The sequence below is a fragment of the Ictalurus furcatus genome, chromosome 17, assembly GCF_023375685.1.
Source record: "Ictalurus furcatus strain D&B chromosome 17, Billie_1.0, whole genome shotgun sequence".
NCBI classification, from domain to species: Eukaryota; Metazoa; Chordata; class Actinopteri; order Siluriformes; family Ictaluridae; genus Ictalurus; species Ictalurus furcatus.
The window spans coordinates 22,821,647-22,893,735 of record NC_071271.1 but is presented as its reverse complement, the minus strand read 5'-3'; the positions used below and the strand labels follow the sequence as shown (position 1 = coordinate 22,893,735).

The window sequence follows — 72,089 nt, the reverse complement described above, 5'->3', positions numbered from 1 at the left end:
CACCAACAACCATGCCATGGTTAAAGTCACAGAAATCACACTTTTTCCTCATTAACCGAACCTCTTTATCTGAATCTACATGATTTTATGCATTGTGCTGCTGAACATGATTGGCTGATTAGATAACTGCATAAATAATTAGATATACAGGTGTTCCTATTAAAGTGGATCGTGAATTTATATGTTATTATATGTTATGATATGACAGCTTGCTGTCAGTAGTCCTATCATCCTCAGCAGGTATGAATGCATTGCCAATGCAATATCCACCACATATTGGAATGACAGGGTGGCTAGCATTCTCAATGCATCTCTTAATGCTGCAATATTGTCATCAGGATTCACTGACTTACTATAGGCACTACCAAATGAGCAAAGTTTTAGGCTGTAAATTGGCCCACAACCAGAGTAAACCCTTCGTGGCCATGCTTAATCTGGTCCTTTAGTAGTGAGGGGTGCTGCTTAGGGCCAGCCCCATGAGGTGAGTGGAGGTGCACAGGGCATGAATCTTTCCGTCTATGGCTCGTAGAAGGTTGAGGGCACCTAGGGAACCTGGGGACCTAAAGGCATAGTGTGGCAACGATTTCTTTTTTTTTTATTCTGAAATTTCCACACTCCTTTCTAGTGTCTTTTGGCAGCATCTCTGGCACACAGGGCATATTTCATACATTTGATTTACACACTTACAGCATGACAGACTGTGCTGACCACACTTTTCCTGAAGGCATAACTCTTTGTGTATAGGGCTCATGCAAAGTTGATGGAATCTTTATATGGGTTGCAATATAGTTATCTAAAGGCACAATGTGGCTGTATGTTTAGAACTGATGGTTTTGTTGATTCTGAAACCGTCACTGTCCTTTCTAGGGCCTTTTTGAAGCAGTGTCCAAAGAGCAACTTTGGCACACAGAGCATATATTTCATGTCTGGCAAGGCAGGCTTTGCTAACCACGCTTTTGATTGTGCATAAAACACACAGGAGGAGAGCCTACTCATTTCCTTGTGCAGGTTCTCTCATGAACCAGTGCCCTTGGAGCAGGCAAGTATCAATGGCCTAGCTCAGAGGCCAGTAGGAGATTGATACTAATCAGTAGCCCAGATCCCTATCCACTGAGCCACCACTGCCCAAATATAAATGCATTACTGTATACCTGTCTGCATATTCCTTGAATCTCTTTACTTCTAATTATGTGATTTATGGATAGGACATAGAAACACACAAAGAGACCTGCAGCAAAATGCAACAGTTTTCATCAGATTTTCAACATCAACAATACGAGACATCCCCTTCAATGTTATGATAGAGAAGAAGAAACCATTGCTACTGTTATTTCACTAAATAATATAATTCTGTTGTTTCTTTAATTTGCAAAAGCCATTGAGTGCCCTCTTGTGATGTGAGATAAAGTAAGGAGGAAGGTGGGTAGCTGATTTTCCCAACATAATAGGCAATCTTAATTCATTTATCCCAAAATTGTGTGTACATGCATAAGTGAGAAATGTATGGTACCTTTTCTCATATGTAATACTATAAGTTGTTTGGGTAGTAATTTTGTTTTAAAAAATCAAAAGTATTTTTGAGAATTTGATGTGTACACATATGTTCATACTGAGTTTGAGACATAGGTTAGGTAACAAACCCTTTAGCCTTTGTTTATTAGCACTGAGTGTTAGTAGAAATTCTTATGCAAATCCAACTTATACTGTATACTAGAGGTGTAATTGAACACCCATGCATTATTTGCATTTAACAGATAATGTGTCCCAAAAGAATACAAATACAGATACAAAAAATGAGCATGTTAGTATTTATAATAGAATATACTTTTTTTTTTTATCTTACTAAAAATCTTTAAACTTGGTGTGTGCATTTGGATCCCATTGGACAAAACAAAACAGGTTGCATGAAAGCGAGGGTTTTATTTTGCTGTACTTTAAAGGACAGCTTGTGAAAGCTCATGGGGTGGGGTTGGCAGGTTTCGCTAAAATCTCCAACTCAAGTACCACACAAAAAGACTTTAACTAGTCCAACAGTTCACAGTAATGCACATTTCTGATTTGTAGTAAATGGGCATGTGCAATACATGGACATTATATGCAAAACCTGCTCATGGAAATTTTAAAAAGGGCAAGGTCTTTAATATTATGCTAATGATATGAGTTTAGCCTGACTGCCTTATTGATCCCTAAATAAAACCACATTTCTACTGTGTGTCTGTACAAATAAAAGAAATATGCATTCACATATTGAACCCTACCATATAGTTCACACAGACCATTCACAGGGCTGCATAATTCTGCTGGCTTTCCACAAAAATAACAATTTAATTCATTTATTTAAAAAAATATTATATAAAAAAAAGAATTGTGCATTCATTGTGAATATATTTTGTCGTTCTTAAATTATAATTCTCCATCATTATTAAAAGAAAATATTCTGAGAAAATCATACGGGCATTATAATGAAATGCTGGATCCCATTTTGACTTGAAGCAGCACTGTAAGTGTCCCAGCTTATTATTAGATATTAGTGCCCCCAAACTTATTATTGTTACTATAGTATAAACACAATATTAATTATTGATTATATTTTATTTCAGAAATCATGGACATAAAGTAACATGCCGCCTGCAGTTTGAATAAAATATTGCTTCACTAAAATTGTTTTCTCTGTGTCCTGATCGGCATCCAATAGCAAACATCTCTTTATCACTTGGGATTAACAAGTAAGCCAGTGAGGCCTCCCCAACACAGACAGATTATGGTGTAATTCATGTGTTTAACACATCTCCACTCAAGGAAATATTCTAGCCTAGGGTTAATCTGCAAATACATTTATCTATATTGTTAATATCACAAAACAAACCAAATCGCGACATAGGTTCACAACACAGAATTCCCATAATGCACTGTGAGTTCCAGTAAAAAACACTGTGACTTTTAGTACAAAAGCATTAATCTGAAATCAAATTAGATGAGTTCTTGAATTAGCTTCTCCCTAGACAGATAAACAGAAGAAAAATAATACAAAAGTAATGCAAATGGTGGCTTCTTGGACACAATGAATTCTCTTCTGTGTATTGAATACAATAATATGTTGGAAACATTCCATGTTGATACCATGTTATATAACATTATACTGAATATCTAACATTCTTTTATTTATACACACACCTTTATATACAGCTGATCTGAGAGTGAATCCTCAACCTGTTCATCACATTTTTGGAATATATATATATATATATATATATATATATATATATATATATATATATATATATATATATAATTAAATAATGGTCCTTAAGCTATTCACCCTACCAGATATATTCTTGCATTTAATGATTTCGTTTAATGTGTATGTATGTGTGTATCACTGAAAGGGCACATTACCTCATTTGTTGTGCAATATGCAGAATGTTACAGTTGAATTAGACTTTGACTATAAAACTTATATAAATAACATCAGAGCATTATTTAGTTTAATTATGCATTATTTAGTTTTTATGACAGCAAATTAAATATAAGGTCCTCTAACAGCTCATCAGCATGCTTATCCTATTGTATGTTTCATATACATTTTTTATTATTTGATCGTAAAATAAAATGTTTTTGGATAACAGGAATAGAATTTCAAAATATTCATATATTTCAATGCTGTTTCAGTGAATAATTTCAGAAGTCATTTTAATTTAGTGCAATGGAAATTTAATGTATTTTGAACATTGTGAAAGACTTTGTATTTGCTTTTAGTTTTCTGTTAGATAAAAGAAATCTTTCTTTGTAAAAACGTAAACACTGCTTGTCGAATTTCCCTTGTTTTCAACCCGTAAATTAGAGGGTTAAGAATTGGAGGAAAGATAACAATTGAAACACCAAAGGCCCTTCTTAAGTGTGGAGATACGGCATCTAACCTGTGTGAAATCAGTAGTAAGAATGTGTTAATCTCAAAACTCAGAAAAACAATTAAATGCGTCCCACAGGTTTGCATTGCCTTACTTATAGATTTTGCCTGTTTTGTAGAAAGACAGGTAATTAGGATTTTGATATATGATAATGACACTATCAGTATGGAAGGGCCTTGTATAAGAGCTACATTAAACAAGCCATAATAGTTAATAGCTCTCATATCTTCACAGCTTAACTTCATTAAAGAAGGATTGTTGCAGTATATGTCCACTATATTTGTCCTGCAAATTTCTTTGCTCATCGTGAGTATAAATGAAGACCCAATTATAACAACATCTATGGACCAGACCATAAAAATTAGTTTCACCAAGGTACCTTGTGTCATCAGATTGTGGTATCTCAAAGGCTTACAAATAGCAATATATCTGTCATACGCCATAACAGTGAGAAATAAGAGTGATCCACCTCCATAAAGGTGAATTAGGATGCCTTGTAACGCACAGGCAGGGTAGGATATTTCTCTACTCTGAGACAATATACTGCAAACTATTTGTGGGAAAAAAGCCGTAGCTCCCATAAGGTCACATAGAGACAAATTAAATAGCAGTATGTACATTGGTTTATGCAGATCCCTTTTTACAACAATAGTCACAAGTAGCATGGACTGGAAGAACAAAATTAAACAGTATGTGATGATACCAAAAACGAATATTGAAGAAGCACTGGATGGAGGTATGTCCAATGATTCCATGGTCAGAATAGTCATAAAACGTGTTAAATTCGAATTATTAAGATATGTGTCTCCCCCCATTATAACTTCAAGACCTGGAAGAAACAACATAAAAAATACTAGTTAAGACATTTAACATGGGCAAATTATTTTCTTTTACTACAACTATGCTTTCTTACCTACAACAAACTGATAAGACTAAGTATGATGACAACTAATTCAGTAAATGTGCTACAGCATCATGATATCCACAAACTGAACACATCTGAGGTGATGGTGTTCATTTTCACCACTTGTTTATCTACCCAGAGACTTAAATATTTAGATTTCTGCATGTTAACATTATCCCACAGGTCAAATGTTTTTCAAATCACAGTTGTTGATGCTAGGTTACATTGGATTGTGGGTTTGTGAGGTATCCTTGGAGCTAACAGTGGCCTGCAGTAAAAAACACAACAACAGACCCCCCCCCATCCCCCCCCCCCCCCCCCCCGCCCCACAAAAAAAAACAAACAAAAAAAAACCCAACAACATAAAAACAAATAATATGACGAGGATATTGTGCAAGTCTGTATTTGGGAGCATAGAATAGAGACATCTTTTAATGTATTTTGTATATGGATGTATTTGTTTGAAGTAAATATAATACTATGTTCTGCTTGAATGTTCTTTGGTATAATTAAGCAGGTTTTGCTATAGGTGGGGTTATAAAACGTTGATCCACATGTCCCTTTTTAACTTTTTAACTTCCCCTCTAATGTTCTCTATATAGTCTTGTTCAGAGATACAATGACACTAGGTAGCAGCAGTGCAAGCTTCCTGCAGCAGTATACCACTAAGTAACTCCCATGAAGCGGGGATTAGACACTCCTCATAGAGTGGTATGTCACTGGTAGGGTCCAGATGTCCATCCTACCAGTAGGCCATAGTGACAATATCCACCACTCAGTGGGCAAGTTGCTGTTTGAACAAGTGTGCTCTTTTCATCTTTCATCAGTGAAAGATATGATGTGGGCCATCTGATTGTCAGATCAATTGTTTATCTAAGCATCACTGAAGGAAGTGCACTGTGCATGCAACACTGTATGGTCAATCGATAATGTGACCTTTGTCAGAAACCTAGAGTTTGACTACAAGGTCAATACAGAGTCATCTGGGCACTCACGTGTACATTTACGTTTACGGCATTTGGCAGATGCCCTTATCCACAGCAGCTTACATTTATCTCATTTATACAACTGAGCAGTTTAGGGTTTATATGAATTTATGTTATTTCCTATTATAAGATTTCAATAAACCAAGTATATGATTGTTGAACCTATTTCTAGATATATTTTTTTTTACTAATTTATTTCTAGAAAGAACCACCATTGTCTGCCAAAAAGTAAGAACTTTTAAAGCTTGAAATTAGTAAAATGTCTAGAAATATGGTAATAATCTTATCTTAGGTTTATTGGTAATCTTATAATAGGAAATGCTAGATGAATGTGACAATATTCAAGATATATTACTTGCTAAGATGTCATTTGTTTCAATGTTTTAAGCAGTGTCCCGCCAGTGGCATGGAATCTGTTATCTGTGGGGCTGTGCTCCCAACCTGACTTTTTTCTGTGAATCTTTATGTATAGGGCTCATGCAAAGTTGATGGAATCTTTATATGGGTTGCAATATAGTGATCTAAAGGCACTATGTGGCTGGTATGTTTGGAACTGATGGTTTTGTTGATTCTGAAACTGTCACTGTCCTTTCTAGGGCCTTTTTGAAACAGTGTCCAAGGAGCAACTATGGCACACAGAGCATATATTTGAAGGCTGCCAAGGCAGGCTTTGCTAACCATGCTTTGGATTGTGCATAAAACAGAAAGGAGGAGAGCCTACCCATTTCCTTGTGCAGGGTCTCTCATGAACCAGTGCCCTTGGAGCAGACAAGTATCAATGGCCTAGCTCAGAGGCCAGTGGGAGATTGATACTAATCAGTAGCCAGGATCCCTATCCACTGAGCCACCACTGCCCAAATATAAATGCATTACTGTATACCTGTCTGCATATTCCTTGAATCTCTTTACTTCTAATTATGTGATTTATGGATAGGACATAGAAACACACAAAGAGACCTGCAGCAAAATGCAACAGTTTTCATCAGATTTTCAACATAAACAATACGAGACATCCCCTTCAATGTTATGATAGAGAAGCTGGAAACCATTTCTATTGTTATTTCACTAAATAATATAATTCTGTTGTTTCTTTATTTTGCAAAAGCCATTGAGTTCCCTCTTGTGATGTGAGATACAGTAAGGAGGAAGGTGGGTAGCTGATTTTCCCAACATAATAGGCAATGTTAATTCATTTATCCAAAAATTGTGTGTACATGCATATGTGAGAAATGTCTGGTACCTTTTATATATTTAATATTATAAGTTGAGTGCATAGTAATTTTGTTCTAAAATATCAAAAGTATTTTTGAGAATTTGATATGTACATATTTGTTCATACTGAGTTTGAGACGCAGGCTAGGTAACAAACCCTTTAGCCTTTGTTTATTAGCACTGAGTGTTAGTAGAAATTCTTATGCAAATCCAACTTATACTGTATTACTTATACTGAGCTGTAATTGAACACCCATGCATTATTTGGATTTAACAGATAATGTGTCCCAAAAGAATACAAATACAGATACGAAAAATGAGCATTTTAGTATTTATAATAGAATATCCTTTTTTTTTTTTCTTCTAAAAATCTTCCTAAAAATCTTTAAACTAGGTGTGTGCATTTGGATCCCATTGGACAAAACAAAACTGGTTGCATGAAAGCGAGGGTTTTATTTTGCTGTACTTTAAAGGACAGCTTGTAGAAGCTCATGGGGAGGGTTCTCAGGTTTCGTTAAAATCTCCAACTCAAGTACCACACAAAAAGACTTTAACTAGTCCAACAGTTCACAGTAATGCACATTTCTGATTTGTAGTAAATGGGCATGTGCAATACATGGACATTATATGCAAAACCTGCTCATGGAAATTTTAAAAAGGGCAAGGTCTTTAATATTATGCTAATGATTTGAGTTTAGCCTTACTGCCTTATTGATCCCTAAATAAAACCACATTTCTACTATGTGTCTGTACAAATAAAAGAAATATGCATTCACATATTGAACCCTACCATATAGTTCACACAGACCATTCACAGGGCTGCATAATTCTGCTGGCTTTCCACAAAAATAACAATTTAATTAATTTATTTTTAAAAAATATTGTAAAAAAAAAGAATTGTGTATTCATTGTGAATATATTTCGTCGTTCTTAAATTATCATTCTCCATCATTATTAAAAGAAAATATTCTGAGAAAATCATACGGGCATTATAATGAAATGCTGGATCCCATTTTTACTTGAAGCAGCACTGTAAGTGTCCCAGCTTATTATTAGATATTAGTGCCCCAAAACTTATTATTATTACTATAGTATAAATAGTATAGTATAAACTATAGTATAAACACAATATTAATTATTGATTATATTTTATTTCAGAAATCATGGACATAAAGTAACATGCCGCCTGCAGTTTGAATAAAATATTGCTTCACTAAAATTGTTTTCTCTTTGTCCTGATCGGCATCCAATAGCAAACATCTCTTTATCACTTGGGATTAACAAGTAAGCCAGTGAGGCCTCCCCAACACAGACAGATTATGGTGTAATTCATGTGTTTAACACATCTCCACTCAAGGAAATATTCTAGCCTAGGGTTAATCTGCAAATACATTTATCTATATTGTTAATATCACAAAACAAACCAAATCGCGACATAGGTTCACAACACAGAATTCCCATAATGCACTGTGAGTTCCAGTAAAAAACACTGTGACTTTTAGTACAAAAGCATTAATCTGAAATCAAATTAGATGAGTTCTTGAATTAGCTTCTCCCTAGACAGATAAACAGAAGAAAAATAATACAAAAGTAATGCAAATGGTGGCTTCTTGGACACAATGAATTCTCTTCTGTGTATTGAATACAGTAATATGTTGGAAACATTCCATGTTGATACCATGTTATATAACAATACACTGAATATCTAACATTCTTTTATTTATACATACACTCTTTATATACAGCTGCTCTGAGAGAGAATCCTCAACCTGTTCAACACATTTTTGGAATATATATATATATATATATATATATATATATATATATATATATATATATATATATATATATAAATTTTTATTTTTTTGAAGTGACCACATGGTTACTGGACAAACAGTTGTGCTAATCTTTGGGAAATTAAATAATGGTCCTTAAACTATTTACACTACCAGATATATTCTTTTTCTTGGTTGCATTTAATGATTTCGTTTAATGTGTATGTATAATGTATCACTGAAAGGGCACATTACCTCATTTGTTGTGCAATATGCAGAATGTTAAAGTTGAATTTGACTTTGAATATAAAACTTATATGCATAACATCAGAGTATTATTTACTTTAATTATGCATTATTTAGTTTTTATGACAGCAAAATAAATATAAGGTCCTCTAACAGCTCATTAGCATGATTATCATATTGTATGTTTCATATACTTTTTTTTATTATTTGATTGTGAAATAAAATGTTTTTGGCTTACAGGAATAGAATTTCAAAATACTCATACATTTCAATGCTATTTCAGTGAATAATTTCAGAAGTCATTTTAATTTAGTGCAATGGAAAATTTTATGTATTTAGTACATTGCGAAAGCCTTTGTATTTGCTTTTAGTTTTCTGTTAGATAAAAGAAATCTTTCTTTGTAAAAATGTAAACGCTGCTTGTCGAATTTCCCTTGTTTTCAACCCGTAAATTAGAGGGTTAAGAATTGGAGGAAAGATAACAACTGAAACACCAAAGGCCCTTCTTAAGTGTGGAGATACGGCATCTAACCTGTGTGAAACCAGTGCAAAGAGTGTGTTGATCTCCAGACTCAGAAAAACAATTAAATGCGTCCCACAGGTTTGCATTGCCTTACTTATAGATTTTTCCTGTTTTGTAGAAAGACAGGTAATTAGGATTTTGATATATGATAATGACACTATCAGTATGGAAGGGCCTTGTATAAGAGCTATAGTAAACAAGCCATAATAGTTACTTGCTCTCATATCCTCACAGCTTAACTTCATTAAAGAAGGATTATTGCAGTACATGTCCACTATATTTGTCCTGCAAATTTCTTTGCTTATTGTGAGTGTAAATACAGACCCAAATATAACAACATCTATGGACCAGACCATAAAAATAAGTTTCACCAAGGTACCTTGTGTCATCAGATTGTGGTATCTCAAAGGCTTACAAATGGCAATATATCTGTCATACGCCATAACAGTGAGAAATAAGACTGATCCACCTCCATAAAGGTGAATTAGGATGCCTTGTAACACACAGACAGGGTAGGATATTTCTCTGCTCTGAGACAGTATACTGCAAACCATTTGTGGGAAAAAAGCCGTAGCTCCCATAAGGTCACATAGAGACAAATTAAACAGCAGTATGTACATTGGTTTATGCAAATCCCTTTTTACAAGAATAGTTACAAGTAGCATGGACTGGAAGAACAAAATTAAACAGTATGTGATGATGCCAAAAACGAATATTGAAGAAGCACTGGATGGAGGTATTTCCAATGATTCCATGGTCAGAATAGTCATAAAACGTGTTAAATTTGAATTATTAAGATATGTGTCTGCCCCCATTATAACTTCAAGACCTGGAAGAAACAACATAAAAAATACTAGTTAAGACATTTAACATTGGAAATTATTTTTGTTTTACTACAACTATGCTTTCTTACCTAGAACAAACCGATAAGACTAAGTATGATGACAACTAATTCAGTGAAGGTGCCACAGTATCATGATATCCACAAACTGAACACATCTGAGGTGAGGGTGTTCATTTTCACCACTCGTTTATCTACCCAGAGACTTAAATATTTAGATTTCTGCATGTTAACATTATCCCACAGGTCAAATGTTTTACAAATCACAGTTGTTGATGCTAGGTTACATTGGATTGTGGGTTTGTGAGGTATCCTTGGAGCTTTGACACTAACAGTGGCCTGCAGTAAAGAACAAAAGCGAAAAAACAAACAAACAAGTAATATTATGAGGATATTGTGCAAGTCTGTGTTTGGGAGCATAGCATGGAGAAGTTTTTTTTTTATGTATTTTGCATATGGATGTATTTGTTTGAAGTAAATATAATACTATAATATCTAATCATATAATAAAGCATGCTGTATGTTCTACTTGAATGTTGTTTGGTATAATTAAGCAGGTTTTGCTATAGGTGATGTTTTAAAACATTGATCCACATGTCCCTTTTTAACTTTGAACATCTTCCTCTAATGTTCTCTATATAGTCTTGCTCAGAGATACAATGACACTAGGTAGCAGCAGTGCAAGCTTCCTGCAGCAGTATACCACTAAGTAATTCCCATGAAGAGGGGATTAGACACTCCTCATAGAGTGGTATGTCACTTGTAGGGTCCAGATGTCCATTATACCAGTAGGCCATAGTGACAATATCCACCACTCAGTAGGCAAATTGCTGTTTGAACAAGTCTGCTCTTTTTATCTTTCATCAGTGAAAGATAGGATGTGGGCCATCTGATTCTCAGATGAATTGTTTATCTAAGTATCATTGTTGGAGGTGCACTGTCCATGTAACACTGCATGGTCAATCGATAATGTGACCTTTGTCAGAAACCTAGAGTTTGATCACAAGGTCAATACAGAGTCATCTGGGTACTCACTGCATTTGGCAATGCATTTATCTCATTTATACAACTGAGCAGTTTAGGGTTAAGGGCCTTGCTCAAGAGCCCAGCAGTGGCAGATTGACAGTGCTAGGATTTGAACTAACAACCTTCCTATCAGTAGTCCAACATCTTAATCACTGAGATACCACTACATAATGAGCTTATAACTAATGCATGCATTTCTCCCCGTCTTTTTATGGAAGTGATCACTAGTTAAAAGCAGTGTTTAGTGACAAACATTTCAGTTTAGCATCTTAAGGGAGTCAAGTAGAAATCCCACACTTGGTTTTTGGGGACCTGTTGCAGATGGAGGTGCTTTGCTCCTTTCAGAAAGGTTGTAATATGGCCCCCAGAGAGATACCACCCATGGTCACACTGGCCATCACACAAACCTTTGTACAGATGTGGACTTGCCACTATCTAGCAGGTAGTGTTTTGAGAACAAGATGCAGTTGATGAGGTACACACCATTGAGTTACATTTGCGTTATATAGGGGATGCCCTGATCTAGAGAGACAGAAGTACAGAAGTACTTTGCAGGCTCTATCAAAAACAGCTTTTGTGCTAGTTTTTGATGATGCACCTTGGTTCCAACACAGAGAAAACTCTTGATGTATGTTTTTCTTTTTCACTGAGGAATGGTGAGTCTAGTCAAGCCATGCTAGCAGCTTAAAAGGAATGTGGTGCAGAGCAGGGTGTGGTAAGTACCTACAGATAAGTGAGACTGAAAACAAGTCTAACAGCTGCCTTCTAGATCAGTTGCAGAGGTTGGATGGCACACAGGTGCACACCTGCCAAGAGCGAGTTGCTGTAGTCCAGTTGTGACAAGGGACTGAACAAGCACCTGAGTGGCCTCTATGGATTGAAATTGAAGTGTGTGTAGAGGCATCCACCCACACATTTGCTGGGTGGATTCTATATCTGAGAGGTGGGGGGAACCCTGCATTCCCAGAGGGGGTGCGAAGAACTTCGATCAGCATAGTGATGTCGGCAGTGAGATGCACAAGTTGATAGCGAGTGTTCAGATCCAAATCCAGCCCCTCCAGTAAAGGAGATAAGAAAAACTGACATTCACCTAAGACACATAGGAGAGAATGAACTGTATGTGACACTGACGATTTAGATTTAGACTTTAGATGTAACATTTAGATTTTTTTTTATTATTTACACTGACACCTAAAACTGCTATTTGACGTAATGGGGAAAATGGGGGAGTACAAGCAAAGAAACACACAGAGGCGGAAGTCCAACTAAGAGACACACACACACACACACACGGAGGCCTGGTGTATATGCAGAACACAGAAATAAACTATTATAGGGTAATGTACATGCCAGCAATATAAAAAAGAAATACAGAAGAAACATAAAACTTACTCATAATGTAGAGATGGTGTGTTTGAAGGTGTGGAGAACCCTTTCTCAACGAAAATCCAGTCAGGAGTGACACAGACTAAGGTCAGGGTTTTTTTTAAGAGTGAAACAAGACAAAATATAAGGCTATTGGAGCCGAGCTGCACCTGCGAGATAAGGGGCTCTGGGAACGGCGAGGGCCACGAGATAAGGGGCTCTGGGAACAGCGAGGGCCGCGAGATAAGGGACTCTGGGAAAAGCGAACACCGTGGGGTCAAGGTCACTCAAAAATGCTGATTAACGTATATAATGGTGTCTGGGTCAGCCTGACCCTAAGAAAACTGTATAAATAGGAGAGCTTCAGATCTGGTTTTTTAGATCACCCTTGGGACGTCTCAACTGTGTGGATCTCATGGAACAAATAAACTTGGACCCTTGCTTCTTCTCACTCACTGGCTCTCGCTATCTTACTTTCTACCTTCATCTAGTTAATATATGTGAGTATCTGTTTCTATGTTAAATCTTAAAGTTCTTTGGGTAATGGGCAAAAATTGATGCAACACAGTTCTTTACAGATCCAGTCTTTTGGGTGGCACCCTGTTCCTTTCAGGGTAGCGCCTCTGTATCTGTGAAGTACCATGAGGGTTCTTTTCAAGGGAAACTGTTTCTGTTGAAGGTGTCATACATTTGTTAGTGTCACGATCAGAATCAAGTGATAAGTCTGGTGGACACACTGTGTCTGGTTTATTGAATGCAGACTGTTCAGGTGTGTTCTTTGGCTGAGCATCCAGTATTTGATCAACGTGACATCTCCACGTATGCTCTCCAACGTCTACTACGTACATCAGTGGTCCAGCTCTCGTGGCTATCCACCCATGTGCCACTTTGAATGAGCGTCCACAGCAATCAGAAACATGGAATTCATGAATGGCCTGGCAAAGTCAATATGCACCCTTTGCCATGGTGCAGACGGCCACTCCCACGGATGTAAGGGTGCCTAAGAAGGTACATTTTGAATGCTATGACATCCTGAACAGGATTTTGTGAGATCCTTGATCTGTCTATCTATTCCCGGCCACCACACGTAGCTACGAGTGAGGCTTTTCATCTTGACTGTACCCAGGTGACCCTCATGTAGGTTCTCCAACACTCTAGTACGGAGCTTAGCGGGAACTATAACACGAGAGCCACACATCAGAGTCCCTTGGCAGACAGACAGTTGCTCATGTCTTATTGAAAACTCTGGGAACATAACATTTCCATGAGCTGGCCAACCCTGTATGCTGACGTCATACACTTTTGACAGTGTCGGGTCATTCCGTGTTTCTTTTCGTATCTCTGCGTTTGTTACCGGCAGCTGGTCCACCAGTGCTGTATGGAACACTTCCTCTGGATCCTGAGTGGAAGACTTTTCTTCCTCAGTTGTAGACAGTGGAAGGCGTGACAAAGCATCAGCCTTACTGTGCATCATGGTACCTTTAAACTCTATGTTGTAAGAATGGGCTCCCAAGAAAAGTGCCCAACGTTGTAACCGTGTGAATGACATCACTGGAGTTCCCTTCCTGGGGTTGAAGATGGACACAAGGGGCTGGTGATCTGTCACTAAGATGAACTTTTGGCTATAAAGGTAGTGATGGAACTTCTTGATGCCCCATACTAGACTAAGGGCCTCTCGATCGATCTGTGCATAATTGTTGGGTCGTGATGGGTCATAGTGGGTAAGGAGTTCATCTGAGGTTATCAGTCTTTTTGTCTCTTTGAATGCTTTCTCGCATTTTTCTGACCACTCCCATTTTGTTGCTGTCTGTAACAGTGCATTAAGTGGGTGCAGCACTGTAGCAAGATTTGGGAGAAAATTGTGATAATAGTTTACAAGGCCCAAATATGATCTAAGTTGTGACATGTTTTCTGGTCTAGGTGCCTGCAGCACAGCTTCAACTTTCTCCTGTGATTTGTGTAAGCCATGTTTGTCAATGACATGTCCACAATATGAGATTTCACTCTTGAAAAACTCACACTTCTCTTTCATTGCCTGTAGACCATACTCGTTTAGCCTGGTAAGCACTTTGCTGAGGTTTTGGAGACGTTCTTCATCATTCTTGCCTGTCGCAATTATGTCATCAAGATAACACTGTGTCCCTGGTATATCTTGAAGAACCTGATCCATTGCTCTTTGCCAAATGGCTGGAGCCGATGCCACACCGAACACAAGACGATTGTACTGGTACAGTCCCTTATGAGTGTTGACGGTTAAGTACTTCCTGCTTGACTCCTCAACTTCCATTTGGAGATATGCCTGTGACAAGTCAACCTTGGAAAACTTGTCCCCTCCTGCCAGAGATGAGAAACTATCTTCAATTTGTGGCAGGGGGTACTTCACAGTGTGCAGTACAGGGTTAATGCTCACTTTGAAGTCCCCGGCATATGCGAACACCTCCGCCTTTCCCTTTCTTGATTATCGGCACGATGGGTGTAGCCCAATCACTCCAGTCAACCTTGGAGAGAATGGTAGACGCCTCCAAGCTTTGAAGTTCAGCATCTACTTTAGGACATAGTGCATAGGGCACTGGACATGCTTTTTGAAATCTCGCCGTCGCTGTTTCATTTAATTCAATTTTCGACTTCATGCCTTTAAGTTTACAAATGCCCTTTTCAAACACTTTTGCATTAGCATTCAGGAGCTGTGACAATCTTTGTTTAGAGCTACAGTTTGTGCTGTTAAGAGCTGTTGATGATATGTTGAGGGCTTTGATGGTATGCCAGTCAAGCTGGATTTTTCTCAACCAGTCCTGTCCAAAAAGAGCTGGCCCTTCACTTTTCAACACATAAAGCTCCAGCTGCTGTGTTTTACCACCATATGTAACATCTACCTTCAGTTTGCCTTTAGGAGACACCTTTTAACCTATCTAAGTCTTTAACATGACTGCGGTCTTTTCTAACATAGCTTGTAAAACAGTCTGTTGTAGACAGCCTCAGAAATGACAGAGAAAGCTTAGCCTGTATCCAGCTCCATTTTCAGTTTTAAGGATTTCAGTTTTAAGTTTCAAGGATTTCTTTCTTTTTTTTTTATTTCTGAAATTTCCACACTCCTGTCTTTTGGCAGCATTTCTGGCACACAGGGCATATTTCATACATTTGATTTGCACACTTACATTTTCACACTTACAGCATGGCAGACTGTGCTGACCACACTTTTCCTGAAGGCATGACTCTTTATATATAGGGCTCATGCAAAGTTTTATATGGGTTGCAATATAGTGATCTAAAGGCACTATGTGGCTGGTATGTTTGGAACTGATGGTTTTGTTGATTCTGAAACCGTCACTGTCCTTTCTAGGGCCTTTTTGAAGCAGTGTCCAAGGAGCAACTATGGCACACAGAGCATATATTTCAAGCCTGGCAAGGCAGGTTTTGCTAACCATGCTTTGGATTGTGCATAAAACCGACAGGAGGAGAGCCTACCCATTTCCTTGTGCAGGTTCTCTCATGAACCAGAGCCCTTGGAGCAGACAAGTATCAATGGCCTAGCTCAGAGGCCAGTGGGAGATTGATACTAATCAGTAGCCCAGATCCCTATCCACTGAGCCACCACTGCCCAAATATAAATGCATTACTGTATACCTGTCTGCATATTCCTTGAATCTCTTTACTTATAATTATGTGATTTATGGATAGGACATAGAAACACACAAAGAGACCTGCAGCAAAATGCAACAGTTTTCATCAGATTTTCAACATAAACAATATGAGACATCCCCTTCAATGTTATGATAGAGAAGAAGAAACCATTGCTATTGTTATTTCACTAAATAATATAATCCTGTTGTTTCTTTAATTTGCCAAAGCCATTGAGTTCCCTCTTGTGATGTGAGATAAAGTAAGGAGGAAGGTGGGTAGCTGATTTTCCCAATATAATAGGCAATCTTAATTCATTTATCCAAAAATTGTGTGTACATGCATATGTGAGAAATGTAAGGTACCTTTTCGTCATATTTAATATTATAAGTTGAGTGCATAGTAATTTTGTTCTAAAATATCAAAAGTATTTTTGAGAATTTGATATGTACATATTTGTTCATACTGAGTTTGAGACGTGGGCTAGGTAACAAACCCTTTAGCCTTTGTTTAGTAGCACTGAGTGTTAGTAGAAATTCTTATGCAAATCCAACTTATACTGTATTACTTATACTGAGCTGTAATTGAACACCCATGCATTATTTGGATTTAACAGATAATGTGTCCCAAAAGAATACAAATACAGATACGAAAAATGAGCATTTTAGTATTTATAATAGAATATCCTTTTTTTTTTTTCTAAAAATCTTCCTAAAAAGCTTTAAACTAGGTGTGTGCATTTGGATCCCATTGGACAAAACAAAACAGGTTGCATGAAAGCGAGGGTTTTATTTTGCTGTACTTTAAAGGACAGCTTGTGAAAGCTCATGGGGAGGGTTCTCAGGTTTCGTTAAAATCTCCAACTCAAGTACCACACAAAAAGACTTTAACTAGTCCAACAGTTCACAGTAATGCACATTTCTGATTTGTAGTAAATGGGCATGTGCAATACATGGACATTATATGCAAAACCTGCTCATGGAAATTTTAAAAAGGGCAAGGTCTTTAACATTATGCTAATGATATGGGTTTAGCCTGACTGCCTTATTGATCCCTAAATAAAACCACATTTCTACTGTGTGTCTGTACAAATAAAAGAAATATGCATTCACATATTGAACCCTACCATATAGTTCACACAGACCATTCACAGGGCTGCATATTTCTGATGGCTTTCCACAAAAATAACAATTTAATTTATTTTTTAAAAATATTGTAAAAAAAATAATAATTGTGCATTCATTGTGCATATTTTTCGTCATTCTTAAATGATCATTTTCCATCATTATTAAAAGATAATATTCTGAGAAAATCATACGGGCATTATAATGAAATTCTGGATCCCATTTTGACTTGAAGCAGCACTGTAAGTGTCCCAGCTTATTATTAGATATTAGTGCCCAAAACTTATTATTGTTACTATAGTATAAACACAATATTAATTATTGATTATATTTTATTTCAGAAATCATGGACATAAAGTAACATGGTGCCTGCAGTTTGAATAAAATATTGCTTCACTAAAATTGTGTTCTCTGTGTCCTGATCGGCATCCAATAGCAAACATCTCTTTATCACTTGGGATTAACAAGTAAGCCAGTGAGGCCTCCCCAACACAGACAGATTATGGTGTAATTCATGTGTTTAACACATCTCCACTCAAGGAAATATTCTAGCCTAAGGTTAATCTGCAAATACATTTATCTATATTGTTAATATCACAAAGCAAACCAAATCGCGACATAGGTTCACAACACAGAATTCCTATAATGCACTGTGAGTTCCAGTAAAAAACACTGTAACTTTTAGTTCAAAAACATTCATCTGAAATCAAATTAGATGAGTTCTTGAACTAGCTTCTCCCTAGACAGATAAACAGAAGAAAAATAATACAAAAGTGATGCAAATGGTGGCTTCTTGGACACAATGAATTCTCTTCTGTGTATTGAATACAATAATATGTTGGACACATTCCATGTTGATACCATGTTATATAACATTATACTGAATATCTAACATTCTTTTATTTATACATACGCTCTTTATATACAGCTGCTCTGAGAGACAATCCTCAACCTGTTCAACACATTTTTGGAATATATATATATATATATATATATATATATATATATATATATATATATATATAAAATTTATTTTTTTAAAGTGACCACATGGTTACTGGACAAACAGTTGTGCTAATCTTACAAATAATTAAATCATGTGAATTTCAGTGGGAAATTAAATAATGGTCCTTAAACTATTTATACTACCAGATATATTCTTTTTATTAGTTGCATTTAATGATTTCGTTTAATGTGTATGTATAATGTATCACTGAAAGGGCACATTACCTCATTTGTTGTGCAATATGCAGAATGTTAAAGTTGAAGTAGACTTTGACTATAAAACTTATATACATAACATCAGAGTATTATTTAGGTTAATTATACATTATTTAGTTTTTATGACAGCAAAATAAATATAAGGTTCTCTAACAGCTCATCAGCATGCTTATCCTATTGTATGTTTAATATACGCTTTTTATCATTTGATCGTAGAATAAAATGTTTTTGAATATCAGAAATACAATTTCAAAATATTCATATATTTCAGTGCTATTTCAGAAGTCATTTTAATTTAGTGCAAAGGACAAGCCTAGTTTTTTATTTATTTATTTTAAATTTAATGTATTTGGTACATTGCGAAAGACTTTGTATTTGCTTTTAGTTTTCTGTTAGATAAAAGAAATCTTTCTTTGTAAAAACGTAAACACTGCTTGTCGAATTTCCCTTGTTTTCAACCCGTAAATTAGAGGGTTAAGAATTGGAGGAAAGATAACAATTGAAACACCAAAGGCCCTTCTTAAGTGTGGAGATACTGCATCTAACCTGTGTGAAATCAGTGCAAAGAATGAGTTAATCTCAAAACTCAGAAAAACAATTAAATGCGTCCCACATGTTTGCATTGCCTTACTTATAGATTTTTCCTGTTTTATAGAAAGACAGGTAATTAGGATTTTGATATATGATAATGACACTATCAGTATGGAAGAGCCTTGTATAAGAGCTATAGTAAACAAGCCATAATAGTTAACCACTCTTGTATCCTCACAGCTTAACTTCATTAAAGAAGGATTATTGCAGTACATGTCCACTATATTTGTCCTGCAGATTTCTTTGCTTATCGTGAGTATAAATGAAGACCCAATTATAACAACATCTATGGACCAGACCATAAAAATAAGTTTCATCAAGGTACCTTGTGTCATCAGATTGTGGTATCTCAAAGGCTTACAAATGGCAATATATCTGTCATACGCCATAACAGTGAGAAATAAGAGTGATCCACCTCCATAAAGGTGGATTAGGATGCCTTGTAATGCACAGACAGGGTAGGATATTTCTCTGCTCTGAGACAGTATACTGCAAACCATTTGTGGATAAAAAGCCGTAGCTCCCATAAGGTCACATAGAGACAAATTAAAGAGCAGAATGTACATTGGTTTATGCAGATCCCTTTTTACAAGAATAGTCACAAGTAGCATGGACTAGAAGAACAAAATTAAACAGTATGTGATGATGCCAAAAATGAATATTGAAGAAGCACTGGATGGAGGTATGTCCAATGATTCCATGGTCAGAATAGTCATAAAAAGTGTTAAATTTGAATTATTAAGATATGTGTCTCCCCCCATTATAACTTCAAGACCTGGAAGAAACAACATAACAAAATACTAGTTAAGACATTTAACATAGGCAAATTATTTTTGTTTTACTACAACTATGCTTTCTTACCTAGAACAAACTGATAAGACTAATTATGATGATTCAGTGATGATTCAACTAATTCAGTGAAGGTGCCACAGAATCATTATATCTACAAAGTGAACACATCTGAGGTGATGGTGTTCATTTTCACCACTCGTTTATCTACCCAGAGACTTAAATATATAAATTTCTGCATGTTAACATTATCCCACAGGTCAGATGTTTTTCAAATCACAGTTGTTGATGCTAGGTTACAATGGATTGTGGGTTTGTGAGGTATCCTTGGAGCTTTGACACTAACAGTGGCCTGCAGTAAAAAACAAAAGCAAAAAAACAAACAAGTAATATGATGAGGATATTGTGCAAGTCTGTATTTGGGAGTATAGAATGGAGAAGTTTTCTAATGAATTTTGCATACGGATGTATTTGTTTGAAATAAATATAATAGTATAATATCTAATCATATAATAAAGCATGCTGTATGTTCTACTTGAATGTTGTTTGGTATAATTAAGCAGGGTTTTAAAACGTTGATCCACATGTCCCTTTTTAACTTTGAACATCTTTCCCTCTAATGTTCTCTATATAGTCTTGTTCAGAGATAAAATCACACTAGGTAGCAGCAGTGAAAGCTTCCTGCAGCAGTATACCAATAAGTAACTCCCATGAAGCGGGGATTAGACACTCCTCATAGAGTGGTATGTCACTTGTAGGGTCCAGATGTCCATTATACCAGTAGGCCATAGTGACAATATCCACCACTCAGTGGGCAAGTTGCTGTTTGAACAAGTCTGCTCCTTTCATCTTTCATCAGTGAAAGATAGGATGTGGGCCATCTGATTCTCAGATCAATTGTTCATCTATCACTTTTGGAGGTGCACTGTCCATGCAACACTGCATGGTCAATCGATAATGTGACCTTTGTCAGAAACCTAGAGTTTGATTACAAGGTCAATACAGAGTCATCAGGGTACTCACTGCATTTGGCAATGTCCTTATCCAGAGCAACTTCCATTTATCTCATTTATACAACTGAGCAGTTTAGGGTTAAGGGCCTTGCTCAAGAGGATTGGAATGGATTGAAATGGCCAGATCCTCCAGATCTGGGGTTGTGTGTGGTGTCACAAGATCTTGATATAGGGATGCATCTTTGGGGATATACAGCAGCTTAGTCTGGCTGGGATTTAGTTTCAGCTGAAGAGCTGCCAACAACGACAAAATGCTGAGATCCATGTATCTGAGAGATGCATGAGTGTCGGAGAGAGGAAAGGAGAGGATAAGTTGAGTGTCATCAGCATAGCAGTGGGATGAAAATGTGGATCCGGAGCATCTTCATGTCAGCTGATATGACCTTGCTTCCAGGTAAGAAGCAAATCACCACAATGCTATCCCAGTAATTGCAAAAGGTGATGAGGATGGACAGATTCTTATGATTGACAGTGATGAAGGATACTGAAAAGTCAAGAAGAATGATTTTTGTTTTTGAAAAAAGTATTTTTCCAGTCTTCAAGTCCAGTTTTGGTGACTCTGTGCCCATGATAAGATTCTTGTTCTTGAATGACAGGTGTTGTGTCTTTGTGTTAGACTACTGTATTAACCATAGCAAGAGCAAACAACATATCAATGCACATGGCTAATTACCAATAAGAAATCAATGCTAAGGGGAGTGATTCCACTTAAAGAAATAGATCCACTTATACACTACAACAGGAGTGTACAACAGAACAGGAGTCTTCTGTTGTTGTAGCCCATTTACCTCAAGGTCTGATGTGTTGTGCATTTTGAGATGCTTTTCTCCTCACCACGGTTATAAAGAGTGCTTATTTGAGCTACTATATACTTCCTGTCAGCTTACATTTACATTTATGTCATTTGGCAGACACCCTTATCCAGAGCGACTTACATTTGTCTCATTTGTAAAACTGACTAGTTGAGGGTTAAAAGCCTTACTCAAGTGCCTACCAGTGGCAACTTGACAGTGCTGGGATTTGAACTCAAGACCTTCCGATCAGTAGTCAGCTCAGACCAGTCTGGTCATTCTGCTCTGATCTCTCTCATCAACAAGGTGTTTCAGCCTGCAGACCCTCCGCCCACAAGATGTTTTTTTTTGTTTTTCACACAATTCTGTACAAACTCTAGAGATGTGTCAAAATCCCAGGAGAACAGCAGTTTCTGAAATACTCAAACAAGCCCATCTGGCACTAACAACCATGCCAGGGTTAATTCACAGAAATCACACTTTTTCCTCATTAACTGAACCTCTTTATCTGAATCTACATGATTTTATGCATTGTGCTGCTGAACATGATTGGCTGATTAGATAACTGCATAAATAATTAGATGTACAGGTGTTCCTATTAAAGTGGATCGTGAATTTATATGTTACTATATGTTATGATATAACAGGTTGCTGTCAGTAGTCCTAGCATCCTCAGCAGGTATGAATGCATTGCCAATGCAATATGCACCACATATTGGAATGACAGGGTGGCTAGCATTCTCAATGCATCTCTTAATGCTGCAATATTGTCATCAGGATTCACTGACTTACTATAGGCACTACCAAATGAGCAAAGTTTTAGGCTGTAAATTGCCCCACAACCAGAGTAAACCCTTTGTGGCCATGCTTAATCTGGTCCTTTAGTAGTGAGGGGTGCTGCTTAGGGCCAGCCCCATGAGGTGATTGGAGGTGGACAGGCACCTTGTAGGACGAGGGCATGAATCTTTCCATCTATAGCTCGTACAAGGTTGAGCGCACCTTCGGAACCTGGGGACCTAAAGGCATAGTGTGGCAAGGATTTCTTTTTTTTTAATTCTGAAATTTCCACACTCTTCTAGTGTCTTTTGGCAGCATTTCTGGCACACAGGGCATATTTCATACATTTGATTTACACACTTACAGCATGGCAGACTGTGCTGACCACACTTTTCCTGAAGGCATGACTCTTTATGTATAGGGCTCATGCAAAGTTGATGGAATCTTTATATGGGTTGCAATATAGTGATCTAAAGGCACAATGTGGCTGGTATGTTTGGAACTGATGGTTTTGTTGATTCTGAAACCGTCACTGTCCTTTCCAGGGCCTTTTTGAAGCAGTGTCCAAGGAGCAACTATGGCACACAGAGCATATATTTCAAGCCTGGCAAGGCAGGCTTTGCTAACCATGCTTTGGATTGTGCATAAAACTGACAGGAGGAGAGCCTACCCATTTCCTTGTGCAGGGTCTCTCATGAACCAGTGCCCTTGGAGCAGACAAGTATCAATGGCTTAGCTCAGAGGCCAGTGGGAGATTGATACTAATCAGTAGTCCAGATCCCTATCCACTGAGCCACCACTGCCCAAATATAAATGCATTACTGTATACCTGTCTGCATATTCCTTGAATCTCTTTACTTATAATTATGTGAGTTATGGATAGGACATAGAAACACACAAAGAGACCTGCAGCAAAATGCAACAGTTTTCATCAGATTTTCAACATAAACAATATGAGATATCCCCTCCAATGTTATGATAGAGAAGCTGGAAACCATTGCTATTGTTATTTCACTAAATAATGTAATTCTGTTGTTTCTTTAATTTGCAAAAGCCATTGAGTGCCCTCTTGTGATGTGAGATAAAGTAAGGAGGAAGGTGGGTAGCTGATTTTCCCAACATAATAGGCAATGTTAATTCATTTATCCAAAAATTGTGTGTACATGCATATGTGAGAAGTGTATGGTACCTTTTATATATTTAATATTACAAGTTGTGTGCATAGTAATTTTGTTCTAAAATATCAAAAGTATTTTTGAGAATTTGATATGTACATATTTGTTCATACTGAATTTGAGACGCGGGCTAGGTAACAAACCCTTTAGCCTTTGTTTATTAGCACTGAGTGTTAGTAGAAATTCTTATGCAAATCCAACTTATACTGTGTTACTTATACTGAGCTGTAATTGAACACCCATGCATTATTTGGATTTAACAGATAATATGTCCCAAAAGAATACAAATACAGATACGAAAAATGAGCATGTTAGTATTTATAATAGAATATCCTTTTTTTTTTTTCTAAAAATCTTCCTAAAAAGCTTTTAACTAGGTGTGTGCATTTGGATCCCATTGGACAAAACAAAACAGGTTGCATGAAAACGAGGGTTTTATTTTGCTGTACTTTAAAGGACAGCTTGTGAAAGCTCATGGGGAGGGTTCTCAGGTTTCGTTAAAATCTCCAACTCAAGTACCACACAAAAAGACTTTAACTAGTCCAACAGTTCACAGTAATGCACATTTCTGATTTGTAGTAAATGGGCATGTGCAATACATGGACATTATATGCAAAACCTGCTCATGGAAATTTTAAAAAGGTCAAGGTCTTTAATATTATGCTAATGATTTGAGTTTAGCCTGACTGCCTTACTGATCCCTAAATAAAACCACATTTATACTGTGTGTCTGTACAAATAAAAGAAATATGCATTCACATATTGAACCCTACCATATAGTTCACACAGACCATTCACAGGGCTGCATATTTATGCTGGCTTTCCACAAAAATAATAATTTAATTAATTTATTGAAAAAATATTGTAAAAAAAAGAATTGTGTATTCACTGTGAATATATTTCGTCGTTCTTAAATTATCATTCTCCATCATTTTAAAGAAAATATTCTGAGAAAATCATACGGGCATTATAATGAAATGCTGGATCCCATTTTTACTTGAAGCAGCACTGTAAGTGTCCCAGCTTATTATTAGATATTAGTGCCCCAAAACTTATTATTGTTACTATAGTATAAACACAATATTAATTATTGATTATATTTTATTTCAGAAATCATGGACATAAAGTAACATGCTGCCTGCAGTTTGAATAAAATATTGCTTCAATAAAATTGTGTTCTCTGTGTCCTGATCGGCATCCAATAGCAAACATCTCTTTATCACTTGGGATTAACAAGTAAGCCAGTGAGGCCTCCCCAACACAGACAGATTATGGTGTAATTCATGTGTTTAATACATCTCCACTCAAGGAAATATTCTAGCCTAAGGTTAATCTGCAAATACATTTATCTATATTGTTAATATCACAAAACAAACCAAATCGTGACATAGGTTCACAACACAGAATTCCCATAATGCACTGTGAGTTCCAGTAAAAAACAATGTAACTTTTAGTTCAAAAACATTCATCTGAAATCAAATTAGATGAGTTCTTGAATTAGCTTCTCCCTAGACAGATAAACAGAAGAAAAATAATACAAAAGTGATGCAAATGGTGGCTTCTTGGACACAATGAATTCTCTTCTGTGTATTGAATACAATAATATGTTGGAAACATTCCATGTTGATACCATGTTATATAACATTATACTGAATATCTAACATTCTTTTATTTATACACACACCCTTATATACAGCTGCTCTGAGAGGGAATCCTCAACATGTTCATCACATTTTTAGTATATATATATATATATATATATATATATATATATATATATATATATATATATATATATACATATATATATACATATATATATATATATATATATATATATATATATATATATATATATATATATATATATAAATTAAATAATGGTCCTTAAGCTATTCACCCTACCAGATATATTCTTTTTATTGGTTGCATTTAATGATTTCGTTTAATGTGTATGTATAATGTATCACTGAAAGGACACATTACCTCATTTGTTGTTCAATATCCAGAATGTTAAAGTTGAATTTGACTTTGACTATAAAACTTATATACATAACATCAGAGCATTATTTAATTTAATTATGCATTATTTAGTTTTTATGAGAGCAAAATAAATATAAGGTCCTCTAACAGCTCATCAGCATGCTTATCCTATTGTATGTTTCATATACATTTTTTATTATTTATTCGTAAAATAAAATGTTTTTGGATAACAGGAATAGAATTTCAAAATATTCATATATTTCAATGCTGTTTCAGTGAATAATTTCAGAAGTCATTTTAATTTAGTGCAGTGGAAATTTAATTTATTTGGTACATTGCGAAAGACTTTGTATTTGCTATTAGTTTTCTGTTAGATAAAAGAAATCTTTCTTTGTAAAAACGTAAACACTGCTTGTCGAATTTCCCTTGTTTTCAACCCGTAAATTAGAGGGTTAAGAATTGGAGGAAAGATAACAATTGAAACACCAAAGGCCCTTCTTAAGTGTGGAGATACTGCATCTAACCTGTGTGAAATCAGTAGTAAGAATGTGTTAATCTCAAAACTCAGAAAAACAATTAAATGCGTCCCACAGGTTTGCATTGCCTTACTTACAGATTTTGCTTGTTTTGTAGAAAGACAGGTAATTAGGATTTTGATATATGATAATGACACTATCAGTATGGAAGAGCCTTGTATAAGAGCTATAGTAAACAAGCCATAATAGTTAATAGCTCTCATATCCTCACAGCTTAACTTCATTAAAGAAGGATTATTGCAGTATGTGTCCACTATATTTGTCCTGCAAATTTCTTTGCTTATCGTGAGTATAAATAAAGACCCAATTATAACAACATCTATGGACCAGACCATAAAAATAAGTTTCATCAAGGTACCTTGTGTCATCAGATTGTGGTATCTCAAAGGCTTACAAATAGCAATATATCTGTCATATGCCATAACAGTGAGAAATAAGAGAGATCCACCTCCATAAAGGTGAATTAGGATGCCTTGTAACGCACAGGTAGGGTAGGATATTTCTCTACTCTGAGACAGTATACTGCAAACCATTTGTGGGAAAAAAGCCGTAGCTCCCATAAGGTCACATAGAGACAAATTAAAGAGCAGTATGTACATTGGTTTATGCAGATCCCTTTTTACAAGAATAGTCACAAGTAGCATGGACTGGAAGAACAAAATTAAACAGTATGTGATGATACCAAAAACGAATATTGAAGAAGCACTGGATGGAGGTATGTCCAATGATTCCATGGTCAGAATAGTCATAAAACGTGTTAAATTCGAATTATTAAGATATGTGTCTCCCCCCATTATAACTTCAAGACCTGGAAAAAATAACATAACAAAATACTAGTTAAGACATTTAACATGGGCAAATTACTTTCTTTTACTACAACTATGCTTTCTTACCTACAACAAACTGATAAGACTAAGTATGATGACAACTAATTCAGTAAATGTGCTACAGCATCATGATATCCACAAACTGAACACATCTGAGGTGATGGTGTTCATTTTCACCACTTGTTTATCTACCCAGAGACTTAAATATATAGATTTCTGCATGTTTACATTATCCCACGGGTCAAATGTTTTTCAAATCACAGTTGTTGATGCTAGGTTACATTGGATTGTGGGTTTGTGAGGTATCCTTGGAGCTAACAGTGGCCTGCAGTAAAAAACACAACAACAAACCCCCCCCAAACACACACACACACATCCCCCTAAAAAAAAAAAAAACAACCAAAAAAAACAAGTAATATGATGAGGATATTGTGCAAGTCTGTATTTGGGGGCATAGAATGGAGACATCTTTTAATATATTTTGTATATGGATGTATTTGTTTGAAGTAAATATAATACTATAATATCTAATCATATAATAAAGCATGCTGTATGTTCTACTTGAATGTTGTTTGGTATAATTAAGCAGGTTTTGCTATAGGTGGGGTTTAAAACGTTGATCCACATGTCCCTTTTTAACTTTGAACATCTTCCTCTAATGTTCTCTATATAGTCTTGTTCAGAGATACAATGACACTAGGTAGCAGCAGTGCAAGCTTCCTGCAGCAGTATACGACTAAGTAACTCCCATGAAGTGGGGATTAGACACTCCTCATAGAGTGGTATGTCACTGGTAGGGTCCAGATGTCCATTATACCAGTAGGCCATAGTGACAATATCCACCACTCAGTGGGCAAATTGCTGTTTGAACAAGTCTGCTCTTTTTATCTTTCATCAGTGAAAGATAGGACGTGGGCCATCTGATTCTCAGATGAATTGTTTATCTAAGTATCGTTGTTGGAGGTGCACTGTCCATGTAACACTGCATGGTCAATCGATAATGTGACCTTTTTCAGAAACCTAGAGTTTGATCACAAGGTCAATACAGAGTCATCTGGGTACTCACTGCATTTGGCAATGTCCTTATCCAGAGCAACTTCCATTTATCTCATTTATACAACTGAGCAGTTTAGGGTTAAGGGCCTTGCTCAAGAACCCAGCAGTGGCAGATTGACATTGCTAGGATTTGAACTAACAACCTTCCTATCAATAGTCCAACATCTTAATCACTGAGATACCACTACATGATGAGCTTATAACTAATGCATGCATTTCTCCCCATCTTTTTATGGAAGTGATCACTAGTTATAAGCAGTTTTTAGTGACAAACATTTCAGTTCAGCATCTTAAGGGAGTCAAGTAGAAATCCCACACTTGGTTTTTGGGGACTTGTTGCAGATGGAGGTGCTTTGCTCCTTTCAGAAAGGTTGTAATATGGCCCCCAGAGAGATACCACCCATGGTCACACTGGCCATCACACAAACCTTTGTGCAGATGCGGACTTGCCACTATCTAGCAGGTAGTGTTTTGAGAACAAGATGCAGTTGATGAGGTACACACCATTGAGTTACATTTGCGTTATATAGGGGATGCCCTGATCTAGAGAGACAGAAGCACAGAAGTACTTTGCAGGCTCTATCAAAAACAGCTTTTGTGCTAGTTTTTGATGATGCACCTTGGTTCCAACACAGAGAAAACTCTTGATGCATGTTTTTCTTTTTCACTGAGGAATGGTGAGTCTAGTCAAGCCATGCTAGCAGCTTAAAAGGAATGTGGTGCAGAGCAGGGTGTGGTATGTACCTACAGATAAGTGAGACTGAAAACAAGTCTAACAGTTGCCTTCTAGATCAGTTGCAGAGGTTGGATGGCACACAGGTGCACACCTGCCAGGAGCGAGTTGCTGTAGTCCAGTTGTGACAAGGGACTGAACAAGCACCTGAGTGGCCTCTATGGATTGAAATTGAAGTCTGTGTAGAGGCATCCACCCACACATTTGCTGGGTGGATTCTATATCTGAGAGGTGGGGGGAACCCTGCATTCCCAGAGGGGGTGCGAAGAACTTCGATCAGCATAGTGATGTCGGCAGTGAGATGCACAAGCTGATAGCGAGTGTTCAGATCCAAATCCAGCCCCTCCAGTAAAGGAGATAAGAAAAACTGACATTCACCTAAGACACATAGGAGAGAATGAACTGTATGTGACACTGACGATTTAGATTTACACTTTAGATGTAACATTTAGATTTATTTTTATTATTTACACTGACACCTAAAACTGCTATTTGACGTAATGGGAAAAATGGGGGAGTACAAGCAAAGAAACACACAGAGGCGGAAGTCCAACTAAGAGACACACACAAACACACACACACGGAGGCCTGGTGTATATGCAGAAAACAGAAATAAACTATTATAGGGTAATGTACATGCCAGCACTATAAAAAAGAAATACAGAACAAACATAAAACTTACTCATAATGTAGAGATGGTGTGTTTGAAGGTGTGGAGAATCCTTTCTCAACGAAAATCCAGTCAGGAGTGACACAGACTAAGGTCAGGGTTTTTTTTAAGAGTGAAACAAGACAAAATATAAGGCTATTGGAGCCGAGCTGCACCTGCGAGATAAGGGGCTCTGGGAACGCGAGGGCCGCGAGATAAGGGACTCTGGGAAAAGCGAACACCGTGGGGTCAAGGTCACTCAAAAATGCTGATTAACGTACGTAATGGTGTCTGGGTCAGCCTGACCCTAAGAAAACTGTATAAATAGGAGAGCTTCAGATCTGGTTTTTTAGATCACCCTTGGGACGTCTCAACTGTGTGGATCTCATGGAACAAATAAACTTGGACCCTTGCTTCTTCTCACTCACTGGCTCTCGCTGTCTTACTTTCTACCTTCATCTGGTTAATATATGTGAGTATCTGTTTCTATGTTAAATCTTAAAGTTCTTTGGGTAATGGGCAAAAATTGATGCAACACAGTTCTTTACAGATCCAGTCATTTGGGTGGCACCCTGTTCCTTTCAGGGTAGCGCCTCTGTATCTGTGAAGTACCATGAGGGTTCTTTTCAAGGGAAACTGTTTCTGTTGGAGGTGTCATACATTTGTTAGTGTCACGATCAGAATCAAGTGATAAGTCTGGTGGACACACTGTGTCTGGTTTATTGAATGCAGACTGTTCAGGGGTGTTCTTTGGCTGAGCATCCAGTATTTGATCAACGTGACATCTCCACGTATGCTCTCCACCGTCCACTACGTACATCAGTGGTCCAGCTCTCGTGGCTATCCACCCATGTGTCCACTTGTTCTCTTGACAATCATGCGCTAAAACTTGCTGTCCAACATCAAAACTCCTTGCTGCTTTACTTGTCAACTTGCTGAACTGTTTATTCTGCACTTCCCATGCAAGTTAGGTTTTAGAAGGTCAAAGCGAGATCTCAGTTGTCTGTTCATGAACAGCAGTGCAGGCATCTGGTTTGTTGTTGCATGCACAGAGTTTCGGTATACAAAAAGGAAGTTGTCCACCTTATGTTGCAGAGGAATGTCCTCTTTCTCCATAGCTATAATGGACTTTTTGAATGTTTGGACAAACCATTCAGCTAACCCATTTGTAGCCAGGTGGTGTGGTGCTGACTTGAAGTGTTTAATGCCATTTCTCTTCATGAAAAGTCTGAATTCGTCTGAAGTATACTGTGGTCCGTTGTCACTCACAATTTGCTCAGGTAGGCCGTTTCTGGAGAAGATACTCTTCAAAACAGAAATAGTCTTTTCTGAGGTGGTAGATTTCATTGGTATGACCTCGGGCCACTTTGAATGAGCGTCCACAGCAATCAGAAACATGGAATTCATGAATGGCATGGCAAAGTCAATATGCACCCTTTGCCATGGTGCAGACGGCCACTCCCACGGATGTAAGGGTGCCTAAGAAGGTACATTTGACATCTAAGAAGGTACTATGACATCCTGAACAGGATTTTGTGAGATCCTTGATCTGTCTATCTATTCCCGGCCACCACATGTAGCTACGAGTGAGACTTTTCATCTTGACCGTACCCAGGTGACCCTCATGTAGGTTCTCCAACACTCTAGTACGGAGCTTAGCAGGAACTATAACACGAGAGCCACACATCAGAGTCCCTTGGCAGACAGACAGTTGCTCACGTCTTATTGAAAACTCTGGGAACATAACATTTCCATGAGCTGGCCAACCCTGTATGTTGACATCATACACTTTTGACAGTGTCGGGTCATTCCGTGTTTCTTTTCGTATCTCTGCGTTTGTTACCGGCAGCTGGTCCACCAGTGCTGTATGGAACACTTCCTCTGGATCCTGAGTGGAAGACTTTTCTTCCTCAGTTGTAGACAGTGGAAGGCATGACAAAGCATCAGCGTTACTGTGCATCTTGGTACCTTTAAACTCTATGTTGTAAGAATGGGCTCCCAAGAAAAGTGCCCAACGTTGTAACCGTGTGGCTGACATCACCGGAGTTCCCTTCCTGGGGTTGAAGATGGACACAAGGGGCTGGTGATCTGTCACTAAGATGAACTTTTGGCTATAAAGGTAGTGATGGAACTTCTTTATGGCCCCATACTAGACTAAGGGCCTCTCGATCGATCTGTGCATAATTGTGTTATGCACTCGTCAGTGATCTTGAAGCAAACGCACCAATGCCATATGGAGACGCATCACATGCCAGTCTGATGGGTCGTGATGGGTCATAGTGGGTAAGGAGTTCATCTGAGGTTATCAGTCTTTTTGTCTCTTTGAATGCTTTCTCGCATTTTTCTGACCACTCCCATTTTGTTGCTGTCTGTAACAGTGCATTAAGTGGGTGCAGCACTGTAGCAAGATTTGGGAGAAAATTGTGATAATAGTTTACAAGGCCCAAATATGATCTAAGTTGTGACATGTTTTCTGGTCTAGGTGCCTGCAGCACAGCTTCAACTTTCTCCCGTGATTTGTGTAAGCCATGTTTGTCAATGACATGTCCACAATATGAGATTTCACTCTTGAAAAACTCACACTTCTCTTTCATTGCCTGTAGACCATACTCGTTTAGCCTGGTAAGCACTTTGCTGAGGTTTTGGAGATGTTCTTCATCATTCTTGCCTGTCACAATTATGTCATCAACATAACACTGTGTCCCTGGTATATCTTGAGGAACCTGATCCATTGCTCTTTGCCAAATGGCTGGAGCCGATGCCACACCGAACACAAGACGATTGTACTGGTACAGTCCCTTATGAGTGTTGATGGTTAAGTACTTCCTGCTTGACTCCTCAACTTCCATTTGGAGATATGCCTGTGACAAGTCAACCTTGGAAAACTTGTCCCCTCCTGCCAGAGATGAGAAACTATCTTCAATTCGTGGCAGGGGTCCCTGTTCAATTGTACAGGGTTAATGCTCACTTTGAAGTCCCAAGCTTTGAAGTTCAGCATCTACTTTACGACATAGTGCATAGGGCACTGGACATGCTTTATGAAATCTTGCCGTCGCTGTTTCATTTAATTCAATTTTCGACTTCATGCCTTTAAGTTTACAAATGCCCTTTTCAAACACTTTTGCATTAGCATTCAGGAGCTGTGACAATCTTTGTTTAGAGCTACAGTTTGTGCTGCTAAGAGCTGTTGATGATATGTGAGGGCTTTGATGGTATGCCAGTCAAGCTGGATTTCTCTCAACCACTCCTGTCCAAAAAGAGCTGGCCCTTCACTTTTCAACACATAAAGCTCCAGCTGCTGTGTTTTACCACCATATGTAACATCTACCTTCAGTTTGCGTTTAGGAGAAACGTTTTCACCTATCTAAGTCTTTAACATGACTGAGGTCTTTTCTAACATAGCTTGTAAAACAGTCTGTTGTAGACAGCCTCAGAAATGACAGAGAAAGCTTAGCCTGTATCCAGCTCCATTTTCAGTTTTACACCAGACACGTTTGTTGTTATCCATATTATTTTCCTGTCTGTTTCAGTCATGCTATGCAGTTCTAGGCATGACAGATCATCTTCATCATAGCCTGTGCTCTCTGATATGTTTTCACATTCAGACACTTTGTGCACTTGTTTCGTTTTGTATTTGAAACCTTTGTCTTTACCTGGTTTTCCTTCTTGGCCGTGCTTTTTGTCTGTTTTGCACATTCTTTCTATGTGGCCTTGTCTATGACACTTTCTACAGACTTTTTCCTTGAACCAACAATCATTTGCATCATGAGAGGATTTACCACATCTATAACATTTCTGCCTTTTTGCACCACTTAGGGACATTTTGTGCATTTCATTTTCTACACTCTTCTTTTGTAGCTCCGATGCATCCTTGGCTGCTGTTTCCATTGAAATGTCAATGGCCAGTGCTTTTTCTAAGTCTTTTTCTGACAATAGCCTCTTCTGTGTGCTCGAACAATGCATGCCACATACCAGCCTGTCCTTTAATGCATCAGAAAGTCCCTCTTTGAAGTCACAATGCTGTGAAAGTTTGCGTAGTTCTGCTATGTATTCAGAAATGCTCTCCGCCCTAGACTGGTTTCTTTTGTGAAATCTGAATCTTTCCACAATCACTAGTGGTTTGGGATTCAAGTGACCTTGTAAGATGTCAACAATTTGTTTGAATGTCTTGTTTGCTGGCTTTGCAGGGGTTACTAGGTTGCGTAAAAGATTGTATGTTTTAGTCCCCATAAGACTAAGGAGTACAGAAACTTTCTTCTCTGCACCCACATCGTTCGCTTCACAATACAGTTCAACCCTTTCAATATGTGCCTCCTAGTCTTCATTAGCGCTGTCAAACTCATCTATTTCCCCGACGAAGGCCATTATGTTATTTCCACTTTAGCTTTTTAGCATCTATTACTGCGTGCCATGCACAGTTAACGTTACTCACGCAACCCTTTCGCTAGCAGTGACTGCCTGCGTGATTCACTATTCCTCTCCTCTTTTCCTCTGGAGACCATCTGGCATCTCATAACCGTGTATCCAGCGATATTCAGGTTCGGAATTTACTCGTCACCAATTTGTTGTGTCTTCGTGTTAGACTGCAACTTAAGAAAAATAAAGGAGACACTCAGAGATAAAGTTAACTCATGTATTAACCATAGCAAGAGCAAACAACATATCAATGCGCATGACTAATTACCAATAAGAAATCAATACTAAGGGTAGTGAGTCCACTTAAAGAAATAGATCCACCTATACACTACAACAGGAGTGTACAACAGAACAGGAGTCTTCTGTTGTTGTAGCCCATTTACCTCAAGGTCTGATGTGTTGTGCATTTTGAGATGCTTTTCTCCTCACCACGGTTATAAAGAGTGCTTATTTGAGCTACTATATACTTCCTGTCAGCTTACATTTACATTTATGTCATTTGGCAGACACCCTTATCCAGAGCGACTTACATTTGTCTCATTTGTAAAACTGACTAGTTGAGGGTTAAAAGCCTTACTCAAGTGCCTACCAGTGGCAACTTGACAGTGCTGGGATTTGAACTCAAGACCTTCCGATCAGTAGTCAGCTCAGACCAGTCTGGTCATTTTGCTCTGATCTCTCTCATCAACAAGGTGTTTCAGCCTGCAGACCCTCCGCCCACAAGATGTTTTTTTGTGTTGGTCATTCTGCTCTGATGTCTCTGCTGCAATGATGTGCTGTTGCAACATGATTGGCTGATTAGATAACTGCATAAATAATTAGGTTTACAGGTATTCCTATTAAAGTGGATTGTGAATTTATATGTTATTATATGTTATGATATGACAGCTTGCTGTCAGTAGTCCTAGCATCCTCAGCAGGTATGAATGCATTGCCAATGCAATATCCACCACATATGGTGGCTAGCATTCTCAATGCGTCTCTTAATGCTGCAATATTGTCATCAGGATTCATTGACTTACTATAGGCACTACCAAATAAGCAAAGTTTTAGGCTGTAAATTGCCCCACAACCAGAGTAAACCCTTCGTGGCCATGCTTAATCTGGTCCTTTAGTAGTGAGGGGTGCTGCTTAGGGCCAGCCCAATGAAGTGAGTGGAGGTGCACGAGGGCATGAATCTTTCCGTCTATGGCTCATACAAGGTTGAGGGCACCTTCGGAACCTGGGGACCTAAAGGCATAGTGTGGCAAGGATTTCTTTCTTTTTTTTTAATTCTGAAATTTCCACACTCCTGTCTTTTGGCAGCATTTCTGGCACACAGGGCATATTTCATACATTTGATTTTCACACTTACATTTTCACACTTACAGCATGGCAGACTGTGCTGACCACACTTTTCCTGAAGGCATGACTCTTTATATATAGGGCTCATGCAAAGTTGGAATCTTTATATGGGTTGCAATATAGTGATCTAAAGGCACAATGTGGCTGGTATGTTTGGAACTGATGGTTTTGTTGATTCTGAAACTGTCACTGTCCTTTCCAGGGCCTTTTTGAAGCAGTGTCCAAGGAGCAACTATGGCACACAGAGCATATATTTCAAGCCTGGCAAGGCAGGTTTTGCTAACCATGCTTTGGATTGTGCATAAAACCGACAGGAGGAGATCCTACCCATTTCCTTGAGCAGGTTCTCTCATGAACCAGAGCCCTTGGAGCAGACAAGTATCAATGGCCTAGCTCAGAGGCCAGTGGGAGATTGATACTAATCAGTAGCCCAGATCCCTATCCACTGAGCCACCACTGCCCAAATATAAATGCATTACTGTATACCTGTCTGCATATTCCTTGAATCTCTTTACTTCTAATTATGTGATTTATGGATAGGACATAGAAACACACAAAGAGACCTGCAGCAAAATGCAACAGTTTTCATCAGATTTTCAACATAAACAATATGAGACATCCCCTTCAATGTTATGACAGAGAAGCTGGAAACCATTGCTATTGTTATTTCACTAAATAATATAATTCTGTTGTTTCTTTAATTTGCAAAAGCCGAAAAGAACTTTATACCAGTGCCATTTTGAACTCTTTAGCAACTAAAATTGTATATCTATTTTTTTTATCATTCTATATTATTATTATTATTATTATTATTATTATTATTATTACAATGATTATTTTGTTTCCAGAAGTTGTGTTTCTCCTTGGTTGCTGAGAGTCCCCCAGTATCCCACAATGCCTTCGCTCCTTCTCTGACCTCACGGCGATTTCCGTTGCCTGCTAAAGTTGGTGTGTGTGTGAGTTCTGTGTGTGTTTGTTTTATGGTGGCACCGATGACCGCTTCGAAGCCCATCGAACCAGTGGCCGGGTCCGGTCTGCCCCGGTGGCAGCTGGTGCTGCTGGTCGGGACTCCCATCGTGCTGGGCGTCAGAGCCGTGTACCTGTGGAGCCGGGGCCAGAGCCGGAGCAGTGGCAAGGATCAGCCGAGTGAGCGCAATGAGGAGAGGAAACTCCCGAAGGCAGCGAGCAGGACAACATGAGTCCTCTAGATAAGGCGCAGGCTGCTAAGAACAGGGGTAACAAGTATTTCAAGGCTGGCAAGTCCTAGCAGGCAATCCAGTGCAACACTGAGGCCATCAGCATTAGCCCCAAAGAACAGAAGAGTGACCTGTCCACGTTCTACCAGAACAGAGCTGCAGCATACGAGCAGCAGGCGAAATGGACCGAAGTGGTGGAGGACTGTTCTCAGGCTGTCGAGATGAACCCGCACTACATCAAAGCTCTCTTTAGGCATGCCAGAGCCCTCGAAAGACTACACAACAAAAAGGAGTGTCTGGAAGATGTGACAGCTGTATGTATACGCGAGGTCTTCCAGAACCAGCAAAGCATGCTACTGGCAGACAAAGTGCTGAAACAGCTGGGAAAAGAGAAAGCCAAGGATAAATACAAGAACCGGGAGCCTCTAATGCCATCACCACAGTTTATCAAGTCCTACTTCAGCTCCTTCACCAATGACATCATATCGCAAACCCTTCAGAAGGGGGAGAAGAAATTTGAGGACAAGGATAAGGAGGGCGAGGCTGCTGAGGTCACAAAGAGCTTTGGCTATCTGAAGGCCAAGCAGTACATGGAAGAGGAGAACTATGATAAGATCATCAGTGAGTGCACTAAGGAAATCGAATCTAAGGGCAGACACACTGCCGAAGCTCTGCTGCTAAGAGCCACTTTCTACCTGCTCATCGGCAACGCCACAGCTGCCCAGCCCGACCTGGACCGAGTCATCAACATGCAGGACGCCAATGTCAAGTTGCGAGCAAATGCTCTGATAAAACGTGGCAGCATGTACATGCAGCAGCAGCAGCAGCCACAGCTCTCCACCCAAGACTTCAACATGGCAGCCGAAATAGATCATCGGAACGCAAACGTCTATCACCATAAGGGACAGCTGAAGATCCTGCTGGACCAGGTCGAGGAGGCAGTGACAGATTTTGATGAGTGTATCCTGCTCAGGCCTGACTCTGCCCTGGCACAGGCACAGAAGTGCTTTGCTCTGTATAGAAAGGCGTACACCAGAAACAGCCCATCTCAAGTGCAGACAGCCATGGACGGCTTCGAGGACATCATCAGAAGGTTTCCAAAATGTGCAGAAGGCTATGCTCTTTATGCACAGGTACTGACTGACCAGCAGCTGTTTGGGAAGGCAGATGAGATGTATGACAAATGTATTGAACTGGAGCCTGATAATGCCACAACCTATGTCCATAAAGGGCTGCTGCAGCTCCAGTGGAAGCAGGATCTGGACATGGGCTTGGATCTGATTAGCAAAGCCACTGAGATTGACAACAAATGTGACTTTGCCTATGAAACAATGGGAACCATTGAAGTCCAGAGGGGCAACCTGAACAAGGCCATAGATATGTTCAACAAGGCCATTAACCTTGCCAAGTCTGAGATGGAGATGGCCCATCTGTACTCACTCTGCGATGCTTCCTATGCACAGCCCGAGGTGGCCAGGAAGTATGGGCTCAAGTTAACCCCCCCACCACCAAATCCCACTATTGCTGAGCCTGAATACACATCTCATATCCATGAACATTTGAGTTATTTCATTTTTGTGTAAGGTTTTAATCCATCATCACAAGAGAGAAGGGCAGAGTCTGCTCTGGAGTCATGCGATCATGTTTACCCCATTGTGATCAGGGTGATAGAAAGGTGAGGGAATCTGAGCCGAGGCAGAAAAAAGACTGGGAGAAAGAGAAATCGGTTCTCAGTGGCCTGGCACTTGTGGTGAAAACTAATACAACCCTTCATAAAGCATGCACACACTGCATATAGTGTCACATATTATGCGCCCTTTTGAAATCCCTAAATAATTTGAAGCCTCGTAATATCAAGCTATGTTAAAACTAGTGTTAGTAATTTTAAACAAATTCCCCTAAAAAGTTTAATGCTTTGGGGTTTTTTTTATTTTTTATTGAGTCACTAACATATTTTCCATAGATAACTGCGTGCATACTGTTGGAGAAGTGATTCGTTTTCTGATATTTTTGCTTGTTGGGGTGATGAATTGTTCCAGTGTGCTTGACAGTTTGGCCATTGTCACATTATAGAACTCAATATACATCATTGTTTTATGGGAAGTGCTGGATGCATTGTTTCAGTTAATTTGTCTGAGCCATATGTGTCACCACTGTTATTGAAACATTGCGTTTATATGTCACGGCGAAGAATTTCGGCCATTCAGCAATTTACTTTTCCCCCCCCCCCTTCATATACATCCTGATTTCTTTTTCTTTTTTAAATGTAGGGGCTTGCCTTTTGTCTTTTCATATTATGTACAGCATGAGTGTAATTTCTCTATAAGTAAATATTAAGAAGGCTTTCTTGTAGTAATAATGCTGTCCAGTTAGTTGGTTTATTGAAATTAATGTCAGAAAAGCTCATCTTGTTTCAGTAGATGTGACATATACGTTGTTTCATGTAAGAAAACAGGGGAAAAACCCCAACCAAACTGCTATATTTACACTAAACCAGTACAACCAATTGAAGAGTCAATAACCTAAACTGTGCACTAAAAAAAATATATATATATTGCAAAAGCCATTGAGTGCCCTCTTGTGATGTGAGATGCAGTACGGAGGAATGTGGGTAGCTGATTTTCCCAACATAAGAGGCAATGTTAATTCATTTATCCCAAAATTGTGTGTACATGCATATGTGAGAAATGTATGGTACCTTTTATATATTTAATATTATAAGTTGAGTGCATAGTAATTTTGTTCTAAAATATCAAAAGTATTTTTGAGAATTTGATGTGTACATATTTGTTCATACTGAGTTTGAGATGCAGGCTAGGTAACAAACCCTTTAGCCTTTGTTTATTTAGCACTGAGTGTTAGTAGAAATTCTTATGCAAATCCAACTTATACTGTATTACTTATACTGAGCTGTAATTGAACACCCATGCATTATTTGGATTTAACAGATAATGTGTCCCAGAAGAATACAAATACAGATACAAAAAATGAGCATGTTAGTATTTATAATAGAATATCCTTTTTTTTTTTTTTTCCTAAAAATCTTCCTAAAAATCTTTAAACTAGGTGTGTGCATTTGGATCCCATTGGACAAAACAAAACAGGTTGCATGAAAGCGAGGGTTTTATTTTGCTGTACTTTAAAGGACAGCTTGTGAAAGCTCATGGGGAGGGTTGGCAGGTTTCGCTAAAATCTCCAACTCAAATACCACACAAAAAGACTTTAACTAGTCCAACAGTTCACAGTAATGCACATTTCTGATATGTAGTAAATGGGCATGTGCAATACATGGACATTATATGCAAAAACCTGCTCATGAAAATTTTAAAAAGGGCAAGGTCTTTAAAATTATGCTGATGAGTTGGGTTTAGCCTGACTGCCTTATTGATCCCTAAATAAAACCACATTTCTACTGTGTGTCTGTACAAATAAAAGAAATATACATTCACATATTGAACCCTACCATATAGTTCACACAGACCATTCACAGGGCTGCATATTTCTGTTGGTTTTCCACAAAAATAACAATTTAATTTATTTTTTTAAAATATTGTAAAAAAAAATAATAATTGTGCATTCATTGTGCATATTTTTCGTCGTTCTTAAATTATCATTTTCCATCATTATTAAAAGAAAATATTCTGAGAAAATCATACGGGCATTATAATGAAATGCTGGATCCCATTTTGACTTGAAGCAGCACTGTAAGTGTCCCAGCTAATTATTAGATATTAGTGCCCCAAAACTTATTATTGTTACTATAGTATAAATACAATATTAATTATTGATTATATTTTATTTCAGAAATCATGGACATAAAGTAACATGCTGCCTGCAGTTTGAATAAAATATTGCTTCACTAAAATTGTTTTCTCTGTGTCCTGATCGGCATCCAATAGCAAACATCTCTTTATCACTTGGGATTAACAAGTAAGCCAGTGAGGCCTCCCCAGCACAGACAGATTATGGTGTAATTCATGTGTTTAACACATTCCACTCAAGGAAATATTCTAGCCTAAGGTTAATCTGCAAATACATTTATCTATATTGTTAATATCACAAAACAAACCAAATCGCGACATAGGTTCACAACACAGAATTCCCATAATGCACTGTGACTTCCAGTAAAAAACACTGTAACTTTTAGTTCAAAAACATTCATCTGAAATCAAATTAGATGAGTTCTTGAATTAGCTTCTCCCTAGACAGATAAACAGAAGAAAAATAATACAAAAGTAATGCAAATGGTGGCTTCTTGGACACAATGAATTCTCTTCTGTGTATTGAATACAATAATATGTTGGAAACATTCCATGTTGATACCATGTTATGTAACATTATACTGAATATCTAATATTCTTTTATTTATAGACACACCTTTATATACAGCTGCTCTGAGAGAGAATCCTCAACCTGTTCATCACATTTTTGGAATATATACACATATACATATATATATATATATATATATATATATATATATATATAAATTAAATAATGGTCCTTAAGCTATTCACCCTACCAGATATATTCTTTTTATTGGTTGCATTTAATGATTTCGTTTAATGTGTATGTATGTGTGTATCACTGAAAGGGCACATTACCTCATTTGTTGTGCAATGTTAAAGTTGAATTTGACTTTGACTATAAAACTTATATACATAACATCAAAGCATTATTTAGTTTAATTATGCATTATTTAGTTTTTATGAGAGCAAAATAAATATAAGGTCCTCTAACAGCTCATCAGCATGCTTATCCTATTGTATGTTTCATATACATTTTTTATTATTTGATCGTAAAATAAAATGTTTTTGGATAACAGGAATAGAATTTCAAAATATTCATATATTTCAATGCTGTTTCAGTGAATAATTTCAGAAGTCATTTTAATTTAGTGCAATGGAAATTTAATTTATTTGGTACATTGCAAAAGACTTTGTATTTGCTATTAGTTTTCTGTTAGATAAAAGAAATCTTTCTTTGTAAAAACGTAAACACTGCTTGTCGAATTTCCCTTGTTTTCAACCCGTAAATTAGAGGGTTAAGAATTGGAGGAAAGATAATAATTGAAACACCAAAGGCCCTTCTTAAGTGTGGAGATACTGCATCTAACCTGTGTGAAATCAGTGCAAAGAATGAGTTAATCTCAAAACTCATAAAAACAATTAAATGCGTCCCACAGGTTTGCATTGCCTTGCTTATAGATTTTTCCTGTTTTGTAGAAATACAGATCATTAGGATTTTGATATATGATAATGACACTATCAGTATGGAAGAGCCTTGTATAAGAGCTATAGTAAACAAGCCATAATAGTTACTTGCTCTCATATCCTCACAGCTTAACTTCATTAAAGAAGGATTATTGCAGTACATGTCCACTATATTTGTCCTGCAAATTTCTTTGCTCATTGTGAGTGTAAATACAGACCCAATTATAACAACATCTATGGACCAGACCATAAAAATAAGTTTCACCAAGGTACCTTGTGTCATCAGATTGTGGTATCTCAAAGGCTTACAAATGGCAACGTATCTGTCATACGCCATAACAGTGAGAAATAAGACTGATCCACATAGATAGAGGTGAATTAGGATGCCTTGTAACGCACAGGTAGGGTAGGATATTTCTCTGCTCTGAGACAGTATACTGCAAACCATTTGTGGGAAAAAAGCCGTAGCTCCCATAAGGTCACATACAGACAAATTAAACAGCAGTATGTACATTGGTTTATGCAGATCCCTTTTTACAACAATAGTCACAAGTAGTATGGACTGGAAGAACAAAATTAAACAGTATGTGATGATGCCAAAAACGAATATTGAAGAAGCACTGGATGGAGGTATGTCCAATGATTCCATGGTCAGAATAGTCATAAAACGTGTTAAATTTGAATTATTAAGATATGTGTCTCCCCCCATTATAACTTCAAGACCTGGAAGAAACAACATAACAAAATACTAGTTAAGACATTTAACATGGGCAAATTATTTTCTTTTACTACAAATATGCTTTCTTACCTACAACAAACTGATAAGACTAAGTATGATGACAACTAATTCAGTAAATGTGCTACAGCATCATGATATCCACAAACTGAACACATCTGAGGTGAGGGTATTCATTTTCACCACTCGTTTATCTAACCAGAGACTTAAATATTTAGATTTCTGCATGTTAACCTTATCCCACGGGTCAATTGTTTTTCAAATCACAGTTGTTGATGCTAGGTTACATTGGATTGTGGGTTTGAGAGTTATCCTTGGAGCTAACAGTGGCCTGCAGTAAAAAACACAACAACAGACCCCCCCCCCTCACATCCCCCTAAAATTAAAAAAAAAAAAAAAACAAGTAATATGATGAGGATATTGTGCAAGTCTGTATTTGGGAGTACAGAATGGAGACATCTTTTAATGAATTTTGTATATGGATGTATTTGTTTGAAGTAAATATAATACTATAATATCTAATCATATAATAAAGCATTCTGTATGTTCTACTTGAATGTTGTTTGGTATAATTAAGCAGGTTTTGCTATAGGTGGGGTTTTAAAACGATGATCCACATGTCCCTTTTTAACTTTTTAACTTCCCCTCTAATGTTCTCTATATGGTCTTGTTCAGAGATACAATGACACTAGGTAGCAGCAGTGCAAGCTTCCTGCAGCAGTATACCACTAAGTAACTCCCATGAAGCGGGGATTAGACACTCCTCATAGAGTGTTATGTCACTGGTAGGGTCCAGATGTCCATCCTACCAGTAGGCCATAGTGACAATATCCACCACTCAGTGGGCAAGTTGCTGTTTGAACAAGTGTGCTCTTTTCATCTGTCATCAGTGAAAGATATGATGTGGGCCATCTGATTCTCAGATCAGTTGTTTATCTAAGTATCATTGAAGGAAGTGCACTGTGCATGCAACACTGTATGGTCCATCGATAATGTGACCTTTGTCTGAAACCTAGAGTTTGACTACAAGGTCAATACAGTCTCATCTGGGCACTCACGTGTACATTTACATTTACAGCATTTGGCAGATGCCCTTATCCAGAGCAACTTACATTTATCTCATTTATACAACTGAGCAGTTTAGGGTTTATATGAATTTATGTTATTTCCTATTATAAGATTTCAATAAACCAAGTATATGATTGTTGAACCCATTTCTAGATATAATTTTTTACTAATTTATTTCTAGAAAGAACCAACATTGTCTGCCAAAAAGTAAGAACATTTAAAGCTTGAAATTAGTAAAATGTCTAGAAATAGGGTAATAATCTTATCTTAGGTTTATTGGTAATCTTATAATAGGAAATGCTAGATGAATGTGACAATATTCAAGATATATTACTTGCTAAGATGTCATTTGTTTCAATGTTTCTAGCAGTGTCCCGCCAGTGGCATGGAATCTGTTATCTGTGGGGCTGTGCTCCCAACCTGACTTTTTTCTGTGAATCTTTATGTATAGGGCTCATGCAAAGTTGATGGAATCTTTATATGGGTTGCAATATAGTGATCTAAAGGCACTATGTGGCTGGTATGTTTGGAACTGATGGTTTTGTTGATTCTGAAACTGTCACTGTCCTTTCTAGGGCCTTTTTGAAACAGTGTCCAAGGAGCAACTATGGCACACAGAGCATATATTTGAAGGCTGCCAAGGCAGGCTTTGCTAACCATGCTTTGGATTGTGCATAAAACTGACAGGAGGAGAGCCTACCCATTTCCTTGTGCAGGGTCTCTCATGAACCAGTGCCCTTGGAGCAGACAAGTGTCAATGGCCTAGCTCAGAGGCCAATGGGAGATCGATACTAATCAGTAGCCCAGATCCTTATCCAGTGAGCCACCACTGCACAAATATAAATGCATTACTGTATACCTGTCTGCATATTCCTTGAATCGCTTTACTTATAATTATGTGATGTATGGATAGGACATAGAAACACACAAAGAGACCTGCAGCAAAATGCAACAGTTTTCATCAGATTTTCAACATAAACAATATGAGACATCCCCTTCAATGTTATGATAGAGAAGAAGAAACCATTGCTATTGTTATTTCATTAAATAATATAATTCTGTTGTTTCTTTAATTTGCAAAAGCCATTCAGTTCCCTCTTGTGATGTGAGATAAAGTAAGGAGGAAGGTGGGTAGCTGATTTTCCCAACATTAGAGGCAATGTTAATTAATTTATCCCAAAATTGTGTGTACATGCATATGTGAGAAATGTAAGGTACCTTTTCGTCATATTTAATATTATAAGTTGTTTGGGTAGTAATTTTGTTCTAAAAAATCAAAAGTATTTTTAAGAATTTGATGTGTACATATTTGTTCATAGTGAGTTTGCGACGCGGGCTATGTAACAAACCCTTTAGCCTTTGTTTATTAGCATTGAGTGTTAGTAGAAATTCTTATGCATTTCCAACTTATACTGTATACTAGAGCTGTAATTGAACACCCATGCATTATTTGGATTTAACATATAATGTGTCCTAAAAGAATACAAATACAGATACGAAAAATGAGCATGTTAGTATTTATAATAGAATATGCTTTTTTTTTTTTTTTCTAAAAATCTTCCCAGAAAGCTTTAAACTAGGTGTGTGCATTTGGATCCCATTGGACAAAACAAAACCGGTTGCATGAAAGCGAGGGTTTTATTTTGCTGTACTTTAAAGGACAGCTTGTGAAAGCTCATGGGGTGGGGTTGGCAGGTTTCGCTAAAATCTCCAACTCAAGTACCACACAAAAAGACTTTAACTAGCCCAACAGTTCAGAGTAATGCACATTTCTGATTTGTAGTAAATGGGCATGTGCAATACATGGACATTATATGCAAAACCTGCTCATGGAAATTTTAAAAAGGGCAAGGTCTTTAACATTATGCTAATGATATGGATTTAGCTTGACTGCCTTATTGAGCCCTAAATAAAACCACATTTCTACTGTGTGTCTGTACAAATAAAAGAAATATGCTTTCAAGCAGCACTGTAAGTGCCCCAGCTTTACAGTTGGTAAACTTTTCTGATCTTTCTGAAATGTAAAAACCCCAAAACTTATCTTCTTCTTCTTCCTCTTCTTCTTCTACTTATTATTATTATTATAGTATAAACACAATATTTATTATTGAATATATTTTATTTCAGAAATCATGGACATAAAGTAACATGCTGCCTGTAGTTTGAATAAAATATTGCTTCACTAAAATTCTTTTCTGTGTCCTGTAGGGCTGCAACTAACAATTATTTTCATAATCAATTAGTTGGCAAATAATTTTTTCGATTTATCGGATGGGAGGGCCAACTTTCAGTACCATTGTTTATTTAAAATAAAATCCACAAACTGCGTGTTACAAATATAAACTTCAGACTAAAACTTTACACAACTGTTTCTCCAATTATATTAGACTGAAAAGAACCCGATACACACACACACACACACACACACACACACACACACACACACACACACACACACACCAGAATATATATTATTCATTTAGGACTGTAGTTTAATTCAGTGCTTTTTTTGCATCCATAAAAAGTTTGCATAAAGACTTAAGTATAATATAAACTAATATATTAGTTTATATTTAAATTGATAATAAAAACTCCCTTTCATTGCACCTTATGGTTTCTGTTACTCACTGTCTTTAGGCATGTTGTTTTATGTTTGACCATAGTGTTTTAATGTGACATTACAGATCTTACTCCCACTCCCTCTGTTTATCACCATGTCTACACCGCAAGTGAGGAGCAACGGGGCCTCATTACTAACAGACCACTTCCATTATAATAAACCATAGAAGTTACACTACAAGTGTGCAAATAAACCATATAATGACAATATACTTTAATTAAACTAAACCTTTTAAGCAACTCGCACCAGTTTCCCCAACTCCTTGCACACAGTGGAGCATTTTGGATATAAATATAAGTTTGTGCTCATGCCTCACTGTCGTTCTTGTCACTTTATAAAGTTTAATCTTCAGGGTGTTTAATATAAAATGCCTTAGAGGACTTGGAGGTCGCACACTTTCTTCCTCAATTACTTGACGATTACGCCTCTGTCTGATGGTGACTGAGGTGATGTTGGGAATAAAAGGTAAATTTGACATAAACAGTAAACTGAAGAAAGTCATTGACGGTGACTCTGGGTATCTGCTAAAGCTAGAGGCATGACATTACGTGCGTATGACGTCATGCGCCGTCGACTAGGAAGTGGCTTATACTTCCAGTTAGAAAAAAACTAATGTGTTCCATTTGAAACTATACTGCTAAATTCATACACTAGACCACTGGTTCTCAACCTTTTGTGAGCTTTGGACCCCTAGCATATTTCGAAGAATCCACAAGGACCCCCTCACTCCACAACAATTATAGGCGATATATTTAACAGTCATTTCTATATATGTTGCTTTATTTTATTAATCTTTCACATTAATAATATTAACATTGGACATTTAAAATATCATGAAAACATTTCAAGATTTTATTTTTTACATTTTATTGTTGGTGTGACATTTAATTTGACTCCCTGAATTATCTTTTGTTTATATTATACATCAAAGTGACACTTGAACTTGTCTACCACTCATAGGTTTTTCAAATTATCATTTCATTTGTAATAAATCCATCAATGAACGATCGTCAACGTAGCTAACGTGATATTTGTGAATGTATGTGAATAATAATTTTAAAACATCTCATTTGAATATATTTTGATAGATTTAACAAAAAATTATATATATATATATATATATATATATATATATATATATATATATATATATATATATATATTATTTAAACATTTTTAAAACTTTTCCACATACCCCCTGCAATTACAACACTGACCACCACTGACCCCCTGCCCCAAAATCCGAATAATTGTAACATAAATAATAAACAAAAAAAGATTGTCCGAATAATAAATCGATAATAATCAATTTCATCAATTAGCTGTTGTAGCTCTAGTGTCCTGATCGGCATCCAATAGCGAACATCTCTATATCACTTGGAATTAACAACAGCTAGTGAATCCTCCCCAACACAGACAGATTATGGTGCAAGTGATTTGTTTAACACATCTCCACTCAAGGAAATATTCTAGCCTAAGGGTAATCTACAAATACATTTATCTATATTATTAAAATCACAAAGCAAATCTAATCGCGGCATAGGTTCACAACACAGAATTCCCATAATGCACTGTGAGTTCCAGTACAAAACACTGTGACTTTTAGTTCAAAAACATTCATCTGAAATCAAATTAGATGAGTTCTTGAACTAGCTTCTCCCTAGACAGATAAACAGAAGAAAAATAATACAAAAATGATACAAATGGTGGCTTCTTGGACACAATGAATTCTCTTCTGTGTATCGAATACAATAATATGTTGGACATATCCCGGTTCAGCACATTCCATGTTGATACCATGTGACATAACAGTATACTGAATATCTAACATTCTTTTATTTATTTATACATACACACTTTATATACAACTGCTGTTAGAGAGCATTCTCACCTGTTCATCACATATTTGGAATCATTTTTTAAAAAGGTGACCACATTGTAACTGGACAAACTGTTGTACTAATCTTACAGATAATTAAATCCTGTGAATTTCAGTGGGAAATTAAATAATGGGCCTTAAGCTATTTACACTACCAGATATATCCTTTTATTGGTTGCATTTAATGTTTTTGTTTAATGTGTATGTATAATGTATCACTGAAAGGGCACATTACCTCATTTGTTGTGCAATATGCAGAACGTTAAAGTTGAATTTGACTCTGACTATAATACTTATATGCATAACATCAGAGCATTATTTAGTTTAATTATGCATTATTTAGTTTTTATGACAGCAAAATAAATATAAGTAAAATGAATGTAAATAAATAAAAAGGTCCTCTAACAGCTCATCAGCATGCTTATCCTATTGTATGTTTCATATACTTTTTTTATCGTAAAATAAAATGTTTTTGAAAAACAGGAATAGAATTTCAAAATATTCATATATTTCAATGCTGTTTCAGTGAATAATTTCAGAAGTCATTTTAATTTAGTGCAATGGACAAGCCTAGTTTTTTTATTTATTTATTTTCGTACATTGCAAAAGACTTTGTATTTGCTTTTAGTTTTCTTTTAGATAAAAGAAATCTTTCTTTGTAAAAACTTAAATATTGCTTGTCGAATTTCCCTTGTTTTCAACCCGTAAATTAGAGGGTTAAGAATTGGAGGAAAGATAACAATTGAAACACCAAAGGCCCTTCTTAAGTGTGGAGATACTGCATCTAACCTGTGTGAAATCAGTAGTAAGAATGTGTTAATCTCAAAACTCAGAAAAACAATTAAATGCGTCCCACAGGTTTGCATTGCCTTACTTATAGATTGTGTCTGTTTTGTAGAAAGACAGGTAATTAGGATTTTGATATATGATAATGACACTATCAGTATGGAAGAGCCTTGTACAAGAGCTATAGTAAACAAGCCATAATAGTTAATCACGCTTGTATCCTCACAGCTTAACTTCATTAAAGAAGGATTATTGCAGTACATGTCCACTATATTTGTCCTGCACATTTCTTTGCTTATTGTGAGTATGAATAAACAACCAATCATAACAAAATCTATGGACCAGACCATAAAAATAAGTTTCACCAAGGTACCTTGTGTCATCAGATTGTGGTATCTCAAAGGCTTGCAAATGGCAATGTATCTGTCATACGCCATAACAGTGAGAAATAAAAGAGATCCATTCCCATAGAGGTGAAGAAGTATGCCTTGCAAGGCACAGGCAGCGTACGATATTTCTCTGCTCTGAGACAATACACTACCAGCCAGCTGTGGGTAAAAAGCCGTAGCTCCCATAATGTCACATATGGACAAATTAAACAGCAGTATGTACATCGGTTTTTGCAGATCCCGTTTTACAGCAATAGTCACAAGTAGCATGGACTGGAAGAACAAAATTAAGCAGTATGTCATGATGGCAATGATCAATATAAAAAAAACACTGGATGGTGTTATGTCCAATGATTCCATGGTCAGAATAGTCATAAAACGTGTTAAATTGGAATTATTAAGAGATGTGTCTCCCCCCATTGTAACTTCAAGGCCTGGACAAAATGATAAAAACAATATAACAATATATGGGTTAAGACATTTAACATGGGCAAATTGTTTAGTGTTATGACCAGTATTTTACCGAGAACAAGCTTATAAGACTAAATATATTGATAACTTATTCTGTGAAAGTGCCACAGCATCACGATATCCACAAACTGAACACATCTGAGGTGATGGTGTTTATTATAACCACCTATGTATCCACCCAGAGACCTAAACATATTTGGATCTCTGCATATTAACTTCATCCCACAGGTCACTTTTTTCACATGTCAGTTGTTGACTAGGTTACATGGGACTGTGGGGCTGAAAGAAATCCACAGAGATTAAACAAGTAAAATGCCAATTTGCAATACTGTATGTAGAAGTGTATCCAAGCAACCTGGGCTTCCATAACACCTCAGAAATGCCACAGGCTGACTGCCTCCATGTCACGTCACACTGATGCAGTAATTTCTGTAAAATGCGCTCTGACCAAGTATTGAGTGCATAAATTAACATACTTTTCAGAAGGTCGACATTTCTGTATTATAAACTCTTTATTCTAATATTCTGAGATAATAGATTTTTAGATAAAACAAGGTAAACACAAAATAAATCTTTTAAATGATTATGTTATTTATTGAAGCTGTGTGAAAATGCACCTGTAGTTATGAGTTCCCCAAATCTATGAAACAGCATTCATATTGGGGTTCAATTGGACTAGACGCAACTAGGCCTGTTTACTGCAAACCCTGTTCACTAAAATCAACACTTAAATAGAACTTTTTCAACAGCATGAAATTTGTTCAAAGGTCTTACCCATTAACACACTATGCCAAAGTTCCAGAAATGATGAAGAAGGTGATTGAAATACATCAGTCTGAGAAGGGTTACAAAGCTATTTCAAAGGCTCTGGGACTCCAAAGAACCACAGCGAGAGCCATTACCTCCAAATGGAAAAACTTCCAAAATTCCTCCAAGAGCACAGCAACGACTCATCCAAGAAGTAACAAAAGAACCAAGAACAACATCAAAAGAACTACCGGCCTCTCTTGCACCAATAAAGGACACTGTTCATGACTCCACTATCAAAAATACACTGGGCAAAAATGGCATCCATGGAAGAGTAGTGAGGCAAAAAGCACTGCTAACCCAGAAAAACATTAAAGCTCGTCTGAATTTTGCCAAAACACACTTTGATGATCCTCAAACCTTTTGGGTGAATGTTCTGTGGTCTGATGACTTGAAAATAGAACTGTTTAGAAGACAGGAGTCCCGTTACATCTGGCGTAAGCCAACCACAGAATTCCACAAAAAGAACATCATATCTACGGTCAAGCATGGTGGTGTAAGTGCGATGGTGTGGCCATGCTTTGTTACTTCAGGACCTGGGCAACTTGCAATAATTGAGAGAAACATGAATTCTAAAGGAGAATGTCCTAAAGGAGAATGTCCGGTCTTCAGTCTGTAAGTTGAACCTCAAGCGCAACTGGATTATGCAGCAAGACAATGATTCAAAGCATAGGAGCAGGTCCTAGTCCTAGAAGTAAAAGAAAGACTGATCTCTAGTTATCTGAAGCATTTGGTTGCAGTTATTGCTGCTATAGGTGGCACAACCAGATTTAAAGTTTAAGGAGGAAAGTAGTTTTTTCAAATTGGTGACAGGTGTTGGATAACGTTTTTTGCTTCAATAAAAAAAACAGAAACTATATTTTGTATTTACTAAGGTTGCCTTTGTTTTATACTGTATTTCATTTGAAGATCTAAAACTATTCAGCATTAGATATACCGAAACACAGAAGAAATCAGGATGAGGCAAATAATTTTTCCACAGCACTGTACCTGTTTGGGTGCTCAGGGAATGTGCTGATCAGCTTGAAGATGTTTGTTAGGACATCAACCTGAGCCAAGCAGCTGTCTGTGTGCTTCAAGATGGCCACCATCATCCCTGTGCCAAAGAGATCATCCATGATCTGTCTCGCTGACTACTGGCAAAATGCACTTACATTTATCACACCTTTAAGTGCTTCAAGCTGCTAATCTTGAAATACAAAGAGCAGTCTTCCCACCACACTGGACCCATTCCAGTATGCCTACTTCCCTAACCACTCAACAGAGGATGCAGCCATATCTGCAGAGGAAGCCATATCTGCTGCTATCCACCTGTCTCTGACCCACCTGGACAAAAAAGACAATTATGTGAGGATGCTGTTCATAGGCTTCAGTTGGCTGAACATGCTGGGCTTGATCACTTCCCTCTGTAACTGGATCCTGGACTTTCTTACTGGGAGATGCAAGTCCATCAGGATTGGCAACACCAACTCCAGTAACACCACACTGAACACTAGTGCACCCCAGGGTTGTGTGCTCAGTCCACTGATGTTCAGATTGCTGACTCACAACTCACAACAAAGTACAGGTCCAACATATCAAGTTTGCTGATGATGCTACAGGTGTGGATCTCACCACCAACATTACATTTACGTTTATGACAGTTGGCAGAAGCCCTTATCCAAAGGAGGGAGTCAGCATACAGGGAGGAGGTCAAGCAGCTCACAGAATGGTGTAGAGGCAACAATCTATCTCTCAATATCAATAGAACCATAGGGTTGATTGTTGACTTCAGGAGGACATGCCTGGACCACTTGCCAATGCACATCAATGGAGCAACTGTGGATAGTCTTAAAAGTTCCATATTTCTTGGTGTGCACAACACAGAAAAATGCTGCTGGACTGTCAACACCACCTGCCAAATGAGGGAAGTCCAACAGCATCTGCAAGTCCTAAAGAGAGGTCAAAGGGTCAAAGCTTGAAATGGAAGGCGTCTGCTTGGAAGGCAAGTCTCAGAAATCCTAGGTTTGCTAAGACATTGCTCAGCTCAAACAACATGGACTAGTTCAATTTTTGCACAAAATTAGTTACATTTGACAACTATAACATATGGAACAATATAAAGTGATATATAAACCACCATTCTTATTCTTAAGAAGAAAATCCTTTGTGTAGAACTCTTTGTTCTGAACTGTGGGGGTCTACATTTCATATTACACTTCTGGATAGACAGTGAAACTGGAATTTCCACCGTCAACTTTTGCACTGGAACTATCCCTGCAACACCGTCATCAGGACACTCTTATCTGTTGTAATATCTGCCAAAAAAAGCCGTGTTTTTGCTGTAAATTGCCCCAGAGCCAGCAACTGCCCTTCATGGATGTGCTCTGTGGGGTCCATTAGTGGTGGGAGGGTACTGAATAGGGCCACCAGGAGGTTAATGGGAGGTGCTTACTAGAAGCCTGAGGGCATCAGTTTCACTGTTTAGGGCTTGTGTGAAGTTGATAGTATGCAACAAGGCACAGCAATGCTGGTACATGACTGAGCGTTAATGGCCTACTGCAAAGGCCAATGACATATTTGTAATGATCAGTAGCCCAAATTCTTAACCACTAAGACACCACTGTCCAAGTTAAATGCTTTACCATATACTTGTCTGCTTACTTATTGAAGAAGTCTATTCATAATTCTATGATTAATGAAAAGGACACAGAAACTCAGAATATCTTGCAACATATAATGGCTTTAATCTGATTTACATCCTGAACAACAGCAGACATCACCTCCAGTATTATGATACAGAAGATTGAGACCATTGCATGAATATAAACAAGCTCAGTATACAAAGGCTTTAAGATGCTGTGTAGCCTTTTATATAAGGCAAGACATTACAAATGAATATAGTAATAAGTAAAAAAAAAAAAAAAGATATCAAAATGAATCATTGCCATTTTAAGTATTTTCTGTGTTGGAATTGTTTCAAGAATTTCCATTTAGACTTCCATCTATACTTCTTATCTTTCATGGTCATGGGGAACCTGGAGCCTATCCCAGGGAGCATCGGGCACAAGGCGGGGTACACCCTGGACCGGGTGCCAATCCATTGCAGGGCACAATCACATACACATTCAAACACCTATTCATACACTATGGACACTTTCGACATGCCACCCAGCCTGTCTTTGGACTGTGGGAGGAGACTGGAGTACCCAGAAAAACCCCCGCAGCACGGGGAGAACATGCAAGCTCCACACACGCAGGGAAGCGGCGGGATTTGAACCCCCAATCCTGGCGGTGTGAGGTGAACATGCTAACCACTAAGCCACCATGCACCCCCATTTAGGCTTATTAATTAAATATTATGTATTACTGTAAAAAACATCCCTCTAATTAGTGATAGGAAAGAATGAACTTCATATGAAATTGAAAAGGAATGTTGTATATCATAATGACAAATATATATCGGCAAACAAGATTTTTGTACATAAATGACATGGCATGATTGTGCTGAGTGAACAGAGTTTAAGCCTTCTTCAAAGCTGTTACATTTTAGATAACCATTTTTATTACTACATCATATTTTTATTACTACACTTATCGAAACATCTGAAAAATTATTCATGTGATCAAATTGTTGTTTCTACCTCTAATGTCTTGTGTTAAATGTTAGAATAAGGAATTTATTCATTATATAGATAATACTGAATTTACTGAATAACTGGAGTACATTATTTAAGTTACTAAATAAATACATCAATATTCCACTGTTATATCAGCACAAAAATTCAGACAATGTCAAAGTTGTTAATTTATTGAGGCAGGAATTTTGAGAGAAGAATACGTTTACATTTCAGCATTTGGCAGATGCCCTTATACAGAATGACTCACATTTATCCCAGTTATATAACAGAGTAGTTGAGAGTTAAGGGCCTTACTCAAGGTCCCAGTCATGGCAGATTGGCAGTGCTGGGATTTGAACTAATAACCTTTGAGCAGTAGTCCATCATCTTAACCACTAAGCTACCACTGCCCTTTACGTAGAGGTATAAGCATAAGAATAGGTATATGCTTTTAGTTCTGTTTCCTGTTAAATTGAAGAAATCTTTCTTTTTAAGAAATTAAAAATTGTTTGTCGAATTTCCCTTGTTTTCAACCCGTAAATTAGAGGGTTAAGAATGGGAGGAAAGATAACAATTGAAACACCAAAGGCCCTTCTTAAGTGTGGAGATACTGCTTCAAACCTGTGGGAAATCAGTAGCAAGAATGTGTTAACCTCAAAACTCAGGAAAACAACTAAATGTGTCCCACAGGTTTGCATTGCCTTACTTGTAGATTTTGCCTGCTTTATAGAAAGACAGGTAATTAGGATTTTGATATATGTTAATGATACTATCAGAATGGAAGAGCCTTGTATAAGAGCTATAGTAAATAAGCCATAGTAGTTAACCACTCTTGTATCCTCACAGCTTAACTTCAATAAAGATGGATTATTACAGTACGTGTCCACAATATTTGTCCTGCAGATTTTTTTGCTTATTGTGAGTATGAATAAAATCCCAATGATAGAAAAAGTTATGGACCAGACCATGAAAATAAGTTTCACCAAGGTACCTCGTGTCATCAGATTATGGTATCTCAAAGGCTTACAAATAGCAATGTATCTGTCATATGCCATTACAGTCAGAAATAAGAGTGATGCACTTCCACAGATGTGAAAAAGAATGCCTTGCAAGGCACAAGCAGGGTAAGAGATTTCTCTGTTCTGAGACAATACACTACAAACCAGCTGTGGGTAAAAAGCTGTAGATGCGATTAGGTCACATATGGACAAATTAAACAGTAGTATGTACATAGGCTTATGCAGATCCCTTTTTACAACAATAGTCACAAGTAACGTAGAGTGAAAAAACAAAATTAAACAGTATGTGATGATGCCAAAAATGAATATAGAAAAAGCACTGGATGGTGGTATGTCCAACGATTCCATTGTTAGAATGGTCATGAACCGTGTTAAATTTGAATTAATAAGAGATGTGTCCCCCTCCATTGTATCTACAAAGGCTGAAAAACACAAATAACAAAATTTGGGTCAAGAATTTAACATACAGTATGTTTTGTTTTACTACAGCTATGCTTTCTTACCTAGAGCAAGCTGATAAGACTAAGTATGCTGATGCCTAATACACTGAAAATGCTTCAGCATTACAAAACCCACAAACTGATCACATCTGAGTCAATGGTGAGTCATTATAATCACTCGGGCCTCCACCCTAAAATATTTGAATCTCTGCATGTTAAGTTTATCCCACAGGTCAATTGTTTTTCAAATCCTAGACTCTAGGTTACATTGCACTGTGGGGTTTGTGAGGAATCCTCTGAGCTTTGCAGCTAACAGTGGCCTGTGGAAAAAATAATTCATATAATGTGTATAATGTGCAAGACTATATTTTTGGAAGCCTATTTGGAAGCATGGGAAAGAGACATTCTGTATTTTGCATACAGGTGTATACACTATATGTCCAAATCTTTATAGCCACTGCTGATGTGTGCACTGTGCAAGGAATGCTACACGCTCAATCATTTGGTTTACAAAATTTGGTAATATGACCTTTGGAAACCCCAGATTTAAGTACAAGGTCACTCCAGAGTGATCTGTGCATCAAAACATGCACAACGAGCTTATCAACAAAGCATGTAGTTCTACCAGTTTTTTTTCACTGAAGTGATGACTAACATGACTAATGAAGTGATGACTTACATGACTAACAAATATTAATAATATTTTTTGCACACCCATTACAGTTCAGCATCTTGCATGGACAAGTCACCTCGATTGGCAGATCTCAGTAGGGGCTAGGTATCCAGTATAGTTATAGTCCATAGTAATAATGTCCCCCACAAAGAGAAGGATGTGAAAAGTGACTATAGGGAAGTGTTGGCTTATCTGTTTTTGACATTTCAGAGAAAAATCAATGCTTACAACCTGATGTGGGCAGTTACAGGGATCCAGGATAGGGAACACAACAAATGGATGGTGTAAGAACTTGGGGAAACAAGTCTTACAGCTGCATTTTGGATCAGTGGCCTCTGTGGAGAGAAATGCCCAGATCATCCTGATGTTGTAAAGAAGAAACATACATTAATTATTTAGGTTAGCAATCTGAAGCTAGAAGGATAGTTTGCTGTCCAGAACTACCTCCAGGTTATGTGCACTGTCAGATGGTATGAGATGGTGAAGGGAGACATCAGTGACAGGATGTTTGCCATACATGCTTAGATCGATGCAGAGCCATAAATGTCTGAGGGAGGAAAGGAAAGGATGAGTTGAGTGACTTAACATAGCATAGTAGTGGTATGAAAAACAATGTGAGAATATGACTTCACTAAGAGCAGGTATAGATGGAGAACAGAAGAGGACCAAGCACTGAGCTTTGTGGGGCTTCAGTGGAAAGTCTACATGAAGCAGATTTTGAATTAGAACATCGCGGAAAAGTTCATTGTTGTTCCGTAATTTAATCCAAAAAGTGGAACTTTCATATATTCTAGATTCAGTACACATAAAGTGAAATATTTTGAGCCTTTTTTGTTTTAATCTTGATGATTACGGCTTACGAAGCTCATTGAAATAAAAAATCCAGTATCTCAAAGTATTAGAAATGTCATATCACAACAAACCATCCATCCATCTATCCATCCATCTTCTACTGCTTACTCCTTCTTCAGGGTCACAGGGGAACCTGAAGCCAATCCCAGGGAGCATCAGGCACAAGGCATTGTACACCCTGACAGGGTGCCAGTCCATCACAGGACACAATCACTTACACACTCACTACGGACACTTTAGACATGCCAATCAGCCTACCATGCATGTCTTTAGACTGGGGGAGGAAACCAGAGTACCCAGTGGAAACCCCCACCGCACGGGGAGAACATGCAAACTCCGCACACACATGGCCCCAGCGGGAATCACACCCTGGAGGTGTGAGGCAAACATGCTAACCACTAAGCCACCGTGCACCCATCACAACAAATCAGTAACTACATTTCCCATCCTGCACTGCAGCCTATAAACATGGCCGCCATGGACTGCAATTCCCAGAACACTCATTCATTCTAATCACGCACACCTGCATCCAATTTCACACACTCACTCCACATTATAAAGAGTCTGTTTCCAAACATTGTCTTTGCAAAGTATTAGTGTTACCACTGTACCAAGTGATCGAATTCTAGCGCTGCGCTGTTTATGCCTGTTTGCCAATCGCCTGACCCTATGCCTCTTTCTTGACCTCGCTATTGTCTCGTGTTTTGGATTTGTCTTCCTGTCTATCTCTAATTAAACTCTTATCTGCATCTGTCCTAACCTTCATTACGAAGAATACATGACAGAATACTTCGCCTCAACATGGAAGCAGTAGGAGAGCAAGGAGAGTGTCATGCCCCAGTACATGGATTGTGCGACTACCCGAGGCAGCTACAATGTCTAAACTGTGATAAGCTGGGGAGATCTGGAACATCTTACTGCTCTCAGGAATGTTTCAAGGCCAGATGGCATGCCCGCCAATGGCTCTGCAAGAAGTGGTCTCACCTGCAGTGCTCCAGCCAGAGGTTAACGTGGCGATCTCTTCCACAGAGCTCCAATCTGACACCCTTGAAGTCATCTCACCTGCCGAGCTCCAGCCGGAGGTCAAATGAGGCGACCTCATCTCCAGAACTCCAACCTGAGACCCACGAGGTAGACTCACCTGCAGAGCTCCAGCATAAGACCCACGAGGCGGTCTCACCTGCAAGCTCCAGCATGAGACTCATGAGGCGGCCTCATCCACAGAGCGCCAGCATGAGACTCATGAGGCGGTCTCATTCCCAGAGCTCCAGTTGGAGGTCATTGTGGCGACTTCATGTCCAGAGCCCCAGTCGGAGGTCAACGTGGTGACCTCCTCCCCAGAGCTCCAGCATAAAATCAAGTTCCTGCTAGAGGTCAACGAGGTGATCTCCCAAGCCATTTTCCCAACCGAGGTTGACAAGGCGACCTCCCACACCACATTCACATCCGAGGTGGACAAGGTGACCTCCCATGCCACATTCACGTCCAAGGTGGACAAAGCAACCTACCAAGCATGTTTCCACACGAGGTCAACGAGGTGAGTTCCCACGCCCAGTTCCTGTCCAAGGTCAAAGAGCCGACCTCTCAAGCCAAGTTCCTGTCCGAGGTCATTGAGCCGACCTCTCAAGCCAAGTTTGTCTCCGAGGTCGGAGAGACGACCTCTCAAACCAAGTTTCTTTCCGAGGTCGAAGAGACGACTTCTCAAGCCCAGTTCCTGTCCGAGGTCAAAGAGACAACCTCTCAAGCCCAGTTCCTGTCCGAGGTAAAAGAGACAACCTCTCAAGCCCAGTTCCTGTCCAAGGTCAAAGAGATGACTTCTCAGGCTCAGTTCCTGTCCGAGTTCAAAGAGACGACCTCTCAAGCCAAGTTCCTGTCCGAGGTCGAAGAGACAACCTTTCCAACCAAGTTCCTGTCTGAGGTCGAAGAGACAACCTCTAGAGGTTGAAGAGACGACCTCCCAAGACAAGTTCCTGTCTGAGGTCGAAGAGACGACCTCCCAAGCCAAGTTCCTGTCCGAGGTCGAAGAGACGACCTCCCAAGCCAAGTTCCTGTCCGAGGTCAAGGAGACGACCTCTCAAGTCATGTTCCTATCCGAAGTTGAAGAGACGACCTCTCAAGTCAAGCTCCTGTCCAAGGTCGAAGAGACAACCTCTCAAGCCTTGTTCCTGTCCCAGGTCGAAGAGACAGGCAACCCAAGCTCTGCTCATGCCAAGTTCCTGTCCCAGGTCGAAGAGATGGGCAACCCAAGCTCTGCTCATGCCAAGTTCCTGTCCCAGGTCAAAGAAACGGGCAACCCGAGCTCTGCTCACGCCATGTTCATGTCCCAGGTCGAAAGAGACGGCCAACTCAAGCTCTGCTCATGCCAAGTTCCAGTCCCAGGTCGAAGTCGACGTCATGACCAACCAGGTTTTGCTCACGCCTGAAGCTGACGTCACGACCAACCAGATTATGCTCACGCCTGAAGCCGACGTCACGACCAACCAGGTTCAGCTCATGCCTGAAGCCGATATCATGACCAACCAGGTTCTATTCATGCCTGAAGCCGACGTCACAACCAACCAAGTCTGCTGTCTGCTGACACGGACAACCAAGTTCTGCTCACACCTGAGTCTGCTGACTTGGACAACCAAGTTATGCTCACGCCTGAGTGTGCTGACATGGACAACCAGGTTCTGCTAACGCCAAAGTCTGCTGACACGGACAACCAGGTTCTACTCATGCCCGAGTCTGCTGACACGAATAGCCAAGTTCTGCTCACTCCCAAGTCTGTTGGCACAGCCAACCAAGTGCAGCCTGAGAGTCGAAGGAGGACGACACTCTGCTTTCCTGCACCACTGAGGACTTCACTCTGCCTTGCTGCTCAGCTGAGGATACCGCTCAGTCTCCAGGTTCATGTGAAGACATTTTTGACCAGAGGGCCAGGACTGCGGGGGGAGGGAGTGTATTTTGGGAGGAGTGCCCTTGGGGGGGCTCTGTCATGATTTCCAGTATTGCAGCATGCTCAGAAAACTGAAGCACAAGCTCGTGCATGAGTCCGGTGCATGAGCCTGGGGGGGGGGGGGGGGGGGGGGGGGGGGGGGCTGGTTCTGTCATCGCAGCAAACCAGTGACTACGTTTCCCATCCAGCACTGTGGCCTACAAACATGGCTGCCATGGACTGTAGTTCCCAGAACACTTGTTCATTCTAATCATGCACACCTGCATCCAATTTCACACACTCGTGCCACAGTATAAAGAGACTGTTTTCTAACAATGTCTTTGTGAAGTATTATTCTGGTTTCTCGATCTTGATTCTAGCCTTGTCCTGTTCATGCCTGTTTGCCAATTGCCTGAACCTTTGCCTGTTTTGTCTACTGTCTTGTGTTTTGGATTTGTCTGCCTGTTTCTTTCTCATTAAACGCTTATCTGCATTTGCATCTGCCCTAACCTTCATTACGAGGAATATGTGACAAGAATAAAGAATTTATGACAGAAATGTCAACCTTCTGAAAAGTATGTTAATTTATGCACTCAATACTTGGTCGGGGCTCATTTTGCATAAATTACTGCAGCACTGCAGTAAAAAAATTTTTCCATGATATTCTAATTTTTTGAGATTCACCTATATGCCAATTTATAGGATATTCTCGCCAGGTAAAAAGCAAATACCATCATGCATTCCCATCTCATGAGAATGGTTCAAACAGTCTTGTGATTGAAAGGTATGTTGAAGGCTGCTGAAAGACAGGGAGAATGAGGGTCGATGCCAGGTTTGTTGATCTAGTGGCATGGGGCTTCTCAATAATGGCAGGAAGGGCAGGTTTTGTGGATGTGCTGCTTTTAAGGTAGACTGATAAAGATCTTGAAGGATAGAACTGATATGAATGAAACAGGGAGAAGTGATACCAATTGGCAGTTACTGATTACTAGGGTATCCAGTGTGGGCTTTTTCAAGATCGATATAGACATAGTCAGTACATGACCAGATGTTACAAAGTTGTTTCTAATAGACATGATAAAGGGGAGGATGATACATCAGGCAAGTGTTAGGACTGATGGACAACATAATCTGCAGGATCACTTTAGTAGGAGAGGAAAAAAATGTGTTAAGGACAATTCCTGGGTGGAAACCATCAGGCTGTGCAGATAACTAATATAAGTAGCTGCTAGATTATGTGCAACGTGGAAAGAATCCATGGCAGAGACAGAAAAAAATGTACAGCAGAAAGTTGGGCCAACTGTATGTCAGTTCATTCTGTCCCAGTGGGTGGTCCGGTTCTACTAAAGAGAAACACTTTTGGCACTTAATTGATTTAACATCAATGAGAAAGTCCTCTTGTTCCTTGCAAAACTTGGGTGCAAATGGCACTCTTCCAGGATTACAAACTGACACAACAGTATGTCCCTGCACTACTGTACAGCCCCTGTACCATTGTACAAGGTTTTACAATGTGCTCTCCAGAATAATGATAAGAAAGGTAAGAGAGAAACTAGCAGCCAGAGATAGAGCAGTGCTTGTCTCTGGCTTCTCTTCCGGATCCATAAGAGATCCCCCGGACCTAGCTGCCTTGGAGGCGGCCGGCCCAGATCCACAAGGCTCTGAAACCCAACTCGCTTCGGCTTCCGAGAAGAGAGCAAGTTGCGAGCGGAGCTGCCTAATGTAGGTGTTACAATGCGCAGCCTCTCGAGGCTGCCATCACATGCTCCTTCGCTAGACACTTGACACAGAAAGTGTGCACTACTCCCCATGATGAAATGGGAGCAAGGCGTAACACACTTCCTGAATTCTCTCACTCATATTTTTCTCTCTCACGCATTCCTTTTTTTCCTCACTTTTCTTAAAGGGATAGAAAAGTCCTGAGATTTTGAGAAAAGATAGAGAGGAAATGAAGCATCTTTTTGTTTCTTTACACAAACAACCGAGATGCAGTCTCGCTGAAGATAATAAGGCTGACGGCGCGGTTCACAGGTGCCATATATATATATCACGCGACACGTCACCTGATCACGGCAGGCCTATATATAGGTATGATTTTACACAAGCTTCAGATGCCGGTCGCGCGCAAGGGATCTCCCATAATGTTATGCTAAACGCAACATGGAGTTCCCTTTGAAAGGGAACTAAACTACCAAAATAATAATAATAATAAAAAAAAAATAATAATAATAATATGTAAAAAAATATGTTGTACTCTCCAGGGACATTAGCTGGATTGTTAATCATCCTGGGCTGAGCCCAGATTATTCTCCATCACAAACCTTTAAAAAGAAACGTACTTCTAAATAGATTTTTGCCTATCTAAAACAAGTCTAGGTTAGTTTGGTGTTGCTAGCCAAGGGGAGGCACAACTAAACTATTATTGCATGGGTCTAGCTGAATACAGTGTCCTGCAAAGTACATTAGCTGTCCTTCTGCTCTGCTCATATCATGTTCACGTAAACTGGAACTCATATAGACATTTACACACCTTGTTTTCAGGAATGGCCCCCAGGGACAATTCCATCTTTGGCCACTATTGGGGCAGTGGGATAGACTGGACTAGGACTAGGCTCTCTGATTCCCTCCCATCCTGCTCCACCGACTGAGGATGCCACTCAACTTCTGTGTTCTGCGAGGTCGTTGCTTGGCTTCTGTGTTTCCCTGGGGACGTCGCTCGGCTTCTGGGTTCCTTATGAGGTCATCGCCCTGTTTCCGTGTTGCTGAGGATGTCGCTCCGCCTCCGTGTTCCACAAAGGACATCGCTCTGCTCCATGGTCCCATTACAGCCGTTGCCCCCTGCCATTCCCAACTGGTGTACTTATCCTCCCACCCACCCCTGTCAGTGGCACAGTGCTGGTCCCTTGCTCAGCTGGGAACATCGCTCCACCTCCCGTCTCGGCTGGGTACGTCGCCCTGCCTCCCATCTCAGCTGAGGATGTCAGTCCGCCTCCTGTCTTGGCTGAGAATGTCGCTCCTCCCCCTTGCTCGGCTGAGGTCATCACTCCCCCCTCTGGCCTCACCGCCATTGTCGCTCCCCCTTTGGGCCTCTCTGCAGTCGCTGCTTCGAGCCTTTTGCACAGGTGGAGCTTCAAGAGTCGTGCCTTAAGGGGGGGCTCTGTCATGTCCTCCAGGGACAATTCCAACTTTGGCCACTAGAGGGCTGACTGCCATTGCACCCTGACTGCCATTGCTGAACAACTTCTTCTGTTGTCTCCCTCCATTTTGTGTATAACCATACCCATGTGTTTGTTATTTTCCCTGCCTGACTTGTGCTCTATTTAAGTTCCCTGGTTTTTCTCATCAGTTGCTGGAGCATTGCATCAAGTCAGGTTATGTTTGTGGTCCTGAGTTTTCACTGTTGATATTGTTCAGTGTATGCACTGTTTGTTTTTATTTTGTGTTTTCTTAAGGTTTCTTTCCTAGTTTTACTAAGTTTCTGATAGCCCTGGTACTTTGTGTGTTTATTCCTCATGTTTGTTTTCCTGAGCCTGTTTTCCAAGTCTGTTTCCCTGAGCCTGTTCTCTGTATCTGTCTTCAATAAAGAAGTTCTGCATGTGCATCTGTCTCCCAGGACTCACTTCATGACCGAGAGGATCTTAGTGTTTCACTTTCAACCTCTTTACTGGTAAATAAATAAATAACTATAATAAATCAGTGTATTTCCATTTTCCCCCATACTGACTGTGTGAGCTAGCGTTTGGCAGAATTGATACTTGTCAACTGCTGTCTTCTTTTACTGACATTCAGTTACATAGTGACGAACTGCTCCAAGTGGAGAATTATTCAGGACTAAAGAAAAAATCTTTGTGATTTCAGCCCCTAATTTGCCTATACCTAGAAATGGCAATGTGTGTATAACTCTGAACTGGGAGGAGTCTACATTTCATATCACACTTTTGGATCGACAGCAAAACTGTAGTTTGTATCTCTGCAACACGGTCACTGTTAATATTCTAACCTAAAGTTAATCTGCACATACCTGCATCTTTGTTACAAAAATCACAAAACAAACCAAATCACAGCATAGGTTCATAACACAGTTATTTCCAGTACAAGAAATATTTTTAGCATGTTCTATAAGTTACTCTGGAAAAAAGTATTCTTCCAAATAATCAAATGTACAGTTAAATTTTGGTTAATAATAATAAATAGTATATATCATCAATTGGCACAGTGTTAGATAGTGTCAATAATTTAAGTTGTCTTAATTTAACATAACACTAACCATTTTTAATTTGGTGACTATTTACTCAGTCTTGTGATATTTTAGAGGCCCACTGCTTGCTAAAGTAGATAACTTATTGAAGTCACATTTTGGGGGTTTATAGAACAAAAGTGAATACAACTTATGAGAGCTTTATTATGGTACAGCCCAAACATACATTTCTTTTAAACATACAGTATAGTCTATTTTTATGAAATTCATTAGTAGAATGTACCTTTAGAGATGCCTTTAGAAATGTCCCATTAACCAGGTAGTAAACGTAAGTGACATTTGCAAAGGAATGAAGTAAAATAGTGTAAACCACTGTCATACTCATCAAATAATGGGCATCTGTACTTTATTCAGTTTAATTTGCACTGTTATTGTAAATAATGTTCTAATAACTGTACTGTTAATACTGATATTCATAAGAGCACAGAACATTATATAGGTGATTTAAATTCTTGGTTCAAATTTTATGTCATACTTCATATTATCTATATGTCAGATGCACAATTGCAAGCTGCTACTTTTTATGACAGTACATTAAATATAAAACCTTCTAATGGCTCCTCGACCTGACTCTCCTGAAGTGTGTTTCATTTATATAATGAAATGTACGGTAGGGCCCAAATGTCTGAGACTACTATTGGAAAATATTATGTTTTGCATTCTTTTCCAGTTTGTCAAGAAAAAAAATCATTGCAAATTATATTGGCAGTAACTTAATTGAAAGGTAGAATCATAAACCTATTTACATGAATTTCAGAAGGTTGTTTGAACACATGCTTTAATGGAAGGGATAAGACTCTGACCTTTTGTACAAAGGACTTAACATGGTCAATATCAATAAAGTTGCTTACATTTAAAAAGTAAACTAGAAATACTGCAACATCTTGCATCATTTCATTCATTTCATTCGTTTCAGACTAGTTATTTTGTTGTTTTAAGTTATTTGATAAATTGCAGAACAATATACATGTGATTTTAATTTAGTTTCCTGTTAGATAGAGGAAACCTTTTTTTGTAAGAACCTAAACACTGTTTGTCGTATTTCCTTTGTTTTCAACCCATAAATTAGAGGGTTAAGAATTGGAGGAATAATAATAACTGCAACACCAAAAGCCCTGCGTAAGTGTGGAGATACTGCTTCTAACCTGTGAGAAACCAGTAGTAAGAATATGTTAACCTCAAAACTCAGAAAAACAACTAAATGTGTCCCACAGGTTTGCATTGCCTTACCTATAGATTGTGTCTGTTTTTTAGAAAGACAGGTAATTAGGATTTTGATATATGTTAATGATACTATCAGTATGGAAAAGCCCTGTACAAGAGCTATAATCGCCAGGCCATAGTAGTTAACCACTCTCATATCCTCACAACTTAGCTTCATTAGAGAGGGATTATTGCAGTATGTGTCCACTATGTTTGTCCTGCAGATTTCTTTGCTTATTGTGAGCACAAATAAAGCCCCAATCATAGCAAAATTTACAGACCAGACCATGCAAATAAATTTCACCAAGATACCTCGTGTCATCAGACTGTGGTATCTCAAAGGGTTGCAAACAGCAACGTATCTGTCATAAGACATAACAGTGAGAAATAAAAGAGATCCAGTCCCATAGAGATGAAGAATGATGCCTTGTAAGGTGCAGGCAGCGTAGGAGATTTCTCTGCTCTGAGACAGTATACTACAAACCAGCTGTGGGTAAAAACCCGTAGCTCCCATAAGGTCACATATGGACAAATTAAACAGCAGTATGTACATGGGCTCATGCAGATTCCGGTTTACAACAATAGTCACAAGTAGTATTGAGTGGAAGAGTATAATTAAACAGTATGTGATGATGCCAAAGATGAATGTAGAAAAAACAATGGATGATGGTATTCCCAATGATTCCATGGTCAGAATTGCCATGAAACGTGTTAAATTTAAATGATTAAGAGATGTATCTTCCTCCATTGTAGCTTCAATGCCTGGAAAAAAAGTAATAATGTAACAAAATATGGGTTAACATTTAACATGGGCAAATTTTTTTGTTTTATGACAGCTATGCTTTCTTACCTAGAACAAGCTGATAAGACTAAGTATGTTGACGTGTAATTCAAAGAAATTGCTACAGCATCATGAAACCCCCCAGAAACTGAACAGCTCTGAGGTGATGGTGTTCACTGTTACGACTAGGGCATGCACATGGTGACCTAAAATATTTGTACCCTTGCATGTGTTCCCACAGGTCAAATGTTTTTCAAATTCCCAGCTGTGGACTCTAGGTTACGAGGGACTGTGCGAGGAATATTATAAGTTTTGAAGCCTATGGGGGTCATTTAAAGTGGATTATGATAAGGCTGTATTTGTAAGTGCAAACATTTGAAATATTTATAAGCATGTAATTTAATAAATAGGAATCTAATCATATAATATGGCATGCTTTATGTTTTGCTTGAATTTTGAGTTACTATTGATGAGGTTTTTTCCCTCTACAGTTCTCTGCATGGCCCTGTTCAAAACTCACACTCAAACCCACACTCACACGATTGGGAGGGGCTATGTAGAACCGGATGAATTGTACAGTGATGACCATGTAGCAGCAGTGCAAACCAGCAGTGGCACACATGTAAGTAATGCCCATGAATTGAATATTAGACACTTCTTGTAGAGTGGTATGTCATGTTAGTTACCAGTAGGGATGCACCGAAATGAAAATTCTTGGCCGAAGCCGAAACCGAATATAATGAAAAACTTGGCCGAAGGCCGAATACCGAACACGTTTTTTCACGTTTTTCCATTTATTTTGCCATTTTTTTCACCATTGCATAAATTAAATAGTCAAAATGTGCTTTTTACTATTTTGTCAATCAATTACAAAAAAATCAATTACAAAAACTACAATTTCAAAATATTTATTTAACACTGAACATTTTTTTTTCATTCCAGCAAGCATAGGCTACCAACAAGGCACAATATAACTTTAAATAAATAAATGAGTAAAATAAAAATATTTTTATGTGGTCATCTTTGAGCCCCCCTTGAATAGCCGATGTTAGGCCTATAACTGACTGCTGAAAGAATGGAACACTCTGTAGCCTACAACAAAAAGTGCATTAAAAAGTGCATTGACGAGTGCGATAAATGGTTCTATTTAGTTCTATACGGCTGATTATATTGGGGATATATACCACTCGCGTCCCTGTACACCTCACGGAGTATTATAGTAGATACTGGATTTGTCTGCCTGCCCTTAAATAAATACGTCTTTACCTGTTTCCGTACTCTACTCCCTTACGTCTCGCGACGTGACAGAAACAAAACAAACGCACAGTAAATATCCGAAGCGCACGTAGCTTGTGCATGCGCACACCCCCTCATCGAGGTCATGACATTCGCGCGTCTCACTCTGGTTACTAGGCTATTTGGTCACGTCATCAAACACGTCATTGTCCGGTCAAATTTATTCGGCCTTTTCACTTATTATATAATTTCGGTTGCCGAACATTCGGTGCATCCCTGGTTACCAAGCATCCAGCTTGCCAGTAGGTCATTGTGATAAGTCCACTGGTTGGTGGAGATTGTCTCTGTTTGGATAAGGAAGCTCCTTGTTTCTTTCATGTCAAATGTGAACAGTTGGTCTGTTTCTGTGAAGGTCAGACTGGGTAGAATCAAGTTCATTTTGGGTAAGATAGTCAGATACCTGGTTGTATGCAGCATGATCAAGAATTTTAGAAAGAAAGGAGTGAATTGATACTAGTTGGTAGAATCTAGTATCTAGTGTCTGCTTTTTTACTGAGTATAATGCTTGCTGTCTTCAAGGCAGTCAGGACATGATAGATGATATGGAGTCACGTAAATTGGAATTGAGGTCATACAAGGTGGTCTAGAGCATTGTAGCCAGGATGGACAATGTGTACGTGGGGCCTGTGTACTTGGAGCTCTTGGGGAATGTTTATAAGGCTGCTACAGGAGATCACAAACCCCATGCACATGTGACCTAGATGTGGGTCTAAATCTTTCCTTTTACATGGGATAGCAGATCTGCTTAGAGAGGAAGCCCATAGGGTCTGCAGACCACTAGTGACAATAGCTTCTGAATTCTGTGAAACATTGGAAGGATCCAAGGAAGGGACAGAAAAGTGTACTGTACAGTATGTAGAACCCAGTGTGTGTCAGTGTGCAAAGGAGGACTCAGAAAGGAGACACATTTTCCTCAAAGTTTCAGCCTCCCTCTATTTTCTTGACTGTGTTTTTTAGCACACTATTTACACACATTTACTCAAAACAAGGCAAAACAAATAATACTGCCTCAATAGTTCAATGCTTCTGCCTCGTTCAATTCAAATTAAATTTCACTCTATATGGGTACCTGTGTAATGAGCAAATTCCACTGGTTCTCTATCTCTGTCACCCATCACATTACTGAAAGAACAAACAAAGCACACACACTCACTGTCCACTTTAATAGGAACACCTGTACACCTGCTCATTTATGCAGTTATCTACTCAGCCAATAATGTTGAAGCAGCACAATGCATAAAATCATGCAGATACAGGTCAAGAGTTTCAGTTAATGTTCACATCAAACATCAGAATGGAGAAAAAAGTGTGATCTCTGTGGCTTGTCCTTGGGCAAGACACTGAACCCCAAGTTGCTCTTGATGGCAGGCTAGCGCCTTGCATGGTAGCTCTGCTGCCATTGGTGTGTGTGTGTGTGTGTGTGTGTGTGTGTGTGTGTGAATGGGTGAATGAGAAACAGTGTAAAGTGCTTTGCAGAACAGTTAAGGTTAAAAGGCGTTATATAAGTGTAGACCATTTACCATACCATTCTTCAACAAATCTAATCGCACACTTTAATGGGCTTGAGTCCTGCCCATCTCAAGGATTTCAGAACAGCTCTCAGATATTGTAAATGCCACTGCCAATCATTACTACGAATTATTATATCTAAATAAGCAGTGGTATATGCACTGTGTGGGTGGAGTATTTAGTCCTTGAGATTATGTAAAATCACCAGGGTTCCAAACAAACAGTGACAGATTGGTGTAACCCAAACAGTGTGGGGATTTTCTCAGGATTTTGGAATCAAGTCTGCCAATACTCCTCAAATCCAGTCTTGATTAAAAGTGAGCCACACCTAACTGTCAGGTCAACTTTGTCTTCCAACTCCAGTTCCTAGAATACACTTCTGCCTACAAACATAGCTGTCACAGACTACAATTCCCAACTCTGCACACTGGTGTGTTCTCAGTCTCCGGAGTTTTAATCACACACAGCTCTTGCCATTCACACATACACACACACATACACACACACATACACACACACACACACACACCACCCTTTAAAAAAGAAACTTCATTCACAAGGAATTTGCGAAGTTATGCTCAGTGTACTATGCTCTCACTGGTGCTCCAGCTCCCCAAGCTTCCATCTTCACCTTCCGAGCACCCAAGCCCATGCCTGATACATTGCTATATAAGGAATTTATTTTTCAGTGGTACTTATATTTCGCCTGTCACAGGGGTAGGTCTGAATCAGAGAAGATTGCAGCTTTTTTCACTGCACCAATTTTGAAACACCCTGACTCTAAGAAACCATTTGTTGTAGAGGTGGATGCTTCAGGAACAGGGGTGGGGGCTATTTTGTCCCAGCACTTTGGAGAAAAGCCCAAGCTCCATCCCATGGCCTACTACTCAAAGAAACTTACCCCTGCCAAAACAAAATTATGACATCGGGAATCGAAACACTAACATTGTGACACTAACCAACTGAGCAGTACAACAATGCATGGCATTGGGTATGCATCAAATTTAGACACCAAAGACATATTTAGAAAAGTCCAAACAAAAACAGATCAACCTATCGGACTTGGGCACCAAGACCATAAGGCTGCTTGAATCACTGTGAAACCTCTACTTTCATGTCAAACATAACCTTGAGGTCCACCCAAACCACATTTTTTTGTGTTCAGGTAGCTGGTAGGGGTGGGTTTGTACCACTACACCTCTGGGATTTTTGTCTGTTCAGGTACATGTGAAAACATACTGAAAATTGCAACTTGTGATCCCTTTCAAACGTGGAGATGTTGAGTTTAGCATAACACTATGGGAGCGCCCTTGCACGCAACCGGCATCTGAAGCTTGTGTAAAATCATACCTATTTATAGGCCTGCCGTGATCAAGTGACGTGGCAATTAAGCATGTCGCGTGATATATATACGGCACCTGTGAACCGCGCCGTCAGCCTTATTATCTTCGGCGAGACTGCATGTCGGTTGTTTGTGTAAAGAAACAAAAAGATGCCTCATTTCCTCTCTATCTTTTCTCAAAATATCTGAACTTTTCTATCCCTTTAAAAAAAGAGAAGAAAAAAAAGAATGAGCGAGAGAGAAAAATATGAGTGAGAGAATTCAGGAAGTGTGTTACGCCTTGCTCCCATTTCATCACGGGTAGTGGTGCACACTTTCTATGTGAAGTGTCTGAGAATGGAGCATGTGACGGCAGCCCTCGAGAGGTTTGACCGCGCATTGTAACGCCTTACATTAGGCAGCTCCGCTCGCGACTCGCTATCTTCTCGGAAGCCGAAGCGAGTTGGGTTTCAGAGCCTCGTGGATCTGGGCCGGCCACTGCCGAGGCAGCTAGCTGTCTCAGGTCCGGGGGATCTCTTATGGATCCGGAAGAGAAGCCAGAGACGAGCGCTGCTCTATCGCTTGCTCTGTCTTCCGCATCCGGCTCTCCGCTGGATTTTGGATCTCGCGTGGTGACTCCTCCTTCCAATATGAAAAGCCAAATAAAAACACACACACACACACACACAAATAATAGTAATAATTCCTCTCTGACTGAAGGGTGTACTAAAAACTGAGTACTAATAACTTGAAGTTATTTCTATGGCTGGATGAGCTTTTTTCTCCCCAGTGAAAGTAAATCCCTCACACTGCAGAAAACTCAACTTTCTTCCAGAAGTGCATGACAAAATATCAGGCTTCTGGGGGGAAACCATGCATAAGCCATATTTATAACCCCACAATGTTGGATTATTCGGCCATTGTGGGGAATGAACGGCATGGCTATTTAGCTATGCTGAAGGTGGAGGAGGCGCTTGCGAGCTACCTCTCTCCATCGATGGCAGGTAATTTAGGGGGGCCAGCTTTGCCATCCAAGCCACCGTGTAAGGCCACCATGGCATTGGTGGGCAAAGCCTATGCTGTAGTAGTCTTGCTTGTGGGTCACTGCAGACAATGACAGTGTTGCAAGCCTACCAAGCAGACCTGCTGAGTGAGCTCGACATATGGCGGCATTCAGCCAATTCCTTCCCTGTTGTGTCGAGTTCACATCCACGAGCGGAGCCCAGGCCAGCACTAGTGCAAGGGAGACACAGAAGGTGAGTATGGCAGCCCACCAACCCCCGCAAACAGCCAGGGGAGCCGGGTGGCCACAGTCGCGGACTGCTACTAGGCCTGATCTGAGAATGGTCATAAAGGCCAAGCAGAGAAAGAAGAGCAGTCTGGACAGGCCATGGAGGGACGAATCAGGGGACATGAGGTTGTTAGGGCAGTTAGCCCCCAGTGCTACTGTAGGGCCTCCCCTAGCCAAAGCTGTCCCAAGTTTTCAGTGTTCTCTGGTCAGCGAGCTGTCACAGGGCAACAAAAATCTGATGCTTCCCCTCCAATAGAATGTGGAATAGTTAACGTCACAAAAACACCATCTGGCAGCCTAGAAACTACTGCCAAACGTGTCTCCATGGGTTCTGTC

The 72,089-nt window shown here is 38.7% G+C and overlaps 8 protein-coding genes and 1 pseudogene across 8 annotated transcripts; 1 reads left to right on the top strand and 8 right to left on the bottom strand.

The window, feature by feature from the left end:
• Window positions 1-3,763: 3,763 nt before the first annotated feature.
• On the bottom strand, window positions 3,764-5,068 carry LOC128621057 (olfactory receptor 4K5-like). Its single transcript, XM_053646536.1, has one exon. It carries the CDS (start codon window positions 4,751-4,753, stop codon window positions 3,764-3,766), a length of 990 nt encoding a protein of 329 aa, XP_053502511.1. The 5' UTR covers window positions 4,754-5,068.
• A 4,341-nt stretch (window positions 5,069-9,409) lies between these two features.
• On the bottom strand, window positions 9,410-10,791 carry LOC128621056 (olfactory receptor 51I2-like). Its single transcript, XM_053646535.1, has one exon. The coding sequence runs from the start codon at window positions 10,397-10,399 to the stop codon at window positions 9,410-9,412; it is 990 nt and encodes a 329-aa protein (XP_053502510.1). The 5' UTR covers window positions 10,400-10,791.
• An 8,348-nt stretch (window positions 10,792-19,139) lies between these two features.
• On the bottom strand, window positions 19,140-20,381 carry LOC128620973 (olfactory receptor 52B2-like). Its single transcript, XM_053646383.1, has one exon. The coding sequence runs from the start codon at window positions 19,949-19,951 to the stop codon at window positions 19,142-19,144; it is 810 nt and encodes a 269-aa protein (XP_053502358.1). The 5' UTR covers window positions 19,952-20,381; the 3' UTR covers window positions 19,140-19,141.
• A 5,857-nt stretch (window positions 20,382-26,238) lies between these two features.
• On the bottom strand, window positions 26,239-28,104 carry LOC128621055 (olfactory receptor 51I2-like). The gene has a single exon (XM_053646534.1). The coding sequence runs from the start codon at window positions 27,226-27,228 to the stop codon at window positions 26,239-26,241; it is 990 nt and encodes a 329-aa protein (XP_053502509.1). The 5' UTR covers window positions 27,229-28,104.
• An 8,306-nt stretch (window positions 28,105-36,410) lies between these two features.
• On the top strand, window positions 36,411-39,083 carry LOC128621401 (mitochondrial import receptor subunit TOM70-like; annotated as a pseudogene).
• A 2,504-nt stretch (window positions 39,084-41,587) lies between these two features.
• Window positions 41,588-42,923, bottom strand: LOC128621054 (olfactory receptor 52B2-like). Its single transcript, XM_053646533.1, has one exon. It carries the CDS (start codon window positions 42,575-42,577, stop codon window positions 41,588-41,590), a length of 990 nt encoding a protein of 329 aa, XP_053502508.1. The 5' UTR covers window positions 42,578-42,923.
• Window positions 42,924-48,776: 5,853 nt separating this feature from the next.
• Window positions 48,777-49,939, bottom strand: LOC128621053 (olfactory receptor 52A1-like). Its single transcript, XM_053646532.1, has one exon. It carries the CDS (start codon window positions 49,734-49,736, stop codon window positions 48,777-48,779), a length of 960 nt encoding a protein of 319 aa, XP_053502507.1. The 5' UTR covers window positions 49,737-49,939.
• Window positions 49,940-54,660: 4,721 nt separating this feature from the next.
• Window positions 54,661-55,830, bottom strand: LOC128620991 (olfactory receptor 52B2-like). Its single transcript, XM_053646415.1, has one exon. The coding sequence runs from the start codon at window positions 55,618-55,620 to the stop codon at window positions 54,661-54,663; it is 960 nt and encodes a 319-aa protein (XP_053502390.1). The 5' UTR covers window positions 55,621-55,830.
• A 9,513-nt stretch (window positions 55,831-65,343) lies between these two features.
• LOC128621052 (olfactory receptor 52B2-like) lies at window positions 65,344-66,258 on the bottom strand. Its single transcript, XM_053646530.1, has one exon. It carries the CDS (start codon window positions 66,256-66,258, stop codon window positions 65,344-65,346), a length of 915 nt encoding a protein of 304 aa, XP_053502505.1.
• Window positions 66,259-72,089: the final 5,831 nt, after the last annotated feature.

What these genes read in the sequence shown, in the direction of transcription:
- LOC128621057 (XM_053646536.1), bottom strand. Translation starts at nt 4,753, where the DNA reads ATGTTGTTTCTTCCAGGTCTTGAAGTTATAATGGGGGGAGACACATAT.
- LOC128621056 (XM_053646535.1), bottom strand. Translation starts at nt 10,399, where the DNA reads ATGTTGTTTCTTCCAGGTCTTGAAGTTATAATGGGGGCAGACACATAT.
- LOC128620973 (XM_053646383.1), bottom strand. Translation starts at nt 19,951, where the DNA reads ATGCTACTTGTGACTATTCTTGTAAAAAGGGATCTGCATAAACCAATG.
- LOC128621055 (XM_053646534.1), bottom strand. Translation starts at nt 27,228, where the DNA reads ATGTTATTTTTTCCAGGTCTTGAAGTTATAATGGGGGGAGACACATAT.
- LOC128621054 (XM_053646533.1), bottom strand. Translation starts at nt 42,577, where the DNA reads ATGTTGTTTCTTCCAGGTCTTGAAGTTATAATGGGGGGAGACACATAT.
- LOC128621053 (XM_053646532.1), bottom strand. Translation starts at nt 49,736, where the DNA reads ATGGGGGGAGACACATCTCTTAATAATTCCAATTTAACACGTTTTATG.
- LOC128620991 (XM_053646415.1), bottom strand. Translation starts at nt 55,620, where the DNA reads ATGGAGGGGGACACATCTCTTATTAATTCAAATTTAACACGGTTCATG.
- LOC128621052 (XM_053646530.1), bottom strand. Translation starts at nt 66,258, where the DNA reads ATGGCAATTCTGACCATGGAATCATTGGGAATACCATCATCCATTGTT.